Here is a 72,089-nt window from a genome sequence, read left to right as displayed (position 1 = left end):
TTCAAACTCATGAATTCATATTTTGAATAAAATCTCGTGGATTATGATAGCAAGATGAAAATCCACATGTACTGGTGAAAAAGTTAAAGAATTTTTGAAAACAAAAAAAAATCTTTAGAAAACAGAAAATAAATTATCATATGAGCCAACCCTCCTACCAATGCCTATGTGTCAAAAAATTGAAATTGGTATATCAAATCAAAGTTTACACTTTATTGTCATGGTGGTATTGTTCCCAATTGCCAAGATCTCAAATCAACCTAGCTATTCAACTAGTAAATGGATTTTAAAATGTGTAAAGTTGTAATTTTTCTACAGTGCAACAAGTATGTCTAGGAGTGAACAACAGTGTTCCAGTGAACAACAACATCAGCAAGACAGATTATAGAGAGATATTAAGTAGATAGATGATGATGATAGGAAGGTAGCTAGCTAGCTATTTGATAGATAAATAGTTGGGCACTGTGCCAGTGAACAACAACATCAGCAAAATAGATTATAGAGATATATTAAGTAGATAGATGATGATAGGAGGGTAGCTAGCTAGCTATTTGATAGATAAATGGTTGGGCAGATGGATAGATGATAGATAGATAGATAGATAGATAGATAGATAGATAGATAGATAGATAGATAGAAAGATAGATAGATAGATAGATAGATAGATAGATAGATAGATAGATAGATGATAGATGGATGGATAGATAGATAGATAGATAGATAGATAGATAGATAGATGATGGATGATAGATAGATAGATACATATATACATACATACATACACACAGGTATGTGGGTGGGTAGGTAGATGGAAAGATACATACGGATACTTATATACATACATACATACATACATAGACAAGACAGGTATGTGGGTGGGTAGGTAGATGGAAAGATAGATGATAGATAGATAGATAGATAGATAGATAGATAGATAGATAGATAGATGATAACGACACATTGTATGTTTTTTTCTTTTCTTTTCTTTTTTGGATTTTCGAGACAGGGTTTCTCCATAACTTTTGGTTCCTGTCCTGGAACTAGCTCTTGTAGACCAGACACATTGTATTTTTAAAAATTAAATTTGCAACTTTCTTGATAAAGAATTTTTTTATGTTTAAAGTAGTGTAATTTTAACTTCATTTGGATACTGGAGACCCTGAGAGTCTGATGGTTTTAGTGAAAAGGAGTCAATGTATTGGCAAGAAAGAGATAATTGATGCTGCTATGCTAATAGGTTCATTAAACAAGTGTAGTCATCCCGACAGAAATAATTTAACTAAAAGTCTTTGCTCAGGGTAAAAGCCTAAGTAGATCCATAGGTCTTCCAGGGTTAAACTTGTCATCAACATGAAATGGACAATCTCTTCCTTTGCATTGATTTCCTCTAGTGCTTGTTACTCAATGGAAGAAGAGAGGCAAAGAAAAACATCCCATCTCAATTGTTTGAAGAATGTCAGAGAGCCCTGTGGATTTCTTCTATTCTTCAGGCAGTCTCTCTATTGTATGAGGAGATGATTATTGAAATGTGGTCCTTGATGAAATAAAGGATAATTTAAATGTCTATAAATTTAGTAACAGCAATATCACTTTTGGGTATATACCCAAAGGATGCTCAAACATACCACAAGGATGTGATTAACTATGTTCACAGCAGGATTGTTTGTCATAGCCAGAACCTGGAAACAACAGAAAAACCCCTCAGCTGAAGAATGGAAAAAGAAAATGTGGTGGATATACACAATGGAGTATTACACAGCAGAAAAAAAATGACATCTGGAAATTTGCTGGGAAATGAATAGATCTAGAAAACATCATATTGAGTGAGGTAACCCAGATCCAGAAAGACAATTATTATATGTATTCACTCATAAGGGGTTTTTAAACATAAAACAAAATCAGCCTACAAATCAATCCCAGAGAACCCAGGCAACAATGAGGAACCTAAGAGAGACGAACATAGATTTAATCATAGACAAACATAATCTGCATGTGAAATAGAAAAAGACAAGATGTCCTGAGTAAACTGTGAGCATGGTGAACATGGGAAAGGGTTGAAGGGGAGGGGAGAAGAAGGGGAGTGGAGAAAATATGTAGCTCAATAAAATCAATAAAATAATTATAGATCGGTGATTTTACAATTTTTCTATATAGGACTTAAAATTTGTCAGGTATTTTAACTACTAACTTATTAAACTGACAGTGTGATTTCATGGAGACAGTAAAACAATTGGTCAAATGAAAAGAAGTCAAAATGAAACTTTTTATTATCTTGTACATCTTTAACACTCCACTGTGTTAAATTTTCTATTATATGAAATCAATAAGTAAATAATAAAATTATTTATTCTGAAATTTCAAAATTAATCATTGGTCTCAAGTCAACCCAGAAACACAGAAAGCTAATTACAGATAACACCTTCTAGAAAGCTATCTACAGTTCCAGGTTTTACTATAGATTCTTTGCCACTCTTAGAGACACTGTCATTTTTAAAATTTCAGTAGTGTGTAACTCTACTTATTAATCTAGCAGTGAATTTTTAAAAGTTTATAAGGTTCATTCCTTCCTCCTTTCCTTCCTTTTTTTAAATAAATGAACTTAACAGAATATAAGCAGAAAATACTATAAAGTAGCCACAAGAAAATTGCCTGATCTCACCCTTATGTAAATACTATATTGACTTCTCCGAAATAAATCCCAAGGTGAGCAACAAAGGCATCCTGGAAAATCATCTAAATAATCTAGGATAATGACAGAAATAAACAGTCATTTTGAATTCCCAAAAGAGGTGTAGATATTTATTTTGTCTCTGGTTCGAGGAAGTGTGAATGATCTAATTGGCTTGGATTTCATCCCTCCAGAGACACTGATGTGCTCTGAATTCAGGTCCCCACCTTTTATGTATGAATGTATTTATGTGTTTCATTCACCCCAAAGCTGGCCAAGGTGGGAACACCCTTAAGATCACTAGAATTTACAGGAAGATTTTCTTGGCAGAAGCATATAGCAAGAAAAAAAATGTGTTAATAATTCTTACTCTATCTTTGGTCTAGCAGGAGAAGTTTGTCAGTATATCACTGTTTATATGACAAGATATTTCCTGTCTGTCTTTGTGACTGAAAATGCAGCACATGAAAGACTTCTAGCATCAGCTGTATCTTAAAATAGAAAAAGAAATTTTCTTCTCAGCGTGCTTCCCAATATTTTGTTCTCTTTCTTTTGTATGTTTTTATAAATCTGTTATATCAACATTTGAAAAAATTTATTAGATTTTATTTAGTGCTGCAGCACTAATTAATGCACAGCATAGCATTTCCTGTTCTTCTGTTTGTCACTTTTCGATATTCTTGTTTTCAAATAACAATGGCATTGGTACCATGATGTTTGCTAGTTAAGTAGTATAGATATCTTAGTTTCATATTATTGTATTTTTAATAGATGCTGAATATAAATAAAAACATAGGGTTTGGGTTACTATTAGATTACAGTTAAGATTTAGACTTCATTTCTGCCTTCAAGGAACTTATTTTAAGAAGAGAAAAAGAAATTTAGGGAAATATGAATGGTTCACTGTGAAACATTTTTTTCTAATGTATAGAATGACTGAATGACTGGGTTTGTAATAAAAAAAAAACAGAAAACACCCATAAATATGTCTTTGTTAACAAAAGCGTCATCTGATGGGACATTTTCTTTGCATAAGGACTTACTACTATCCCTTTAACTCATTAGAAAATACTGATTATGTTCATGGAAATAACTTTGCCCGAATGGAGACATAGATATTTGCTCAGCAATGTTGAGTATTATTATCTCAGAGTTTATTTTTTATTTCTGGATATTCTTTCCTATTTGACATATCCCTGATCTTGGTAAATTTTATTAAATCTATCTATAAAATTAAACAAAAAGACTTTCATAAAGTGTAGTGGGAGCTGCGGGCTGCGTTCCTGCAGCCCCAGCTCCTGGGCTGCCTGGCTAGCTTATGCCCCAAAATAACAACACACAAACTGTATTCTTTTAAAAACTGCTTGGCCCATTAGCTGTAGCCCTTACTGGCTAATTCTCATATCCCGATCAACCCATCTCTAATAATCTGTGTAGCACCAGTCTTACTGGGAAAGATTCAGCATGTCTGACCTGGCGGCTTGCTTCATCGTGTCTGCCTCTGAGAGAAGCTGCCCTGCATCTGCCCAGGAGAGGTGAGCATGGCATCTGAGCTCACTTCCTCTTCCTCCCAGCATTCTGTTCTGTTTACTCCACCCACCTATGTTCTAACCTATGAGGGCCAAGCAGTTTCTTTATTACTTAACCAATGAAATCAACAGATTGATATATGACACTCCCACATCAATAAAGAACATACCAATATTTCCCCTAATAAATGTTTCTATTTGTAATAGTAGGTGATTAATAAATGCAGTATATTCCACACTTTCTTCATCCATTCTTCTATTGAAGGGCATCTAGGTTGCTTCCAGGTTCTGGCTATTACAAATAATGCTGCTATGAACATAGTTGGACAAATGCTTTTGTCATATGCTAGGGCATCTCTTGGGTATATTCCCAAGAGTGCTATTGCTGGGTCCAGGGGTAGGTTGATCCCAATTTTTCTGAGAAACCGCCACACTGATTTCCAAAGTGGTTGCACAAGTTTGCAGTCCCACCAGCAATGGATGAGGGTACCCCTTTCTCCACAACCTCTCCAGCAAAGACTATCCTTGGTGTTTTTGATTTTAGCCATTCTGACAGGTGTAAGATGATATCTCAAAGTTGTTTTGATTTGCATTTCTCTGATCGCTAAGGAGGTTGAGCATGACCTTAAGTATCTTTTGGCCATTTTAACTTCTTCTGATGAGAATTCTCTGTTCAGTTCAGTGCCCCATTTTTTAATTGGGTTAATTATCCTTTTAAAGTCTAGTTTCTTGAGTTCTTTATATATTTTGGAGATCAGACCTTTGTCTGTAGTGGGGTTGGTGAAGATCTTCTCCCAGTCAGTAGGCTGCCTTTTTGTCTTAATGACAGTGTCCTTTGCTTTACAGAAGCTTCTCAGTTTCAGGAGGTCCCATTTATTCAATGTTGCCCTTAATGTCTGTGCTGCTGGGGTTATACATAGGAAGCGATCTCCTGTGCCCATATGTTGTAGGGTACTTCCCATTTTCTCTTCTATCAGGTTCAGTGTGTTCAGATTGATATTGAGGTCTTTGATCCATTTGGACTTGAAGAAAGTGTGGAATATATATACATTAGAGTACTACTCTGCGGTAAAAAACAATGACTTCTCGAATTTTGCATGCAAATGGATGGAAATAGAAAATACGATCCTGAGTGAGGTAACCCAGACCCAAAAAGAAGATCATGGGATGTACTCACTCATAATTGGTTTCTAGCCATGGATAGGGGCCACTGAGTCTATAATTTGTGATCCTAAAGAAGCTAAACAAGAGGGTAAACCCAAGGAAAAACATATAGATATCCTCCCAGCTATGGGAAATAGACAAGATTGATGGGCAAAAAATGGGAATCTTGGGGGGTGGGGTGGGATGGGGATGAGGGGAGATGGGGAGAGAAAAGTGTGAAGGAGAGGATGAGGGGAACTGGGGGAATCGGGGTGATTGGGGGTAAAGGAAGGTTGGATGGGGGAGCAGGGAAACTCATACCTTAGTTAAGGGAGCCACCTAAGGGTTGGCAAGAGACTTGAACCTGGAATGGCTACCAGAAGCCCAGGGCAATGTCCCCAGTTAGTTCATTGGGGCACCTGAGGATAGGGAACCTGAAATGAACCTATCCTATAATCATACTGATGAATATGTTGCATATTGCCATAGAACCTTCATCTAGCGATGGATGGAGATAGAGACAGAGACCCACACTGGAGCACCGGACTGAGCTCCCAAGGTTATAATGAGGAGCAGAAGGAGAGAGAACATGAACAAGGAAGTCAGGACCATGAGGGGTGCACCCAACCACTGAGACAGGGGGGCCGATCTATTGGGAGCTCACCAAGGCCAGCTGGACTGCTACTGAAAAAAACATGGGATAAAACCGGACTCTCTGAATGTGGTGGACAATGAGAGCTGACGAGAGGCCAAGGAGAATGGCACAGGAACTTTCATCTGGCGATGGATAGAGAGAGACAGAGACCCAATTTGGATCAACCGTCTGAGCTCCTAAGGTCCAAATGAGGAGCAGAAGGAGGGATAACATGAGCAAGGAAATCAGGACCACGAGGCGTGCACCCACCCACTGTGACAGTGGAACTGATCTATTGGGAGCTCTCCAAGGCCAGCTGGACTGGGACTGAATAAGCATGTGTTGAAACTGGACTCTCTGAACAAGGCGGACAATGAAGGCTGATGAGAAGCCAAGGACAATGGCACTAGGTTTCGATCCTAATACATGAACTGGCTTTGTGGGAGCGTAGCCTGTTTGGATGCTTACCTTCCTGGACCTAGATAGAAGTGGGAGGACCTTGGTCTTCCTGTAGAGCAGGGAATTTGGACTGCTCTTCAGTATCGAGAGGGAGGGGGAGTGGACTAGGGGGAGGAGAAGTGGAGTGGGGATAGGGGGAGGGGAGAGGGGGGAGGGGACAATATGTGGGAGGAGGGGGAGGGAAATGGGAAACGGGGAGCAGTTGGAAATTTTAAGTAAAAAAGAATAAATAAAAAAAATATATCTTAAAATTTGAAAGTTTAAAAAAAATATAAATGCAGTATATTATTTAAATTTGACATAAACATTGGACCTGCAGTGATATCAATGATTATGCCATTGGAGATGACAGAATAACTAAAATGAGAGTTTGGAATTTCCAGAGATGAAGGAATATTTCAAGATACACAAATCAGTCATTATAATCAACTATGTAAATAAACGGAAAGAATCAAAATATATGATCTTCTCATTAGATGTTGTAAAAATGATTTTTACAAAATCCAATGCCCTGCATTATAAAATATTGGAGGTATTACAAATAAAAGACACATACACAAGCATAATAAAGACAATCCTATGACAACATCAATTAAATGAGAGAAACTCAAAGCATTTCCACTAAAATCAGGACTAAGACTAAGCTGTCCACTCTTTCCATATCTAACCAATGTAACACTTGAAGTTCTAGTTAGAGCAACAAGACAACTTACAGAGATCAACGGGATAAAAATTAGAAATGAAGAAGTCAGAGTATCATTATTTGCAGTTGATATGATAGTATTCATAAGTGAACACAAAATTTTACTCGAGAAAGCCTACAGCTGAAAAATACATTTAACCAAGTGATTGGATACAGGTTTAACTAAAAAAAAATCAGTAATCCACCTATATTCAAATGACAAACAGGGTAAGAAAGAAATCATGAAAGTAACACCCTTCACAATAGCCACAACTAAAATAGAATATTATTTGGTGTACATATAACTTAGAAAGTTAAAGACTTATATAACAAAAACTTCAAGTCTTTGAGGAATGAAATTGAAGAAGATATCAGAGGGATTTAATATATATAAATCTATATGCCTAGGGACACATGAGTTTTGATGTCAGAAATACATAACATAAAGAAATTATTTTCAACAAATGATGCTGGTAAATACATGAATGTCAGCATGTAGAAGAATGCAAATAGATCAATATCTATCACTCTACATAAAACTCAAGTCCAAGTGAATCAAATATGAAAAATAGATACACTGACTCAAATATAGGAGAAAGCAGAAGAGTCTTGAGTACATTGGCACAGGAAACAAGCTAATAATCAGAATACCCGTAGCACAAAAACTAAGAACATCAATCAATAAATGGTACTGCACAAAACTGAAAACTTCTATAAAACAAGAAACAAAATGCCAGTCTACAAAATGAGAAAAATTTTTCACCAACTCCACATTGAACTTAGGGTTATTATCCAACATTTATCAAAAACCTCAAGAAACTGACATTAAAAATAATATAATTAAGAATGGGTTACAAATCTAAGCAGAGAATTTTCAATAAAGGAATCTTAAGAGAGTAAGAAACACTTAAAGAAATGTTCACTATTCTTAGCCATTTGAGAAAAGCAAATCAAAATTTCTTGGAGATTCCATCTTACACCTGTAAAAAAAAGACTAAAATTTTTATCATCTCATGATTATGAAGATTTGGAAACGAAGGAACACTCCTTTATTGCTGGGGGCATACATATTTATACAGCCACTATGGAAATAAACATGGTATTTCCTCAGAAAATTTACCTATCTACCTCAAGATCATCTACACCACTTAGGACATATACCCAAAGGATGCTCCATTCTACTACAAGAGCACTTACTCAAGTATGTTCATAATGGCATTATTCATAATAGTAAGAAATTGGAAACAACCTAGACTTGCCTCAGACTGAATGGGTAAAGAAAACGTGTTACTTTTACCAAATATATTGTTACCTACCTGTTAAGAAAATAATAGCATCAAGAAATGTGTAGGCAAATCGATGCAACTAGAAAAACGTCATCCTGAGTGAGGTAGCACAAACCCTGACAGACAAGCATGGCATGTTCTCATTTAAAAGTGAGTATTAGAGTCAAGTCTCTTGCCAACCCTAAGATGGCTCCCTTACTTAGGATATATATTTCTCTGCTCCCGTATCCACCCTTCCTATATCCCAACCATCCCATTCCCCCAAGCTCCCTCCGTCCTCCCCTTCTCACGTTTCTCATCCCATTTCCCCTTAGCCCCATGCCACCTCACTCGAAAGTTCCCAGTTTTTGCCCAGCAATCTTGTCTACTTTCCCTATCCAGGCATATGACTATACGTTTTTCTTTGGGTTCACCTTCTTATTTAGCTACTCTAGAGGGGCTCGTAGGTGTCCAGGGAGATGTCCCCAGCTAGTACCTTGGGCAACTGAGGAGAGGGAACCTGAAATGACCCTATCCTATGCTGATGAATATCTTGCATATCACCTTAGAACCTTCATCTGGCGATGGATCGAGATAGAGACAGAGACCCAATTTGGAGCAATGGACTGAGCTCTTAAGGTCCAAATGAGGAGCAAAAGGAGGGAGAACATGAGCAAGGAAGTCAGGACCACGAAGTTTGCACCCACCCACTGTGACAGTGGATCTGATCTATTGGGAGCTCACCAAGGCCAGCTGGACTGGGACTGAATAAGCATGGGATGAAACCGGACTCTCTGAACATGGCTGACAATGAAGGCTGATGAGAAGCCAAGGACAATGGCACTAGGTTTCGATCCTAATACATGAACTGGCTTTGTGGGAGCCTAGCCTGTTTGGATGCTCACTTTCCTGGACCTAGATAGAAGTGGGAGGACCTTGGACTTCCCGCAGGGCAGGGAATTTGGACTGCTCTTCAGTATTGAGAGGGAGGGGCAATGGAGTGGGGGGAGGGTGAGAGGAGTGGGGAGAGGGGGAGGGGAGTGGGGGGAGGGGGCGAGGTGTGGGAAGAGGGAGAGGGAAATGGGAAATGGGGAGGAGGCGGAAATTTTAATTAAAAAAGAATAAAATAAAAAAAAGAGAAAAAAAGAGTATTAGTTATACAGCAAAGGATAATCATCCTACAATCCACAAATCCAGAGAAGCTAAGTAACAAGGAGGGCTTAAAGATGTCCCTGGTAAGAAGAAATAGAATAGATTTTGAGGGTGGACTAAGAATAAGAAGGGATGGGAAACAAGAGAGATCAGGTAGAAATTGGAACGCTGGAGGGAGAGAATACTGCAAGAGACAACTGAAATTGGGGTCTTTTTGAAGGAATAGGTAGTAACCTAGTGCAGAGGATATTTACTAAAATGGATCTAGAATCTACTAACTAAAGTCACCTAGTAATGGAGGATGCAGAGTCTGAACTTGTCATCTTCTATAACCATGCAATGTTTCCAGCAGTGAGACTGGGCCATCAATCTAGCTTCAAAACATTTGACCATATCTGCAGTCTGTCCTGCCTGCAAGATGTGGTGGGTGATGGAGGAGTTACTTTCATTTAATAAAGAAACTGCCTTGGCCCATTTATAGGCCAGCCCTTAGGTGGGTGGAGTAAACAGACAGAATGCTGGGAGAAAGAAGCCAAGTCAGGAGTCGCCATGATTCTCCCACTCCAGACAGAAGCAGGTTAAGATTCTCCCTGGTAAGCCAGCTCGTGGTACTACACAGAATATTAGAAATGGGTTAGATCAATATGTAAGAGCTAGCCAATAAGAGGCCGGAACTAATGGGCCAGGCAGTGTTTAAAAGAATACAGTTTCCGTGTAATTATTTTGGGGCATAAGCCATGTGGGCGGCCGGGTGCCAGGGACGCAGCCCCGCCGCTCATATTACAACAGGTGGGGTAATTGTGGAGGAGAACTTATAGGAGAAACCAACCAATGACTGGCCCACACAAAGATAGGGAAGCCTTGCCTGACACTACCTGGTTGGCCAGAAACCAGAGGCAGGACAACTGACTAAGAGACCCAGGATTGAACCAAATATGACTAGTAAGAAAAAGATGGCAACGAGATGATTTCTAGTGATATTCTGTCTACTCATAGATCTGTTCCTAGCCCTGTTGTCATCAGAGAGGTGTAACCAGCAGCTGATGGGAGCAGATGCAGAACCCTACAGCCAAATACTAGGTGGAACTAGGAGAACTCTACAGAAGAGGAGAAGAAAGGATTGTAGGAGTCTGTCTTAGGGTTTCTGTTTCTGCGAAGAGACACCATTACCATGGCAATGCTTATAAAGAAAAAAAAAACATTTAATTGGGGCGGCTTATATTTTCAGAGGTTTAGTCCATTATCATCATGATGAGATATGGTAGAGTGCAGGCAGACATGGCACTAGAGAAGTAGCCAGAAGTCCTACATCTTGACTCACAGACAACACGAAGTAATGTGAATCACTGGGCATGTCTTGAGTATATATAAGACCTTAAAGCCCACCCGTACAGTGACACACTTCCTCTGACAAGGCTACATCTCCCAATAGTATTAATCCCTGAGGGGGTTATTTTCTTTCAAACCAACAAAGAGCCAGAGAAGTCAAGGATACCGTGAGAACGTGGCTTACAGAATCAACTAAGCAGGGCTCATAGGGGTTCGCAGAAATAGAAGCAGTGATCAGGGAGCCTGTATAGGTCTGAGCTGGGTTCTCTGTATATACAGTATGATTATATAGCTTGGTGTTATTTTGGGGCTCTTAGCAGTCGGGGCAGAGATTGTCTCTGACTCTTTTGCCTCTTGCTCAGTCTTGATAGGAGGGTTTGTGCCTAGTCTTGTTGTAACTTCTTAGGCCATGTCAAGTTGGTATCCCTAGGAGGCCTGTTTTTCTTTCTGAAAAGCAAGAAGGAGTAGATCTGAGGGAGAGAGGACATGAGTCATGGGGCTGGGAGGGGAGTAAGGAGGGAAGGATGCAGTGTGGATGGATGTAAGGCATGAGAGAAGAATTTTAAAAAAATGAGTCTGGGGTTTGTGAGGAGTGCTGGTTGTTTATATTTGGTTAGTTTTCATACATTATTCACGTTCACCTCATATTTTCACTGTATTTCAAATTCCAATGAAAACTAAATAACTTTGAAACATATTAATTTCTTCCTGATATTTAGAAGGCAACATTTCAAAAAAGAAAAAAAAATTACATGAAAACTGGTCTTCCTATTTAATTCAGAGCCAATTCAGATAAGTCCTTAAGTGACCCAAATTGTTAGTTAGCAAGTTGATGAGTCAAGTGTACGGTACATGTTAAAAGTATGAAGTCTACTTGGTAAACATGATTCTTTTTTTTTTTTTTTTTTTGGTTTTTCGAGACAGGGTTTCTCTGTGGCTTTGGAGCCTGTCCTGGAACTAGCTCTGTAGACCAGGCTGGTCTCGAACTCACAGAGATTCGCCTGCCTCTGCCTCCCGAGTGCTGGGATTAAAGGCGTGCGCCACCATCGCCCGGCGGTAAACATGATTCTTCTCATGCACAAGTGATAACATAGAGATAATCCTTCAAAACCAGAAATAATACATTTTTGTGAGAAATAGTACTGTTGCAAGTTGAAATTTTATTTTAAAATTTAGCCAACACAGGGAATTTGGGTTCAGACAAAGCTAAATGTTAGATTGAAAATAAGAAGTCTTGTTTCTAAAGAAGTATTGTGATCTACCATTATCATTTTAAATATCTTCTTAAGTGAGAGATCATAACTTATTTTCATAATTTAAATCATTCAGTGCTACCTGGGAATGTGCTGTCAGAAATACCAGGTGTGCCCAATATTTAACTTACATTTGTATACAAGTTTTCAGTGTTATACTACCAAATGATTTAATCTCATTAAACTTTAAAAACTTTCTAAAAGTAGAAACCCTAATTAAAGACTCAAAGCACAGAACAAATACCCACTCAGAGTAAATCTCATCTAGAATTAATGGAAAAGCAGGGAAATTAGTCACCAAGAGGACTGTAACTTATTTAAAGATTTGTAAAATAGTATAATTACCTCGTTTTCAACATGAATTTTCAACTCTGTAAAAATAGAATTGTAATAAAGGAAAGTCCAACACCTTTCTAAAACATTTTTTTGGCTTCTACTCTTAAACTCACCTTTTATCACATTTGGGGACATTCTTAAATTATTAGACTCTATAAAATTAAAATTAATATTTAAAAACAAGAAGATAAGTGCATTTCTACTATATATGCTGTATGCCAGTTTTAAGGACAATTCTAACACATGAAAATAATAATTAAATTAGACATTGTTCAATAACACAGTATATCCTGTGAGTCAAAATTAGTTAAATGGGTAAGTTAAGGAGAGTTTATAGGGCATGGGGGTGGATGTGGAACCTTGTCAACCATCTGTACCAGTTCACATGTGCAATTTAAAGAAAGTAACTTTTCTTGAACATATAAAGTCATACAGTCATGCCACAGGCATGACACCATCACACCATGTCTTTTGGTAGTATAAAATATTAAATTATCTAGCTCATATCCAGAGGGATGTTATTTTTGTTGATTATTATCATTTCCGAGGGAGGATTTCAAAAAAAAAAAATCTATGCTACTCAGATTGAGCTGTTATAAAAACCAATAGTGATGAGATTTAACAGTGAAGATTGAGTTGGGGAAATTGAGTTAGCAGGGAACCCTGACTGCTCTTCAGACTGGAGAGGGAGGGGAAAGGAGTGAAGAGAAGGGGAGAGGAGAGGGAGCAGGGGGAGGAAAATGGGAGGCGGGGAGGAGGCGGAAATTTTTTCAAAAAATAAAAATAAAAAAATCATAGATGCATGAGCATAATCCATGAGTATTATTTAGTCCAGTTGACAATACAAAATCTAGGCATCTCAGGATGTCAGGTAGAATGTTCCATTCCAAATCAATGACAAGCTCTTTGTTACACAGCTAAAATTGTTGCACTTGTCTAACTTGTAGGTCAGTCAGTGAACACTGATGTGTGATTTTCTACACTAGTTGTGAAAGACAGAATTCTCATGTGAAGGGACTAAAGATCCCAGTCTGTCTAGAGACAAACAGATTCTAGACAGAAACTTTAGACTGGTGAGAAAGGGTAATTATGCCCCGTGGACAAAGTGTTGGAGCCACGGTTACCAGCTCAACAATCAGGTACTGACTGTAGGCTCAAAACAAGACAGTAGGCTGGTACTCAGAGAATTAAGAACATGCTTCTACTTTATGTCCTCATTTCCCAGTATCAGGAAAACTATAAGCTAACTCTTTTTCTTTGCTGTTGTTTATAACAAAGCAAAGCTAAACAAAACAAAATATCACTACCTAGCTCTGGGCAATGTCAAACTTGTGACATTCCTCCTCCTAAGGTTTTCAGTACTAGCATCACAGATGAACTACTCCACTTTGCTTGAGGAAAAACAATGCTTAAGACTCCCTATGGGTCATGCACTCTCTTTTTCTTATTAGATTTGTTTTAATGGCTCTAAAAATTCTGTGACGGTTTCTTGGTCAAGTTGTTTCCAGTAAAAAGTCTTGATTTTGAAATAACTAAAACTGCCACACACACAAAGATGGTCCACAAACATTCTCCTCTCCTTTCTGAAGGTTTTACGATGCACTGTCATCATTAACCAGGCTTTTACTATTAAACTTTAGATGGCCAATTGAGACAAACAGTTCTGAGACACTCTTCCACCACTGACTAAGACCAGGGTGACAGGTGGTAGGGATGATATTCATTTAGCTTGCTGGGTAGACTTGGTCACTTTGCCAACTATGGGAGGATTCTTTTCCACAGCTTTGATGACATCCACAGCAACTGTCTGTCTCATGTCACGAACAGTAAAATAACCCGATGGAGGATAGCCAGAGAAACTCTCAACACACATGGGCTTGCCAGAGACTATATCAGCAATGGCCGCATCATCAGCTTTCAAAAATTTAGGGCTATCTTCCAGCTTCTTACCAGAATAATGATCAATCTTTTCTTTAAGCTCAGCAAACTGGCATGCTATGTGAGTTGCGACAGCCCACTACAGGAGAATAGCCAGTACTAATTTAACCTGTATGGTTCAACATAATCACCTGAGCAGTGATGCCAGCTGCTTCCATTAGTGGGCCAATTTTGCCGTCACCAGCAACATTACCGTGTCTAATATCTTTGACAGATACCTTCTTTACATCAAAGCCCACACCGTGCCCAGGAAGATCGTCACTCCAAACTTCATGGTGCATTTCAACAGTCTTTAGTTCTTTTGTGACATTGACTGAAGCAAAGGAAAAGACTATGCCAGGGTTTAAAACAACAGTCTACGCTCAGCCCACAGGAACAGTGCCAATACCCTCAACTTTGTAGACATCCTGGAGAGACAATTGCAGAGGCTTGCTGGTTTGACAAGTTGGTGGTAGGATACAATCCAAAGCTTCCAATAGTGTGGTCGCACTGGAACTGACATCTTTGCTGGTGACTTTCAGTTCCTTGAACCAAGGCGTGTTAGCTCTTGGCTCCCGCCTGTTGTCTCTTTTCCAAACAGAACTAGTTACAAAAGCTACTGTGTCAGAGTTGTTGCTAATTCTCTTAATGTGGGTGCTAACATCCTTAACAATTTCCTTGTATCTCTTCAGGCTGTAAGGTGACTCTGTGGAATCCATTTTGTTGATGTCAACAATTTGATGTTTCACAACCAGGGTGTAAGCCAGAAAGAAGGGCATGCTCACAGGTCTTCCCGTTCTTGGAGATACCCGCTTCAAATTCACGAACACTAGCACCAACAATCAGAACAGCACAGTCAGTAGGAAATGAGCCTGTAATCATGTTTTTGATAAAGTTTCTGTGTCCTGGGGCATTAATAATAGTCACATAGTATTTGCTTGTTCAAATTTCCACAGGAAATGCCAATAGTGATATTACACTCACATTCAGCTTGCAACTTATTCAAGACCAAGGCAGACTTAAAGGAATGTTGACACGGCTTCTCTACCACATGTCTATTTTTCTTAATCGAGTTGTCAAGAAGCAGAAATCAAGGTGCCACTTCACCATGTTCTCACGTGAATGTTCTGGGGAAAATCTACTGCTATTTACATTTAGGTGCTGGCAAAATCCAGTGTTTCACTCAGTGCATGGTTGTCCCTTTGGCCTTGCTAGCTGTCAGCAAAGATTTACACACTGTCTTCGTTCTTCATCCCTCTATATTAAAAGTCAAATTGGAGCAATGGTCTGAGCTCTTAAGGTCCAAATGAGGAGCAGAAGGAGGGAGAACATGACCAAGGAAATCAGGACCACGAGGCGTGCACCCACCCACTGTGACAGTGGAACTGATCTATTGGGAGCTCTTCAAGGCCAGCTGGACTGGGACTGAATAAGCATGGGTTGAAACTGGACTCTCTGAACATGGCGGACAATGAAGGCTGATGAGAAGCCAAGGACAATGGCACTAGGTTTCGATCCTAATACATGAACTGGCTTTGTGGGAGCTTAGCCTGTTTGGATGCTCACCTTCCTGGGCCTGGATGGAAGTGGGAGGACCTTGGTCTTCCTGTAGGGCAGGGAATTTGCACTGCTCTTCAGTATCGAGAGGGAGGGGGAATGGACTGGGGGGAGGAGAAGAGGAGTGGAGATGGGGGAGGGGAGTGGGGGGAGGGGGCAATGTGTGGGAGGAGGGGAGGGAAATGGGAAACGGGGAGCAGTTGGAAATTTTAATTAAAAAAGAATAAAAAAAAAAAAGTCAAATAGATGAGATCTTCCTTACACAGAATTTTCTCATTATTTGAATCTCTGATTTTTCTACCTCAACCTCTGGAGCAAAATTTGTGATTCTCGCGCTATCAAATTAGCATTTTCAGAGTGTCCCTGTCTCGGTGTCAATGAAACGATTATGAATAACTCAGGCATGGGATCTGATCGTATCCCCAGAAAGTGGGTAGACTATGTAGAAAAGGGAAGGGATGACTGACTTCATCTTAAAAATTTGCTGACCAAACAGGTGAAACATTAAGACACTCTGACATTAAACATAATTATCTTAGATGGCTGTGCATTATTCATGTTGATTTGTTTACTTTTTAACTGAATATTACACCACTAGAGAAAAGTTAGATGGCTATATGATAAGATACACACACACACACACAAATACACACACACACAGAGTGAAATACACATTTTTGTGAGCACATTAGGCAAAGTACTCTAAGGAAAAATATGAAAAATATAAATATGAAAGTTATGAAAGATCTAAAGTCATGTGGAATAAACTTAACTCAAAAGCAGTCAGAATTTAAGGAAGGGAGTTCGCATTTAAGAATTTAAGGAATAATGTTTTGGCTGTTTATTAAAAATGCACCGTTGATTTTGGAGAAAGAAACTTTTGTAAGGTTAGAAGGAGTAACACAGCTTGTAGAGGACCAAGTAGTGTAGGGGAAAGAATCAGGAAGTATTAAGTCATTTTATGATATTATTAGTGGCACAAAGAAAGGGATGTCTGAGCCAGGTTTTCTTTTGTGACTTATGTAAAACATTAGTGTTAAGATGAAATAAAGAAGAAAAGATTGTGAGTTGACAAGAGAAGCCAAAGCTATATGTCAAATGACATATTTTCGTGAAGAAATACTGACTTAGAAGAGAAAGCATTTGTTTAATCACATTATCCCATGAATGATGACACAGAGCAAAAGATAAAGGGCGAAAAATGACATCTGCATTCTCTTGCTTGACTTTTTTCCCTTTTGTTGTATTTCATCTTCTTAAGCAAAGGCAATTCCTGGCAAACACTCTCCATAAAAATTTGGAATAATAGGTAGATGCTTTCATGACAGAGTGTTTGGGGGCGTTCGTGGGTGAGACAGAGGGAATACTTCATCACCTGGAAGTGATCGGTGCTAGCATCCCTCTTGTCTGTCTTGCAGACATTCATGTATTAGTCATTCATCCCATCTGAGCAGGAGGTCACCACGATGACACAACAATAACCACTAAGACTTTCAATTCCATCTCAAAGGAATTCTTCAGGCCAATGGAAGAGAAATATTTTAGAATGTATTCATTCCCACCCTCTTGGCAAACTCTGAAGTGTCCTGAGAGCAGCACCAAAAATTCCAATACAGAATGTGTATTTTAATTTCTTCTAGGCAGTGTAAAATAAATGGGTCATCCATGACAATATTACATTAAGAGAAGCACTACATCACTACAAAACAACCTAACGTTCCAACATTTCTAAGCCTACAAACAAGCATAGAAGGTATGTTTGTGAAACCAGAGAAGCAGAAAGCACTTCATGATCTGAAACTCATCTCCTAACACCTCACCATTTATTTCTCTGTGCTAGTTTATTTCACATTGTCTGAAAATTTTGGTTGAGTTTTTCATGTTTGTCTCAATTACTTCTCTAAATGTTTTTATACTTGGGATGGTATAAGGTTTATTGACTTCATGATTGCTTGTACTCTACATCTGGGCATTTGGTTTCATTTAAAAAGAATTTGAATGATCAATACAGGGTCAGTGTATTGTAATTTATAAATGTCTATGCCAAGCAAAGAACCATTTAGGAACAAAGACTAAAAGACTATAAGCAACGTATAATTGATTTCCTTTAGCCAGGTTCAGTGGTGATTGTTGATTCTCAAAAAATGAAGAGATCAGCACTCACTAAAACTAAGGAACAAATAACTTCCAAAATTCTTGCAGGAATTCTACATAATAAGAAAGAAATCTCAGTACCATTCTGGCATTTCTTCAAATTAAGTCAGCAATGAGGTAATATTGAGAACAACCAAAGATTAAATGTCATTGGAAGCTTTTAGTATTTCTCAGGATGTCCAATCTTTGACTTCACTATATAAGTTTTTCATTTTTGAGAACTACACAGTAAACTACGAAAACAACATGTCAATGTTTTAAATATATAAAAAAATTTGAGCTTGTGTTCTTCTGAACTCATCATTCTAGCCACAGGTGGCCTGACTGTAGTTATATTTGCCTTTCAGAGTCACACTGGGTACTGCTTCAGTCAGCTTGGTGCTGCCTTTAGTGGCCTTGGTATCTGGGTACTGACTGAATCAGGTGCAGTTTGCCATCTGCATTTGCTGACTGATGGAATGGTCTTCTCTAGCATCCCACTAAACCTGAAGTATATGGATCCACTGAAAAAGACTTGGGTGCCCGTGATATAAGGCACGCATCTTCCCTCAGAGCATCTTCCAAGCTGATGACCTTTGAATGCAAGACATGAATATTAATATATTAAACTGGTTAAGCATTTTTTACTTTTCATATGTTTTAAATGAAGTTATATAAAATGCAAATGTCACTTTTTTGAGAAAACACTGTTTTATGTTGTTTTCAGGTCCACTTAGGGGATCCTGAGAACAAATAGGCCCCAATTTTAGTACTGGCTCTTTCTTGTCTCCTGGACCTATTTAATTTGACTAAGCTCTTCAAAAATAAACAGAAGCTCAGAGTTCCATTTTAGATGTTGATTCTCTTCCCTTTGCTAATGCATTTGGAATGTGATGTTTTTCTAATAAATAATTTTATATGAGTATGCATTCCATTCTGTGTTCTTAATCTTGGGGATGGTACTCCCTCAATCACATGAAATCCCACTATTTGTTTTGTCATTAGAATCAGGTCTCTCTAAATTGGTGCATCTATCAAGGATAAAGAAAGAAATAGAAACCACTGAGTATTTTAAGCAGGAAGACATTTGATACAGAGAGTTAAGCACTTAGGGACCCATTATAAGTGCTCAAGGCACTAGTTGGTAGAAGGCATTGGGCTCCTGGACCATCTCCATGAATAATACAGCTCTGAGCAGTCTCCCAGAAGAAGGACTGCTACCAGTCCTATCCATAAAGAAACACACTACCACAGTTTATACAAACATAAATTTGAAGAAAAGAAATGGGAATAAACATGCGGAATAATGCTTCACCACTCTACAGCTAGCCTGCAGTCATATACAAGAATACCCCAAATCAGCAGTGCTTCAGTATTCCTATTAAATGTATGTAGTCCGCAAAGCAAATTCTACATCAACTACCACAAAGGTACTCTAGCAAATCTTTATTGTTTTAACCTCTTTAATTTGGACAAAATGGAGATTTAAAGTAGCTTTCCTAAGAAAATAGTGCCCATGAATATTATAGAGTAACTCAACACCAACGTACATGAAGTCAATTAAATATATCAGCGGTGAAAATCTATAAATCTGGTCTTTATCCATGATAGTAGCTCTCATGAGACAAACAAAGCAGAATCATATCAGGTGATCAAATGGAAGTATTCTTTGTGGTCTTATATATGATGGAAGATTAGAAATCTTGTCCATTTTCATCTACAAAAACCCAGAGAAGCAACTTTTGCTAAAACTTTCTGTTCGTCTTTGTACTACCAAGCACTAAAGTCTGGTCTTGGCTCTGTCATATTAATTATGCTAGGTTGACTTGACACTTTACTGTCTTTCAAGGGATTAATTTCACAGGACTGTGCCCATTAAACCACAGGCAAAGAAGATGGTGATTGTTCCTTCTCAGGTTTTCCATCAAATGCAGACAGTGACAGATATTTTCAGAGAAAGGAGTCAAGAACTCCCTGCACAGCCAAGATAGAAAACATTATATCTGCAATGCAATTATCATTAAAGAAGTAGAAATGATCTAAAGGGCTGTCAGGTGTTTTTTATTCTGCGTTTTTCTGAAAATTGTACACACAACAAAAGAGCATAGATGAATTTTCATTTAAAGGCATGAACCTAGGAATCAGATTGAAACAGACAGTGGGAAGCCCAGAAGTGGAGGAAAGAAATCATTAGCTTATTTCTTACCAAGGGGCTACTCCAAAGACCATTTCTTAGTTCAGCTCAAAACTGCAGGAGCATTTATTTATCAGTTTATACTTTTATGAGAATTAGATTCTCCACCTTTGCTCTTTGTGTGGGTTCTGAAAGCCTGCATGGAAAAACCCTGGTGCAGAGTTGTACTGATTTTATCCTAGATCAGAAGCTTTCACCGTGGAGTTAAAGATCTTCCAGAAGACAAACCTAAACTTCACCACACTCTTGTGTGTATTATCATTACATTATTGGAATTGATTTTGTGTGAGCAATATATTGCATGGACCTAGGTATAGCTATACATCTGTAGACAAAGTTTGTGACTTTATTAATTCTTTGAGAATTTCACATAAAGTATTTTGGTCATATTTATCTCTCCTCTCAATTCCTCTAAGACCCACTCCCCAGTTTCGTGTCTTATTTTTAATAACCACTATAATAGAAGTGGTTAATCTCTCAGAATAGTATACTTTTCAGTATTGCCTCATCCTAAGGGTTCCAGACACCCAAGAGCATAAAGTCTTAGTTAAATACCAAGAGCGTGTAACTTAAGTGATGATGTCTGGAGATATTCTGCCTGAATAGGAATATAAAATCTTATCTTTCATTTGTATAATTCTTGTATGAATTAATAAGTTGTCTCTGTAGGATACATGAGCCTATCATTTGGATGTAGCATGCCATAGTATTAAGCATCCCAAGTGTAATGATCCCCACTTAATATATATGACATGGACAAATTACTATTTTCCTTTGATCAGAGAAGAACAGAGGCAAAACTAAGGAACTGAATTTGATTTTGAAATGATGTATTTCTGTGTTCTATGTACCTGAAACTGGAAGAAAAACTGTTAATATTTGTGAATAGAACAGTATCTAAAACAATGACTGAGGCAAGGAGAATTTGAATTGAACAGAGAAACACAAATGTTACATTCCTGCTCTCTTCTAAAATAAGAATAATAACATAAATGACAGTGAACATCCTGGTTCTTCCAAAATGTTTTAACCAAAGACATCTTCTTTCTGTCATTTTCAGAATTATATGATGCCCATCCTAGAAGGGGTTCTCATAAAGACCAGAAATTTAGACGCTAAACTCAAATGAGCAGTTACAGAAAATGTTTAGAAGATAGATTTCTGAGATTAAAAGAATGATACTAAAAAGACAGGGATTTCCAGTGCCTTTGAACAGTAACTCTGCTTTGAAAGCGAATGTTCTGATATTTGATATTAGAAAGGAAGAAAGGAGAAAGAAGAGAAAAATAAGAGACACTGTGAGGACAGAAGTAAGACCCTACAGAGTAAAGAAAGAAGAGGAAAGGAGGGAGCGAAGGAGAGATGAAGGAATTGGGGAATTATATAAAGCCATTCTTGTTGGAAAAAAAAACTTATTTTTTTCTATCTCACAAATATGGACAAGAATATGTTCTTTTCTATTTTCTAAATGATTTACACCCAATTTAGGAAGGAGTGGTTACTGCTTGGACTGTATAGAAATGTTCAGTGATAGGATATGTTGTTGTTACTATCGATTTTTTTCTAGTTTTTTTTTTAACTGAAAATAAAATGAATGAAATGAAATGAAAATGTAATATATTCTGACTATGGTTTTCCTTTCCCCAACTTCTTCCATAACCTCACTTTTCCTCATCCACTAATTTCCATGTCCTACGTGTGTCTCTCCCTCATGAGAATATAAAAAGGCATCTAAAAATGTAACGGTAAAATAAATTAAAATGAAAAAAAGCCTGAATAGGCAAATAAAACAACAACAAAGCAACAAACAGGAAAAAAATAAAAAAGCACAGGACACACATACAGAGAATGAGACACATGCATGAGAAAGCAAAAAAAAGCATTAAAACAAAAATAGAAATTATATATGTACATATAAATTATATATGTACATATAAATATCTTTATATATAAAGATTTTTTATAAAAAAAAATCCCTGACAAAACACCATGAGGTTGTTGTTGTTGTTTTTGTTGTTATTGTTGTTGTTTTGGATTTTTCGAGACAGGGTTTCTCTGTGGTTTTGGAGCCTGTCCTGGAACTAGCTCTTGTAGACCAGGTTGGCCTCGAACTCACAGAGATCCGCCTGCCTCTGCCTCCCGAGTGCTGGGATTAAAGCATGTGCCACCTCTGCTGAGCCCTTATGATTTGTTTTGTGTTGCTCATCCACTGTTGGCCATGGGGCCTGTCCTTGCACAGTTTGTACGCCCAGTGAGACTTTACTAGAGGAAACTTAGGATTTCCTTTGCAAGCACGTGCCAATTGAACGTAGGGATTGGAACTTTATGTCCACTTTCTGCGGCCCAGACCTTGCAGGCTCTGTGCCTTGGTCTCTGTGAGTTAATATGTGCGTCAGTACTGCTACATTTAGTCGGTACTGTTTTCTTGGTGTCCTCCATCCTCTCTGGCTCTTACAAGTTCTGTCTCCTAGTCCACAGATGTCTCTGAGCCCTGAGGGGAGGAATTTGATGATGACATCCAATTTAGGGCTGAGTGTCCCAAGGCCATGTCTCTTTGTTTGCCCCTATCAGCTGCAGGAAGAAACTTTTCTGATGTTGGCTGATCCGTTTTTTTTTTTTTGTTGTTGTTGTTGTTGTTTTGTTTTGTTTTGTTTTTTTTAAACTTGCTTATGTTATATCTCAGTTTTCTCTGGTTTCATTATAGAAAGATAATAATGTGCTTGTCCACTTTTTGTAGATACAGAAAGGCCCAGGAACATTTTCTACAACAAACTGAAAATGGAAAAAATGACATTGGGACATATAAAGAACTGAGTATTACTATGAATTATATTAATTCTGCTAATGATTTTTAGATTACTATTCAGGAGAAGAGAAAATTTCATCTAGTTTATAGCTGCCATTGCTACTATTTGGATGCCATTGTCAATGCCTTAGTGTTTTGTGAACAGCTCTTAATATTCCATTTCTTTCTTGAATTCTGCAACAGCTATTCTTCATTTGACATTGTTTTTGGATGATGTAGTCTTCCTGTCGCTTGTATCAGATTTCTTTCTGTTACATTTTTTCAGCTTGAATTTGCAAAAGAGTACCTTTCAGAGTTGAGAAACAATCAGATCATTCTGTCTCTTGTCTCCTAAGCAGAGTCGGTCTACAGTGTAAAGTTGCTACGTCAAATCACTGCGAAGCACACAGGGTTTAGGGTAAATATGTAGATGAAAACAAGGAGTCAAGAAGCTGCACAGCTAATAGCTGTATGTTTAACTTACTGCATGGGAAGCCAACAATTTTTTCTACCTCACTAAACATTTTTGATAGTGAATATGTGGTTTTTACATACTAATCAAGTCTCCAAAATATCTGGGTGCCAAGTGGGTATCTTGCAATTTTATTAGGACACAAATTGCCTGGTGTTAGTAAAGCACTTAGATCCACCTCCCAATTCGGAAAATAATTCTAAAGAGTGGCTAGTCAGATCATCCACTTTCCACAAATTGGCTACAAATCTACCCTTACAACAAGTCTTGCAATATTTGATATTTTTATAACTTTTATGATAGCACACTAAAGTCAAGGAAACTGTTAGTTACTTGCGTGTGATAAAGGCTTCTTAGCTGATCCAGAACAGCCAGTTGCTGTTGGGAGTGCTCTTGTACCCTGTAAAAATTTGTCACTCATATTGGTTTAATAAAATGCTAATTGGCCAATAACCAGGAAGGAAATATAGACATGGTGACCAGAATATGAGAATTCTGAGAAGAGGAAAGGCTCAGTCTGCAGTCATCATCCAGATGCAGAAGAAACAAGATGAGGATGCTGTGCTGAGTAAGATACAAGGCACATGGCTAAACATAGAAAAGAATTATGTGTTAATTGAAGCTATAAGAGCTAGTTAATAATAGGCCTGATCTAACAGGACAAACATTTATGTAATTAATATAGTTTTTATGTGATTATTCGGGTTTGGGTGGCCAGGAAACGAAACTGCAGTCTCTGCCTACAGTCAGTGGCGGAGTCCCAAAGAACACCCTCTTCCAGAGTTCTAAATACAAGAACTTCTGACTTGAGAAGCTAGGAGAGCCCACTTTCTTAGACCAGAAATATACTCACCAACCTAAGGGATGCAAGGTCTGAATGTGCAGACTTGATTTTCTAATTCATTCACGTTGACTTTGATTTCTTTGTAGAATAGAGTATTCCACTTTTCTTCTACTCATATCTTGGTATTTTCAGTGATCAGTGCCTATCATGAGGCCTTTCAGGGTCCCATCAAGAGTCACCATGCAAGAATATCACCCTCCAAATTCTAAGGGATATAGAAGCCCTACATCTGGAAACAGAGTCAAAAGTAATTATTAAAACAAAAGACAACCTTGAAACCTCTATTATACATATCAGCATAAAATCAGAAGACTATGTATAAGGAAGTAGATCTCACACACATACACAAATCACACAAACACACACACACAGAAGCATGTACAAATGAAAACACATATTTATATAAGCACTCAGGTTATTATTATAATTATTTATTATTCTCTCCTCCTTTCTAGCATCCTATACTTTTGTATCAAAAGAGGAAGCTAAGAAGCAGAGAGGGAGAAAGAGAGAAGGATTCTATATCCCTTTTCATAACCACTTTGATAGAACATGTATGAATTCTCCAGCTACTTACTTACTTTGTGGTCTACTATGTCACCCAAACATGTGCAGCTTATCTTATTTTTCATGCATCTTAACATGCTGATTTGGATTATTTTCTAGATTACATTACCCAGAAAGAATTTTGAGGGTTAGTTGATAAGAATAACTAAAAATATTACTTGTCCATTGTTGTGTCAGGAGCCACCTCATTCATGTTGTGCCTGCTCACTCTCTTTCATCAAGATTCCACTGAGTGACCAACATATTCCAGAAAGGACTCTAAAAGGACACTTTAGTATCTTAGCACAGTTACACATCACAAAGCAATGCATGTCTCAGAATGTGCCCTTCAACAGCAAAACTAGAATTAACTGTTGCTGAACTGCAGAGTGACTATTTTTTATTTTCTAAATTAAAATAATAAAGCAAATGCAATCATTTCCTTCCTTAGATAGATACAAATTTTCTGCTTTTTCAGATATTTCCATATGTGTGTGTGTGTGTGTGTGTGTGTATGTGTGTGTGTGTGTGATTTTATATGTCTAACTGGATATTGTATGGATAAATTATAAACAGGTACACAGGTCTTTTGTATATACAACAAGGACATCATATTTTTGTCACAGTTATGCTATACCAGTTTTGTAGGACAGAAGCAACTTACAAGAGCATGCTGATAGTTTCACTAAGAAATTCATGACATCAGAGTTGTGGGGGCTAAAAGTCTTCTAATTGAGGATCTGGGAGCATCAATCACTTCAGTCTTGAGGTCTTTATTTCTAAGGTCTTTATTGCCTAAGCCTGGATGCATTTTTGGTGATTTCTGACATTCCCTGGCTCGAGATGTGTCATGTCTGTCCCAGAACTTATGGTCCTTTGCCTTTCAACTTAGTGCATGTTTCCAGTGCCCCTTTTTGACAACTCCAAATCTCATATTGAATTAGAGACCACTTAAGACTTCATTAAGATGTTGCTACTTCTAAAATAGACAATAGCTCTAAAAAAGTATATTATAAGAAATACAAAAGTGTGGATCTGAGGAAGGGGAGACATGAGGGACTGTATGAAGAACAAAATCAGAGGAAGGATTCATCAGAAGATTATGGCTATGACTGGGATTTTCCACTTTAATTTCAGAAAAGCTCCTGGCCAACATCACATCTAAGATGAGCCCCTACAACATACCATGCTTTCCATCCCAGAACAGTGTCTTCTTCTAATAGTCTAAATTTCCTAATTTTATCCACATGCTTTTGTCTATAGTATGAAGACAAATTAGGAAGTGGAAGACAGATCTGAAATCCATCCTTTTGCTCAAAGGCTTTGCAGTTTGCCAAGAATTCTCCACAGTAATTCAGAAATTTCAGATCGACGCTGCAGTATTGCATATCTCCTCATTCCATGTTTATAAGGCTATATTAGAAAGAACAACCCAGACACGGTCCAGAAATGTGCAGTGTCTGGAAACACGAATTGAGTAGGCATAGAATAAACAGACTCAAGATGACAAAAACACTGACTCTGAACTGGCAGTGTGAGTACTGCCATCATTTACTCAGGGTGATTCATTCCACGTGCTGCTTCAGCTGACACAACCCACTCTGACAACAGGAATGCATGGGCTTACAGTCAGATAATGGTGTGCCATGTCGTTCAATTAGCCACTCCATAAATGCCTGCAACAATTGGAAAATTGAGAAACTTACCTTTCTTTTATGAGTCTGTGCTATCCTTTTTAGTGTTTAATTTGTATATTTTAATGTTGATATAACCACAGATCCAAGAGTTTCTTGAGCACATGATTCTTTCAGTACAGTAATACTGGGATTTAGAATGATATAGGAGCAGAGAAAGTATCTCTTATGGTGCCTGGTTATATGCCTTCTAATACATATTAAACTAAACAAAAGGAGGGCAGAAGGGAACTGGAAATTTAGGTTAAACAACAAAGACCAAATTCCACTGTTTCAGAAATTCCAGTAATAAATTTTATCAATTTGTTTTCCAGTATTTTCTCTTGTTTTGACACAGAAACTCTTTGTGATCTTCTGTAAGGCACACAGATGTAATGTTGCAAGTTTATCTGTATACATGGAATACAACAATAATGCCACCTTCTGTAAATTAGAAGATAGTTAATTTGACTTTAAAACTAGTTATATTTACACTTTGACAATCAACAACCATGAAAATTAAGTATCTTAAAATATTTGTCATGGATAAAGAAAAATTTAGAGATGGAAGAATCACAAAATGTGGCTGGAGGTCTCAATGCTCTTTGCAGAAAAATTTTGACCAACAAGATTTAAATAAATTGTGCAAGATCCTACAACTTTTAAATGTTCTACATAAGTCTAAAAGTCAATTTTCACCACGTGGGAGTATCACTCAGTGTCACTACATACGGTTTTGGGTATCTTTGGCCACTTTAATACTTTTTCAACTTTCAGTATTAATTTGTTGTGCCGGAATGTTTTTAATGGTGTACATCATGGCCTCTAACGCAAAAAGGCTGGCAAAACTTTTCACAATAGTCTGTGTGTAGACATTGCCCATCTTCGGGGTTCATCTTGAATATACTGAAAACATTTTCTAACAACTTCTTGTACTAATGCACCTTACAGTTCACTTTGACAGGGGAAGAACACCATATATGTGATGTACAATAATATCTGTGTAGTAGATGATGTCAGTTACATAACTGGTACTAGTCCATGAAATAAAAAGAAATGGATATCTGACCAGCTAAGACGCATTTAAAAGTGAAAAATTTTAAAAAATATTGTCTTTTTAATTGTTATGTGTCTGTGTGGGGGACATATTGTGTATTCTTTTATGTGAGAGTGTGTATGTGGGCCAGGAGCAACTCCCAAAAACACCATGCACATCCTTTAAAAGAGGTCTCAATTTAGCCTGGCAGTCACTAATTGGGATAGGTCAGCAAGTGTCAGTTTTCCTCCCTTCCCCACCTCCCAAACACTGTAATTACAAATGAATATTAGCATATCTGACATTTTCCTGGGAAATCTGAGCACTAAATTCAGGTCCTCGTGCTTATGAGGTAAGCACTTTACCAACTGAGCACACCTATGGGTGGATCTGTGAGCGCATCTCCAGCAAGGAACTGAGGGAAGATCACATACTCACACAGAAATTTACAATTAAAGCAAAGGGTCATTGATAACAAAAGAACCCACGTTCAACATGTGGTATGTATTGGATAGTTTCATGTCAATTTGACACAAGCTAAATCATCCAAGAGAAAGGAACTTCGATTAGGAAAAGGCCTGCGTAAGATCAGGCTGAAAATAAGCTTTTGGGGAATTTCTTAAATTGTGATTGATGGGGAGGGTCCAGCCTGTTGTGAACGTTGTCATCCTGGGCTGGTGGTCCTGGGTTCTATGAGAAGGCAGGCTGAGCAAGTCATGGGGAGAAAGTCAGTAAGCAGCACTCCTTCATGGCCTCTGCATCAGCTTCTACCCCAGCTTCAAGCCCTCTGTGAATTCCTGCCCTCGGTGCTTTTGATGATGAGCTAGTACTTGGAACTATGAGTGATAGAAACCCTTTCCTCCCGAGTTGCTTTTGGTCATGATATTCCATCACAGCAAAAGTAATCCCAACTAAGACAAAAGAGAAGTTTTAGTATATGTTGAGAAAAATTCATTTTTTGCATTTTCTATGTCTAAACTACAATCAAATTGAAGAGTGAGAGTGTTATTTTCTATATAAAATATGTAAATGAGACAAAAAGAATATGCCATTGGTCCAGATAGACATAAAAGTATAAAAGGTAGAATATGTCAACAATGATTATGAGATATTGAGGTCTTGCTCTGAGTGAGTCTCTGTGCTCTGCCTGAGTGTCAGACTGCTGAATTCCACTTTGGATTTCCTCTAACTACCAATAGATCTTTTTCTCCATCTGTATAAATATGGGTTTTTAAAATCTAAGCATTTTCCTTCCTCAGACATGCCTTGAATTAATAAAAATATCTTGAATTTGAAATTCATGGGCATCAATAGTCAGTTTTTATTTTTCTGAAGAGTATGCTGTGGGAGTAGCCCATAGCTCATTTAACTAGGACATCCTATCATTGACATAAGACTGACTGTTGAGAGTCTTTGGCATGCACTATTGTTATAATGCTAAGAATTGTCTATGTACAGTAAACTGAGTCATGAAGTAGAATGGAATGGAGCCATCAATACAAGCACAGTATTGAATCTTTAAGATATGGAGAAAATATGGATATTAGGCACAAAGTCAAGAATAATCAGGCTATAGTTCACAACCCCAAAGGAGCTAGGTAAAAAGGAGTACCCTAAGAGGGTCCCCTTGGAGGAACACAGGATACTCATGGAGGACCCCAGGCAGGGGAAATAGCTAAGATCTCTTGAACAAACTGGGAGGGGGTAGAAGGGAGGAGATGGGAATGGGGACATGAAGGAACAAGATGACCTAGCTGGGGTAGGAATGGAGAAGAGGAACAATGAAACAGACATCTTAGTAGAGGGAGCCATTATTGGGCTAGGGAGAAACCTGGTGCTAAGGAAATTCACAGGAACCCACAAGGATGATCCCAGCTAAGACACCTAGCAATAGTGGAGAGGGTGCCTGAACTGGCCTGCCCCTGTAGTCTGATTAGTGACTACTCCAACTGTGATCATAGAATCCACATCCAGTAACTGATAAAAGCAGAAACAATGATCTGCAACCAAGCACTGGGCTGAGCTCCTGGAGTTCAGCTGAAGAGAGGGAGGAGGGATCCTCTGAGTAAGGAGGGTGCAGGGGACAAGGACATGATGGAGAAAACCACAGAGAGAGCTGACCTGAGCTAGTAGGAGCTCATGGACTCTGGACTGAGTGCCTGCATGGGACCAAACTTGGTCCTTTGAGTGTGAATGACAGTTGTGTGACTTCATCTGTTTGTGCGCTTTCTGGCAATGGGACCGGAACTTATCCTGGGATGGGAGGAGGTCAAGGGCAAGAGAAGGAGAGGGAGAGGGAGGGGAAACTGGGGTTGGTATGTAAAGTAAAAACAAATTTTAATAAACAAATTGGAAAAAAGATATGAAGAAAATGTAAACAATAAAACTATGATGTTGAATGGCTATTTCTATAAACTGTTGATGCATTTTAGAGTAAGCACATAGGTTTCATATTTGTTTATAATAAATAAACATATTATGAAATAGGAAAGTGACAAACTTCACTGGCACCACTAAGGACTCTTACCTTATGAATTCTAAGATAAGAAACGGAAAACCTGTAGTAGCAATGGAAGTTATGGAAATTTACATCTTTGAATCAGTATCCAAGGACCTTGAGAGTCAGGATTTGTTAAAACTTCTGAGTTAAATGATTTATTTGTCTTTTCAAATAGCCTTTTATTTGATGATCATCTAAATGCTTCCAACTGCTTTGCAAGATGTTCATTTATTTCTCTAGAACTTGTTTCAAGTTACATTGTGGAGCATCAGACACTCAGGCAGGGCTAAGTCTCATCTGGGAATACTAAGACCAGGCAGGATTGGACCCCCTGAACTAGATGTTAAGGTAGTAGCTGAATGTAGGCATCAGGAAGGATCAACAATTTGCAAAGGTATTGTTTGGTCACAAGCTGGAGGAAGCACAAAAGCAGATGAGGAAATTTAGAAATAGAGTTTCTCACCCATGACAAGATTTAATTTCCTGCCATGTCTCTGGAAAAATCGCGATGAGTTTATGGTTTAACATTTGGAAGTAGGGAAATGAAGTCAGATGTTTCTGATTCCCTTCTCTCTCTTTCAGTTGGAAAGACCATCACTCCCACTGGCAATAGGACTTTTCCTTTATTTCGGAGACAAGATCTATTCACATGGCCTACACTCACCTCAAGCTTATGGTACTCCTGTGGTAAGCTCCTAGGTCTTGGCATTTATAACCATTCATCACCGATCTTGGCTTACAACACAATTTTTAGAACAATCAATTAGCTGCAATCAAAGGATAAACGAACAGTCTGAAATCAAAGAAAGAACAGACATGTTCCTACTAATCCAACTCCAGGATACCTGTGCAAAGATAAATCAGCTTAAGTTACAATAAATTACTGAGGATGAAGAGTGGATTAGAAAATTGTAGGCGATGCCTCAGGATATGAACATGTGTGTGGTTTGAACCCATTCACTGTCAGGAGCTCAGTTGCGAAGGTGGATTCTGAGTCATCAGAGTGGGCAGTCAATTAAAGCCCTAAGCCTAGAATGCAGTAAAATCAAGGTTAAGCCTTTAATCGCCTGCCACAGGGGTATGAACCACCTTGGTGGAAAGAGAGAGCTCTGAAAGTTGCAGTGAAAGAGTTGCAACAGGGACAGTCTCAGCTCTCTTTTTTCTCAGGCGCTGGCCTATGCCATCACAAGAAATGATTAAACTCAAAGCAAATATACATGTACAAAACTATTAAATTGATCATGGAATAAAAACGCTGTCACAAAGAGGATTAGAGCACATTTTAAACTCTAAATAATTAAAATTAAATATTCTGAAACCTGTTGGCTGTAGCTTGTGTCTAGAGATGTTTATACATCCAAGTCAGGCATCATCTTAAGGGCATAAGCTTCCAGTTTGAAAAGAGACAAGAGATTTAAAGGAATGCAAAGGAAGCTGAAGGAAGAACAAAATTGAACAATAAGTTAATAAAAATGAATTAACTTAAAAAAATGAGACTGATCAGCGAAACTCACAGTGGCCCACGAAGAATCCTTGTTATTCTTTCAGTTCCCAAACATCAAGTAAAAAACTCAGGGCATGTGGACACTATCATCTTGGTCATGATGAAGCAACTCAAGTAAAACTCACTAAGCCTTCCATCTTCTTTCTTCTAGGTAAGAAACCAAATTTAATTCAACATCTCAGGGTAAACTGAGTGACAGATGAGCTCTACTCTCTCACGCTGAGCTGGTCCAGGTGCAAATGAAGCCAATTCAGGCATACTAACTTACTTTGTTTGATACATCCCTAGAAAGTTAGCTGGAGAATGGTTAATGACATTGGATCCCTGAAATCTGACAATATAGAAGTCACAGTGGCAACTTCTGAGTGAGAACAGGTGGCTTTCCGTAGAGATTGGCATGTGTCCTGAAGCACACAACAATACCCGGCATTAGCTTCAAACATCCAGCCAGAAGGAGAAACCAAACTGAACATGTTCTGCAAAGGGGATTTTTAGATACTGTGTTCTTTATTCTGTTGATGTTTCTTACAACAGAAACAAAATGAGATCATAATAGAAAGTCCACTGCTCAACTCTTCTGACAACACTCTGTAATTTCAGCCCAAACTGCAAATAATACCCAGCCTTGTCAATCCTCTGTTAAATCATGCTTACCTTCTTATGTTTGCTTTTGCTAGTGTAAATGTTGTTCTATTCCAAATTACAGTTTAATGGATACTGTTACATATTCATTAGAAACAATATTATTGTATTCATTAAGCTTATTGAATTCATTAATACTAATAAGGCTTTTATGTATGATTTTTTTCTGTTTTTCGAAACAAGGTTTTTCTGTAGCTTTGGGGCTTATTCTGAAACTAGCTCTTGTAGACCAGGGTGGCCTTGAACTCACAGAGATCCATGTGCCTCTGCTTCCCAACTTTCATCTACTATATTATTTTTTCCTAAAGTAACATTAATGAGATTATATTAATTGTTTCTGTTTATAGTGATATTTTATTTGCATCTAACAAATAAAGCTTGCCTGAAGATCAGAGTGCAAAGTTAGCCACCCTAGTCAGCCATACAGGCCAGGCAGTGGTGGCACACACCTTTAATCCCAGCAGCCAGACTAGTTAGCCATAGAGGCTGGGGAGTGGGTGAATGCCTTTAATTTCAGCGCTAGAGAGGAATATAAGGGAGAAGAAGACAGGAACTCACCCTCTTTCAGTCTGTAGATTTTGTAGTGGTAAGAGCTCTGTATTGGTTGGCTGCTTTGCTTCTCTTTGCTTTTTCTTATCTTTCAGCTTTCCCCACTCATATCTGACTCCGGGCTTTTATTATTAATACCTACTAGAATTCATGCTACATCTGTTCATATGTGTGTTTATGTGGTATATGTGTTTTCATGTTCATGCATGTGTACATTCATTCATGTGGACATGCATGTAAAAGCCATAGGTTGAAGTCAGCTGTTATTCTTGATTGTTTTCCATCTTCCATTTCAGGCATTGTCTCTCTCTAAAGCTTGAGCTCAACAATTTACTAGACTAGCTGGACAGAAAGTTCTGCGGATCCTTTTTGCTCTGTGTTCCCAGGAATAATGTGAGACACTCACATCACATTTTACATGGTTACCTGGGAATCTCAACTGAAGTCTTAATAATCACATGGCAGTCGCTTTACCTGTGGAACTTTTTCCTCTCACTGCCTCTATTTTCACTTATTTAAAAGGATCTTAAAGAATGGGGGCTGACTGAATAAGCATGGGTTGATTCCGGACTCTCTGAGCATGGCGGTCAATGAAGACTGATGAGAAGCCAAGGACAATGGCACTAGGTTTCGATCCTAATACATGAACTGGCTTTGTGGGAGCTTAGCCTGTTTGGACGCTCACCTTTCTGGACGTAGATAGAAGGACCTTGGTCTTCCCGCAGGGCAGGGAATTTGGACTGCTCTTCAGTATTGAGAGGGAGGGGGAATGGAGTGGGGGGAGGAGAAGAGGAGTGGGGATAGGGGGAGGGAAGTGGGGGGAGGGCAATATTTGGGAGGAGGGGAGGGAAATGGGAAATGGGGAGCAGGTGGAAATTTTAATTAAAAAAGAATAAAAATAAATAAATAAATAAATAAATGGGGGCTGAAACTCACTAGCAGAGTATTTGGCACGCATGCATGAGGACCTACACTCAATCAGCAGTACTGTCAAAAAGAAAAACATCACTTTTATTTTAATATAGTAGTATCCTAATTTCATATTAGTCCTTGAATGCAAGTTATCTAGTTGTATATTCACTTTAGATGTTTGATATTTTCTTAAATAATTTGACTGACAATTTTTTATAAATTCTGATACAATTTTATCACTTTATGTCTTTATAATTAAACTTCCTTTAGTTCAAAATTAAATATTTATTTTTTCTCATTGTATAGTTTTTCAAACAATGTATATTAAGTAGCAATTACCTTTGCCATAATGGATATATATTCCATTCCATTTTCCTGATCTTAACTTTATATTATCATTTTTTAACATCATTATTTTTTTCAAGAAAAGTCTTCGCAAAATATACAAACATCTTTCCATTATACTTGGTATTTTTCTATAATCTTGGAGGAAGAACTACCATTCCAGATCTCCAGTCATATTACAGAATTATAGCAATAAGGTCACCGGAGTATTAGCAGAAAAACAGACATATAAACCAAGGAACAAAGTAGAAGACCCAAAGCAAAATACATGTAACTGCAGCCATATTTAACAAAGATGTCCAAAACACACGTTAGAAAAAAAGATAGCATCTTCAACAAATGGTGTTGAAGAAACTAAATGCCTGTCTACAGAAAAATGAAATTAGACCCTTGACTATCGCCATGCACAAAAACAACACCAAATGGTTCAAACACCTCATATGAAACCTGAAACACTAGAGCGGTGGTTCTAAACCTCCTTAATGCTGTGACCCTTTAATGCAGTCCCTGATGTTGTGGGGTCCTAAACCATTAAATTATTTTCACTATTATTTTATAACTATACTTTTGGTACTGTTATGAATCATAATGCGAATATTTTTGAGCTAGAGATTTGCCAAAGGGGTCATGGCCCACAAGTTGAAAGGAAAATATAGGCAGCACCCTACAGTTATAGAGTACAAAAGAACTTTATAAAAGAACCTCCACTTCCTCAAGAACTTAAATAATTATTGATAAATGGGACCCCATGAAACTGAAAATCTGTACAGAAAAAACTAAATAAATTTAGTGAAGAGAAAGCTCCTAGTGTTGGGAGAATCTCTGCCAGTTCTGTATATGAAAGGGGATTAATACCCAGAAATGATAAAGAACTCAAAAAATAGAGCCATGAAAACAAACGATTAGATTAAAAATGGACTATGGAACTGAACAGAGAATTCTCAATAGAATTTAAAATGACTAAACTATTCTAAAATATGCATAATTTATTTTTATGGAAAATAGATTCTTCTTCTTTTTCTTCTTCTTCTTTTTTTTTTTTTTTTTTTTTTTTGATTTTTTGAGACAGAGTTTCTCCGTAGTTTTTGGTTCCTGTCCTGGAACTAGTAGATTCTTCTCTTATATGATACATTCTGAGCATTTCCCCTCTCTCCGCTCCTGTCAGCTAATGCCCTCCTCTACTCTCCCCCAGATCCACTCCTTCCAAGAGACAACAACCAAGTAGGAATAAAAGATATAATAAGACAAGGTAAAAGCCTTCATATTGATATTGGACATTGCAACCCAGTAAGAGGGAAAGAATCCCAAGAGTGGAAAAATGAGTCAGGGAAACACCTGCTCCCAATCGTTTCTGATTTTATTTTCATGGAAAAACCTTTCTTCCTTTCTTCTTCTTCTTCTTCTTCTTCTTCTTCTTCTTCTTCTTCTTCTTCTTCTTCTTCTTCTTCTTCTTCTTTCTTCTTCTCCTTCTCCTTCTCCTTCTCCTTCTCCTTCTCCTTCTCCTTCTCCTTCTCCTCCTCCTCCTCTTCTTCTTTCTTCTTTTCTTCTTCTTCTTCTCCTCCTCCTCCTCCTTCTCCCATCTTACTCCCTCTCTTCTCTCACTGTCTTTCATCCCCTCTTCTTTCTTTCCTATCTATATTTAAGTATCTGTTCACTTGTCTATGTAGCTATATATATTTTTACATATGTCCTCTCTATATATTTTTCCACACTTAAAAATTATTGAGGCACATAAAAACTTTACTCATTGAAATATATTAGTATTAACTATATCACAAAGTTAGAATGATAAACTATTTATCATAAGATGTAATTAATGTTAACGTAGCAAATTTGCAAACCTATAAACATAAGTAAAGATGCTTTTAAAATGTATTTTATTTAAAATGGCAGCAATTTCAAGGCACTAGAAATTCACAGTGAAAATGGAATTTTGCAAATTTCTTTATTTTCTACATTAATAGTAGAAAAAGGTTTTATTTGGTTTCCTTAAATCAAAGTTTGTTGCCATTTCTGTTAGAGTATATGAATAAATCTCTAACTGGTTATTTGGTTTGTTTCCAATACTTTTGCTATTACAGAAAATGCTGTAAAATATCTTAGGCTAAGCCATAAAGAAATCTTCCCTTATTGATTGGATCAGTCTCAGCAAGCTTCTCAAGGTTGACCGGGTGACAAGTTCTATTGAATGTGTGAGTTTATATAGAATATATACTGATAATTGATAGAAGACCATAGAGAATATGCAAACTTTTTAGGGTTTGTACCATTTGTACCAGTTGTAACACTACCAGCAACTAACTTCTTGCATACTAATAACAACCTTACATTAACCATGTATCTCAATTATTTACTGCATAGTAAATATGAGAAACTATCACAGAAGCCTTCATTCACATTTACATAATTATCATATAGGTGAGCAGTTCAGTTGACCTAATGAATACCTGTAATAAGAAACAACCTGCTTTTATTTTATTTACAATATATTTTGGTATATTTCTTCTCATTTAAAAAATAAATAATTTAATGAATTATGCTATATTGTGAATTGCTATTTTTGGCAAGATATGAATTGTAAACCAATTTCTAATTTATTTTGCACTTAGATTCTGGTGTAAAACTACAGACAAATAGGTACCTGAACACTCATGCATTTTGCCAAGATAAAATGTGTTAATAATTGTTATGGGTTATTTATACTATTTAATTTTAATTTTTTAAGTATATTTTGCATAATATTCTAAACTCATAGACTAACAATATTTACTGTTTAGAATGTTATCTTTTGTTCATGACAGAAGACTATCACAATCAGAATCTGTTGATTGAAGGGTTAGTCCTGCCATCTGCACTGAACTCTAACAATTACCAATTGTTGTCTTAGTCAGCCATTAACTAAAATGTTAGGTGTATTAAATATCAAACTAAGTGCTTCAGAACAGTAAAATAGATACACAAAATCTGGCTCTGACTTCTCTATCTTCTGGGCATTTTCACAGCCTCGAATTCCTTTCTTTACGAAATTGGTCTTATAATCCCCTTATTTAGTCTACTTTGAGGAACATGCTGTTCTCTAATAATTACATTTTAATACCTACAGCTTTCTTAAAGAATTCTAAGTATCTGTGTATTGTTTCCCATGCTAAAGAACTGAGTAGATTGCATCCCTGGGAACTTATTTGAACACATATATGGCATTGTTTGGTCCATCGAAGAACTTGCTGCCTGGTTGATTTTCTGAACTCTACATAGGAAGAGAATTTTAAAACAGTGCTGTACAGAACTAGCTTTAAATTATTGCCTTCACCTCGTAACATTAGGTTTATTCTTTTCAATTAAGAGAAAGAATCCTTACTCATTAAAGAACACTTTTGTTTCTTTTCATGTATAATTAGAGTTATAATGCACAATACTATGAGAAAAAGCAGCAAAGAACAGAAAGCGGGTGCTGGGGAAACATTCTAGAGTGTTTGTGTGCTGTTCTCTGGGTATGTTGGAGGAAATTGTCAGAAATTTGCTGAGGAATCGGGAATCACACAGGTATATAATGAGTGGAATTTAAGTAGTTACCGAGGTGTTTAAAGTGGAGAGACTTATAGAAAAACAAAACAAAAACTTCAAGACAGGTACTGTACTTAAAGATAAGGGGATGAGGGAATAGACTCATATTTCCAAAGCATTTTCTGGGAAACGGTGAGCTCGACTTCATCGCCACAGCTTCTTAGCCCTTCCGATACTTCTGTCTCTTGATTGCGGCTAGGAATCAAGGGCAGATTCGGAACAAGAACAAGCAGATTGCTGGAAATATACCCTGTCCCTATGAGGCTTTCGTGATAAAACCACCCAATGATGCATTCCTGAGTGTCCTAACAACAAAGCGACATGTGAATATAATTACCATTTTTTTTTCTTTATTTGAGACATGATCTCATGGAGCCTGGCTGAATTCAAACTCAGTATTCACCCGAGGATAATCTTCAACTTCTGATCCTTCATTTCCCATCTACTAAGGCTTCTTTTGTTGTGGAAAAATACTCATTTTCTTCTCCTTTTGAATATCCCAGTGTAACGTATTAACTCAACTCTATAACATGCCCTGCCTCTCCGATAGTCTCATCATTTTACTACCACTAATACAAGTATTTCCCTATTGCTCAATGCATTTCCTTTGAAGCACAGCATGAGTATCACCTGTGAGTTGTACTGTGCAAGTTGACAGCACTTATATGTCTGATAAACATGGCCTGTATACCATGTGCATACTATATAAGGTTTCTACAGCTACTGTTACAAAGTATCACATACTGGAAGTTTAACCGAGATTTTGTTTCACAGGTCCAGAAACTTACTGTTCTAAATCAAGCTATGGTATCACTCTTTCTAGAATCTGTGAGAACGAATCAATTCTATGCTTCATGCCTTAATTGACAACTCATTTCACATAATGTATCCACAACTTCAAGTAGCAAACACCCTACCTGAACACTTTTGTCTAGAGTAAAGGAGAAATTGTCCTATTAAAGACATACTTCATTCATTCACTTGTTCATTTATAACCCACTGGCATATAGATTACAGTAGAAACACAGCATCCAACTAATAACAAAATTTAGGGGAGAAATAGCACTAGGGATATGCATCCTGTGATATCTCTTTGCAAAGGCAATCAAAAGCGGCTCAGAGTCCTTACCATTTACCAGATGTGTGACCTTGACCACTTAGCCTCTCTGTTCTGTTCCTCAATTTCCTTTTGGGTAAAATGAGGATAATAAAATTTCTTCATAGTATTGTTATGAGGATTAAGTTAATCAATTGCAGATGCTTAGGATAATTCAAGATATAATTTAAGTGTCCCGTCATTATTAGCTTTTATTTGAGTTACAGGAAAGCCTGAAAAAGTCAACAGAAAATTTGTAATATTTAAAGAAGTATTTGGAATTAATTCATATGAATTAGATTTCTAAAACACAGACTCTGTTTTACTTTGTTTGACTCCTATGCATGCATGATTCCTGTCCTTAAGATTTAAGATTTAATAGTACATATCTCCACATATGATATTTTCATAATGGTATCTTGTGACAAAATATATGAGAATAATCTCCATTCAAATAAAATAGAAAACTTAATTTTTAAAATTAATACTTTCATTCAAGGCTCTAGATTATACCAGTGGATTTTAAAGGAATTACCTTTGAAAGTACCTACAGGATGAATGATCAGAGAAGCATTGGCACACATACAAACAATTGTAAGTCTTATACTTCCTTAGAAAATATGAAGAAATAAGCAGAACAAGATATGATTCAGATGTCAGTATAGCATTTTAAAGAGAAAAGTATATCTTTGAAATACCTGCAAATCAAAACAACTTTGAGATACCACCTTACACCTGTCAGAATGGCTAAAATAAAACACACCATGTGATCAAACCGGACTCCCTGAACGTGGCTGACGAGGAGGGCTGACTGAGAAGCCAAGGACAATGGCACTGGGTTTTGATCCTACTGCATGTAATGACTTTGGGGGAGCCTAGTCTGTTTGGATGCTCACCTTCCTAGTCCTGGATGAAGGGGGAGGACTTTGGACTTCCCACAGGGCAGGGAACCCTGACTGCTCTTTGGACTGGAGAGGGAGGGGAAGGGGAATGGGGGAGCGGAAGGGAAATGGGAGGAGGGGAGTGATGGAAATTTTTAATTAAATAAAAAAAAAGAAAAAACCACCAATGATAGCCTATCCTGGAGAGGATGTGGAGTAAGGGGAACACTTATCCATTGCTGATGGAATGCAAACTTGAACAACCACTTTGAAAAATCAGTATGGCAGTTTCTCAGAAAATTGAGAGACAACCTACATCAGGATTCACTCTTGGGAATATACCCCAAAGATGCCCAATCATACTACAAAAGCATTTGTTCAACTATGTTCTTAGCAGCATTATTTGTAATAGCCAGAACCTGAAAACAACCTAGATGCCCCTCAATGGAAGAATGGATAATGAAAATGTGGCACATCTACACATTAGAGTACTACTCAGTGGAAAAAAAAAAAAAGACATCTTGAACTTTGCGTGCAAATGAATGGAAGTAGAAAACACTATCCTGGGTGAGATAACCCAGACCCAAAAATATGAATATGGTATGAGCTAACTCATTAGTGGATTCTAGCCATAAACAAAGGACACTGAGCCTATAGTTCATGATCCTAGAGAAGCTAAGTAATAAGGTGAACCCAAAGAAAAACATATATAGACCCACCTGGAAATTGGAATCAGACAAGATCACCAGACAAAATTTGGGATCATGGGGGCAGGGTGCGGTGGGGAAAAAAGGAGAGGGGGAAGGAGAATGGAGAAGGGGAGGGTTGGGAAGAGCTTGGGTGAGTGGAATAGTTTGAGATGGAGAAAGGAGGGATATGAGAGCAGGGAAGGAGATATCTTAATTGAGGGAGCCATTTTGGAGTTGGCAAGAGGTTTGGCTCTGGAAGGGTTCCCAGGTGTCCATGGGGATGACCCCAGCTAGGACCCTCAGCAGTGGAGGAGAGGGTGCCTGAACTGGCCTTGTTCCATAGTCACAATGATGACTAACTTGAATATCTGGCAATGGATGGAGACAGAGGCCCACATTGGAGCACTGGACTAAGCTCCCAACATCCAGTTGAAGAGCAGAAGGAGAGAGAATACGAGCAAGGAAGTCAGGACCACGAGGGGTTGGTTCACCCACTGAGACAGTGTGCCTGAGCTAATGGGAGCTCACCAACTCCAGTTGGACTGGGAATGAGAGAGCATGGGATCGAACTGGACCCTCTGAATGTGGTTGACAATTGGGGCAGACTGAGGGGCCAATGAAAATGGCACTTGGATTTGTCTCTATTGCATGTACTGCCTTTTGGGATCCTATTCTCTTTGGATGCACAGCTTCCTAAACCTGGATGTGGGGGGGGGGGGAGGGGCTTGTACTTCCCACAGGGCAGGGTGCCTTGCCCTCTCTTAGGACTGGATGAGGGTGGGAGGGAGGGTGGGAGGAGGGAGCAGGAGAGAAGTGGGAGGAGGGGAGAAAGTGGCTATTTTGATTGATATTATTTTTAAAGTAATAAAAGAAAGAGGAAGAAAAAAAAGAATATCTTTGAGTGTGTAGATGAGAATGTGTGTAAAACAACCAGTATTAAAGTGAGGGGATTCATTTCTAACAATGAGAGAATTAATTCTACCTCTCTTTAAGTTCATTGTTACATTCAATGGAAACTTACTACTCATCTTCTCCACATGTTAATTACACGCTCATCTACAATGCAGCTTCAGGGAAGACCACTATCATTCAGATATTTTATACCTGGAAAAATGTTGAAGGTTTTTGTTTATGCAATGAAGTCCATTCAATCAAGTTTTTCTTCAGGGACCCAATATGAATGTTATTTCCCAGTCATTTATAAGAACTTCCGGTAGGCATCAATTGGCCTAGCAGTCTGCAAGAAACACGATACATAAAAGACAGTTTATGATAGAGAGATGGAAGATACAACTAATTTGGCTTTGAAGATTTTATCTTTATCCAAATGGCACATAAAAGAGGCCCATGTAAGCAAAAATAATTGGGTATTTCTTTCTCATTCTTTTTTATTAGGTGGAGAGTTTTATGAACATCTGAAGAGAATGGAAATTCAAAGTACAGAACATACAGCCTTCAAAATGAAGATAGTCTGGTCAAAATGCAACTTCTCTATTTTTATCACCTCTGTACATTGCAAAAAATATAAAGATACTATTTTAATGAATATTTAAGCTTGTAACTGTTCAATCAGAGTCTAAGAGTCTTAAATTTTATGTCATACAGAACCCAGATCTAAGGACAAGTTTTCATCCACATTTATTGAGAGCAAGGGAAAAAATAAATGCCGTAATTCCACTTCACCAACTTTGGCCATAGAGATGAGTACGTTTTAATCCAGATCACACAAATATCTTTGCTTTTTTTTCTCTTTTTTTATTAGATACATACTACATTTAATGCTAATCATTACTAAATGCAATAGTTAATTTCATTTTCCCAAGCTAAATTTCAGTTTTGTTCACGTGTGAGTGAGTATGGGTATTCATCCGTGGAGGTCAGAGGATGACCTCCACGTACCTTGCATTGCAATTTGTCTTGTTTCTGCTACTCTGTAGCCCAGCCTTGCTGCCCACCAGTTTCCCGGGAAATTCACCCGCTTTTACCCCATATCTCTCCATAGAAATGCTGGAATTCCAGGTGTACACTTCTACATAGAGCTGTTACATGTGGGCTCCAGGGATCAAAGTCAGGTCACCAGGCTGCCATCCTACTAGGCTGCTACGGCAAATCTTTTACCCACTGAGTCATACTTTCATTGTAAAACTTAAATTGATATTCAATATGTTTCTGAGTATTTGCTTGAGAAACTAATACCGAAATCTGTTTTGTTTTCTGTAAAACTAATCCAATATCTCTATCATAATTTCATATAATCAGTGAATGAGATGAACAATAAGTTGACTTGCTGAAAAATATATAATCTATATTTTTTATATTTTAATAGTAGAAAAACTGTAATTCTAATATTAGATGTCAGATTTTAAAAATTTTACTCACATAAATTGACCAGAAAATTAAATCTCTTCTTGTTCTTTCTGTTTGTTTGCTACTTTGTTTATTTTTGACAGCTTTTTTTTTTTTTTTTTTTGCTTTTTCGAGACAGGGTTTCTCTGTGGTTTTGGAGCCTGTCCTGGAACTAGCTCTTGTAGACCAGGCTGGTCTCAAACTCACAGAGATCCGCCTGCCTCTGCCTCCCAAGTGCTGGGATTAAAGGCGTGCACCACCACTGCCCGGCTTTGACAGCATCTTATAAGTTAGCCATGGCTCAGCTGAAACTCCATGTGTGAACCAGGCTGGCCTTGAACTCATAAAGATCTACTTCCTCGGTGCTGGAATCAAAAGTGTGCACCACCACACCTGGCCTAAATCTGGTCTCTATTAAGCATCAAATGTTCCAAATAAATGCAAACCAATTTATTTTAATGGAAGGATAAGTAAAAAAATTAAATTTATTTTCCTTAAAAGTAGTATGAAATGATAAAATAAGTAAGCTGACTTGCTGCAGACATCAGTGTCAGAGGGCTACAGTTTTTGCTGTAATTAAGGGAAAAACTTTATTTATTTTCTTCAGGTTTTCATAGATAAAATAACATTGCAATATTTTGACAAATCTAGTTACAATATCTTTTGAGAGTGTAGTCTAAAAATGTATGGAGAAAATTTTTTTAATTACTTATAATTACATATAACTGAAATTAAAAAGATTAAAAAGGAAAGGGCACTTTGATTCAACCTGACACACATGATGAGATTAAGCAGTAACACATTTGAAGATACAAGTAAAACTCGGTGAAGTTCTTACGGCAAGAATGTCTACTTGATTGGTATAATGGTTATCTGTGTATGAATACAGTTTCTGAGAGCTACAGGACTTGGCTTAGTGATCTAAGAACCCAAATTAAAGCGCCTAGACTGCCTGGAGCCAGAGGTTTCAATCCTGTCAACCAACTCTTCATTTTCTGAAACAGATAAACCACGTTCCAAAAAGCTAGCTCTTTGTGTAGCATGACACCTTCAGATCAAGGCCTGGCTACAAGTCATGGACAATGCAGATTATTCTGTTGGTTTTGTTTGACAGTATGACTTCGTAATTACCACATGTGTGGGACCACATCAAAATTCCAGGTGATCTAACAACTGCCTGAGCCCAGAAATTGATAATTCAAAAACATTTACTTTTATATTTTAAAAGAAAATATATATAATATACATTGAACTTTTAAACAGAAATGAAGATAGGAGGGATCATTTTTTTTACCAAGTCCAGGAAAGTAGCCTATAAAGGTAAGATATTTATAAGTACTTGGACCAACCAGCTAATACTTGAAAGGAAAGAGAAAGCATCAGGTGGGAATTTATGGTGGTGTTCAGGTCCCAGAGAAAATGAGATTTGAGTAAATACAAAAGCTATTGTTCTCAGGGGCACTGTAATCACTTAGCTGTTTACTAAGAGGGGATGCTACCAGCCCCCTCACCTCACTGAAGACTGCCCTTACTTCCTTACTTAGAATAATGGTCCTAAACAGTAAAAATAATTTAGTAGGTGAACAAACACATCTTTGTTGCTGCATAATTTCATTTCATCTAAACGTGAACAATTTTTTAATCTAAACAAATTTTTAAAGTCTCTTTCGTTCATAAATACATAGCGTTCAACTGAAATAGTGTAACACAAACATCAAGATGCAAAATTAAAGTACTTAAGTAAAGGTAATTCAAATATAATAAGACTTTAAGAAGGAAGACAAAATGAGACATCCACTATATCTCATATGAACTAAAAGGAAACAAAAATTCCTTGAAGATTTGAGTCAATAAATACAGCAAAATAAATAGGTAAATGATTTCGGTATCAGCCATTATGTCAGAGTCAGGAGATTTTTCTTCTGTAATCTTCATTATTTATGTTAGCCAAAGGAATTAGCAGTATTAAGTGTTATTAACTGAAAGAGATATTTTAAGTGAGTACAAGAGATTTACAAGCTTCTAAACTCTGTTCCTAAGCATTGAGTCTAGCACAAGCATGAAATGGGTTATAATTATGTTTCCTGCTTTGAAATAAGCGGCGTGAGAAGTATCAGTGCTATGAAAAATGCACTAAAACCATTAATTTTTAAAAACAATGTGTCATGTTCAATTCATGGTCATAAACAATATATTAACTTCACTCTTGGATTAGGGCCATTTTCAAATTCATTAAGCAGAAGGAACATCCAGAAAGGGAAAAATTGTCTCTGAACACTTTCTCATTAGATGAGGACAGACAGTCAAAATACAGTTCACAAGACTATGGCCAAAGAAGTAGTAAGCTAGCTAATCTTGTATCTCAAGAAGCCAATGCAAAATAATTGAGAAAGAACATGTTTATTTCTGAAACCAGGAACTGGTATATATGAATGTCACCTTTGTCCCTGGATGATGTTCTGAACTCACAGCAGCAACAGCTGCTTTCTCTGATTTCCAAAATATCACCAGGAATCTAAGATACAATTGCATGTAATGGGTATCAATTTGCCTGTCCAGGAATTTGCAGGTCTCGTTGTTTTACCACATCCAGTCACTGAGAAGAGCAGTAACTGTCAAGACTACAGTGTTTCGTGTGCGGATGCTTAAACAGACCCCTAGGGTGTATCTTTGAATAGCACACTTGTACTCACAGGGCAGCCACCAAATCACCGAGACTCAGAAATGCCATTCCAATAGTTGTGGAAATCACTGGATAGCAGAACCCACACATAAGTGTATCAAAGATTCCATGCAATCGAGACAATGAGAAGGAAAAACTGTGGTTTTATTTTCCAGAAAAATAGTCTCTGTTTGAGAGAGGTTACTCAGATTTTGCTTTTCCATGGAATATACTGTCCCCGTTAAGCAGTCAGAACCATAATATAAAGGAATATTATACTGTGTTCAGTGTATCCACGAACCGAAATTTAAAACACACAGTACTAATATGAGGAAATATTTTAGTTTGTTACATTATAGAAATTTGGAAATATGTAGGCTCTGGTTTATGTATTTTGTGTGTCACATATTTGAAAGAAGCATGTGTTTCTAAAGATGTTAGCCAAAGTGGTTTTGAATACAGGAGCTAAGGAAGTCAAAATTGTGCTTAAGTCGGCAAAAATCAATTCTATAGGAGGTAAGTTTGCTTCCAGATATGGAGTTATGACCTGTCAAGATAAATTTAGGGTTTTCTGACTTATGAATTTTAAATCAGGAGTAGGTAGTACAGAATACAATATCAAGCTTATTTATGCTACCTACACACAGAGTAAACACTGTCAGACAAACTAAAATTGTGAAAACATGAATCTGTATTTAACCCACGCTCCAACAAGTACACCAATTTTGTATAAAAATGGTTAAATTGTCCAAGTCTCATGGTCTCATCATAGAAAAAAAACTCACATTTTACTTAAAAGATAATATCTGTGTCATCCTCTATAGAAATAGCAAGTTAGGATGGAGCAGAGCCAAGTGTCTCCAACTCTGCAGCTCTAGTGAACATGAACTATAGCTATAAGCATCTAGCATCTGTGTATTTAAGATTTTGGGAAATGTTATAGACCGTTTCTGTTTGGAGAGAAACAACTTATTTGTTTCAATGTCTATTTCAACTTTTTTTTCGTTGTTCTTAAATATATTGATTATAAAATTATACACAAACAGCTTCTGAAAATCATAAAGTTTCTTTTTATATAATGCTGAAAATTGATTTACGTGAGTCTCTTTCACCAGTTAGTTTTAGTTCTGAAAAGTAATGGGATGGATCAACAAAGTTTCTGTGCAACTGGAGAAGCTGTAGGATAGCAATGAGCTAATTTCATTAAATCCCTCACCATCTAAACGAGCGCTTGCTTTAGTGGGTTTGGACTACAAGAGCTCTTTTCTTTTGACACAAAAAAGGAGCTCCATGTCCTGCTCTGCTTCCATTAAACAAATCATTTATTTTTAAAAGCATTTATTCCAACATCCCCTTTAGCTTTTGAATCTCAAAATAACTAAAATTTATTCCCATTAGCAGCTACTATTCCGTGGTGGAAAATAAACTTCGTGTTTGGGATGTTCTTTTGATTAATTTTAGGAAGATGGTTTTATCTGAGTGAGTTTGCATGTTTCTGTATCTGAGTTATGGGTGATCAAAACAGTCATTCTTTGTACCAGAGACTCAGTTTTCATTTATTTGAGAGAACAAGTAACTGTTTTGATTGTCCTTACTTGAAGTTTAAATAAATAGCTGTTTATTTAGCATAAGAAGGCCAATGACAATTTTCTTCTATAACACAAATATCTGCACTTTGAGCATCTATAAAGGCATAAGGATTAAAAAGGTATATCTCGCTTTTATTTTTTAAGTTTCCCGCTTGAATATGTATGCTCATGATGTTCATTCTAACCAGTCCTCTGCACACTGTATTGCTCCAAAGACACTTATTAAGCTATGAACTTCACGTTTCAGATCCTCCCTTCTAAGCAGGTAACCTGAACTCTCTGACCTCGGTGTCTCATGTCTTGACTAGATTCCTTAGATAGAGGATGGATTTTTGTCCTTTTCGATTTTTTTATGTTTTCTGGCAGCTTCTGCAGAAGTTTTTGTTGTTATTGATGATGTTTTTGTTTTGTTTTGTGGTGATAGAAATAATTAGAAACTGAACTGAGGGCAAGAAAATATAAAAACTAAAAACAAGTATAAGATATACCTCAGTTTTCACCAGCAATTATTAAATTTAGTAATGATGTTGGTTTTACCCAACTGTACCTAAAAAAATTGTAAAAATGTTGCATTTGCGTGAATTTAAAGATCATAGGCTCCTTGGTGACATGAAATCCTACCTGGAGATCAAAGTGTAGTCTTTCTATACCTTCAAAAGAAGATTATATATCCTGGCATAGTTATATAAAATACCAATCCTTTTACTCGGATAACGACAGCCATATTACAACTGTGCAAACTGAATTATGCCATAAAATACAAGGACAAATGACCAGGCTGCATGAAGTGCCATTGCAAAATTTCCACTAGAAATGTGTAAGCACGGGCTTGTGTCTGTATTACTTTTTGATGATTATTAATTGTTAAGTGCTGGTTAAGTGCTAGTACTGAAAAAATTATCTAAATCAAAAATTGAACTATTCACACAATTCAATTATGGTTCTGGAAAATTTTACTAGATCCTTAGAACTAAACATCCTTTGAGAGACCCACTATAATGTCATCACTTATTTAAAAAATACATACTTTAAAAGGACATATAGTCACCAGACTATGGATAATCAAAAATCTTGTGAGAAAATAAGTCTAATTTTTATCATTGGGCAAGGTATTTGTTATTAAGATACAGAGTGACAAACACTGTTTATTACAGTTTCTAATTTAAAATTCCTCAGCATTTGGAGCTGAGGAGATGGCATAGAAAGTAAGAGTATGCATTGTTCTTACAAGGTGTCTACATTCTGTTCCCAGAACTCTATCAGGCAATTCACAGTGTACTTATAACTCCAGGTCAGGTGCTAGAATTTTCAACACCGTTCTAGCCTCTGTGGACAGCCTCATTCACAACCACATAAAGATTATTACACATAACTAAAAATATGTTCAGCAGTCAATGATGTCAACAATCAGCACACAAAATGCTCCCAATTTTGAAGATAAATGCCACTAGAAATTAGTCAAACTGTAAGAAATATTGAAAATAGATTTTTTCTTGATTTGATTTAAAAAATTTAAATTTGCACCTAATACAGCCTGATTTCATCTAATATCGCAACTGTAAGAGACCAGGGAGGCGTTTCTCTTTTCAAGCACAGACTGAAAAGCCACACTCATGATATTTCAATACCTAGACAGCAACAGCAATGGACAATCCAACATATGTAAAGGGAATCTCTTTTCAGAGCATCAGAGCTCCCCCAGATGAAGAAATACTGGCAGTTAATGGTAGCTCTCTCTCTCTCTCTCTCTCTCTCTCTCTCTCTCTGTTTCTCTCTCTTTCACACACACACACACAGACAGAGAGAGAGAGAGAGAGAGAGAGAGATAAAGCTAGTGTCAGTCTTATCGAGGGATGAAACCCCTAATTTGTTATTCAATACAAAGTGTTCAACCTAAAAACATATACATATGATCAATACCACCAGGACTTAGCATCATATATATGAACATATTTTTCTCATTTAAATATAAGAAAATGCATCCATGAATTGAGAGGAAGTTGTGGAGAAAAAAAAAGGATTTGAGTGCAGGAGTAGATGAAATGAATGAAGTATAAAATATACATTTTACAAATGAAAAAATAATATTTTATTCAGTATTTTTCCAGACATTCCAAAGATGATATTTTATGGCTTTAAAGATTATAATTTTTAAATGTCCCTCTATCTGAGTATTTAATGGATAAAACAATAGTAAGTAAGTGTAGGTTGTTTTAAGGCAGCAGTGGTGGTGCATGCCTATAGCCCCAGCTGAGATTAGATGAAATGAGTTTGAGACCAATTTGCACTATATAGCAAGAATTGTCCAACACAAAAAAGAAAGAAAATGACCAAAATGAAAAGGCGATTAAAAGAGAAATAAATGAGCAGAAAGATAGGAAAGGGAGTGAGTGAGTAGAGGGAATCTTCATCTCTGCCTGCTCTCTAGACCACGTGGAATGCTTCTCAAATTTTGACAGGGTTTTATGTATATGTCTCCCAAGTGAGAGAGACTTTATCACAGAAGTTCTTCACTGTAGATACTGTTTAATCTTGTTAAGTCAAGTTACTTTTCACTAGTAAGCACAGTGTACTAACTTGACAGATTTCCAAATTCAGGTGCTTATAAAAACAATCTTCAAAGCAGCGCCCATTTAAAGTACCAAGTTTCATTCCACAGCTGAAAATTGTGGAAATATTTTCAACTTCATAGCCTTACAAAATGGAAAATGGTCAGGGTTCTGGGCATAGATACATTGGGAGGATTTTCTAAATAATTCTGCATTGTAAAATAGGTCCCATGTGCTTTTATTTACCTGATCATGTTCCAAACAAAATCTAAGTGTTTATATAAGATAATTGTAAATACAGTGATTTAATACTTGCCAACACAAAGAACATCTATGGTCTTACGGACTGCTACCCAATCTACTGAATACAAATACATGATAAACTAGATAAGTAAATTATTTTCTTCATTTTGCAATATGCAAATGTACAGGAAATTTTGATTGTTCTTGAGAATCTTGAAGACGTCACAATTAAGAATCAAATGATTTACCAAAATAGTCTATCAGTATAGACTAACAAATGTCTATTAAGAGTCAAATTTCCTTTAGCACTGGAAAATATCACATATCAAATATCTTGCTTGGTTTGTTTAAAAAGAAAGGGATTGGAGATGAAAGAAACTCATGAAGGACATTTATTATTAAAACTTGGTCCTCTGACAAATCAATTTATTCTGGTATAAAAATGGTAAGCACACAAAGTTCTTTCTTTTATAAAACATATAGTAGGGTAGAAAATAAATAAGACGAAGATACGTAAATAGATATCAATGAGGAAAGCTGCTGCTGCTGCCAGTGAGATTCATGAGGGTTCACTTGGAACTACATTAGAAAGAAGGTTTAAAATGTCCTCCTGAATTTCTAAAGTTTTATTTATTTTCATTTTATGTGTATGAGTGTTTTTCCCATATCTATTAGAACCACATAAATGCAGTGTTGGCAGAAGCAAAAGGAGGGCATCAGAACCCATCTAACTAAAATTCTACGTGATTGTAATGACGGTGCTGGGAACTGCAAACCCTGGTCATCCACAAAAACAGCAATACTGGGGGGGGGGGGGAACAGCAATACTTTTAACAACTGAGCCATCTCTCCAGCTCTGAAAACTTTTCTACTGAAATGTGTGAGTGAAACAGTCACTATCCCTGTACTTCTGAGTCATAACTAGAACTCTGTTAGAAAACGAAATGTCACAAAACTTGGCTCAGTAAGGAGTAGAGAGAAAAGAAGAAAACAGAATGTTGTGCTAATTTTTCAATTCTTAAGCAATTTAAACTATTTCTATATTCAAAATTGGGTAAAAGAAGGTTATTTTAAAAGACACAGAGTTACTGATACTGTTCAAATATCAATTGTAAATGATCATTTAAAATAATTATATTATGTTTTGAAATTTTTAAAAAGAAATATAAATTTTAAACCAAAAAAACCTCTGTACCCTGACACATTTTCCATGTCCAGATAAATGTACAAAACAAAACACTGAAACTAAATACGACATCCTGAATTGTGAATGTATTTTGTAACAGACAAATCTTCTCTGATCCCTCTTTGGCCGTGAGTTTGTCTGACACTCTAAATCTCCACGCTCATCTCCTCTACTCGTCTGTTCCCAGCAGTCCCAGAGTTTCAGTTATGGATCCCTGATCCCTGCCCATCACATCTCCCATTGCTCCACTCTTTGTGTTATTTGCCAGAACTTTCTTTTCTCCCAGACTGACATCTTTATTCGCATTTACTCTCCTTGTAACAACATACATAAGCCTACATAATCTGATTACCTTTGCCAAATCAATGCATTGAAGAGACTCAAATCCTAAGCATTGCTGATCACAGATTCAGTTCCTCTAATTGCAGAACAGTTTACATTTCCACAGCTTTGGTAAAATTGTGCTCACTTACAATGTTCAATTCTTAAAACATATCTATACACTAGCTCTTCTCAACCCCTTCTTCAAGACTGACTTCAAAGTTTTTCCAATACCCTCTTCCTCAGCTTCAGAATTAATACTTCATAATTGCAAAATTTATTGAAGTTTTTAAATTTCCATGAATCAATCTATTGTTTTAAGTCAGGAATTCATTAATCCACCCCAAGAGTACAGTACTAGGAACCCTGTGCATCATTAAAGACATACTAAATATTTATTGAAGTTTGAATAATCTCAATATAGCATGGTTAAATTTTTCTAATTTTCAATATCAATACACTCACAAAAATTATGGTTTCCTAAGAATAGTACAAATTTATGAATCACATTTAAAGTACTTTAGATCTATTGTTTTGAACTCAGCTTAGTCACTAAGAATAAAGAGTAAATTGTATCATCCATGAAATCAAAGTTAATATGGAGAGACAAATGGAACAAAATTTGCTTTGGGGTAATAAGTACCTCAATAAGATGTTTAATGATGCCAAATGATCAAAGAGATTATCTCTAGCCTTATTCCAAAGTTAAAAAGAAAATGAATGATTGCTTTCCTGCAGAATTATTCCCACTGAACTTTGAATGAATATTAACTTATGAAGTAGAAACATTTATGGTATTTATTTAAAAGAGGACTACTTAAGGTGATCCTTCATAAGGATGTAATTCTGATAACGAACATGAAGAAAAATTATACCACAAGTATATTTATCAGGAACAATAAAAACAAATTTGGAGATATGCTCTAATGCAGTATTAGTAGCAGGGGCTATGAAAATTTATTTCCAACATATTTCGAAATTAGAGTGTAAAGAATATAATTCATGGATGTGAAAATGTTAAAAATATCAAAATTGAAAACAAAAGATTGAAAAGTCGAGATGTTTCTTTTATTGCTAACATGTATGGAAAGGGTCTGATATTTTTCCACTCAACAAAGAAAGGTAGGTTAAGAGTGGACCAGGAATGTAATAGAGTTTGTATCCTGCTTAGGACTGAGCATTCTCCAGTCTCTTGTTCTTGAATCCATCCATTGTAAATAGAGTCTTCTCTGATCATATTAATAGATACATGAATCTATACTTATAATGGCAAGTTATTAAGAGTCAATTTAAAACTATATCAATTTAGTGAAATAGTAGTAATAGGTTCTCTTAAGATCATGACTTTTTTAGCCACAGGCTCTTGGCATAGCTATAGAGGCAGGTATGAGTTTTATCTTGGGGATGGGACCTAAATTCAATCAGAAAGTTCTTTGTTACTCTTATAATGTTCATGTCATTACTGTAACACTGGACATGTCATGCCAGGCCAGATGTTACTGCAGTTCTCAAGAGTCCTAGCTGACAAAGATTGAAAATTACTATCTTCCTCCAGTAAGATGCATAGCACGTTCTAGTGCTGTGAAATCTAGCCAGGAAGAAGCTTCACTAGTGATTATTGGAGAAGAGAGTGACAAAGGGTTGTCAGAGCTGGAAGTGGTAAACTATCCTCTAGATGTCACAGGGAGGCTGTACACACGAAAGCACAATAGTAATGACAATATGCTCAAGCCATGCTCAAGGTTAATCCAGACCAAATCTCAGTGAGGATATTGGAGGTAAACAAATAGTCACACTTCCAGACAAGAAAAACAGTTAGCAATTTGTTGCTCCTAGAGGAGGGAGATTTAGATTTGTTTATAAATTTTGCCTCTGGTGACTTGACTGTAGTCTAGTTGAAGACTACCCATCCAAAAGCCTATATGCAGTGCAAGATAAGTGAAAAACTGAAAAGATAAACAGTAACAACAATAACAATGAACTGGACACAAAGTTTGCTAGGTGGCAAATGGGGAATGAGGGACCAAGGAGGAATTGGGGAGGAAATGAGTATGATCAAATTGCATTGTGTAAGATATTCAAAGAACTAATAAAAAAGAAAGAAAGTAATTACAATAAAATGAAATATGTGTTTGAGATGGTTCTTTAAACATTTTAGTTTTAATGTCAGTGACCATAAGATACTGTCTTCAAGGTTCAAGTCCAAATTAGATTAAATAGATACTATGGGTTCCTCAGTATATGGGAGGCTCTAACTCTCTATAGCATGACTTTACCAAAGGAAAATACTGAAATGACCTAAAAAATTCTTCCTGGAAAATTTCAATAGGAAAAAGTCAATGCAAGAGGGTTATGGAAAATATAACTATGGGCGTATGAGAAATGTATTAACAGCCAGGAAATATCTAATTCAAGAGAAGATGCATGAAGGCATTGTGAACTATAGTTTCAAATGGCCCGGCTTGTCCAAATATAAACAGATAAATCTTTTATATGTTGAAGAATTTTGTCTAGTATAGTTCCCTTTTTTGTAAATTGATAGCTGCTATTTTGTTTCACTTTTGTAGGTCTTTTTAAATAAATAATATATAGTTGCTAAATCGTTAATATTATGATAGATGTCTCAAGAGTTTGCACAATATGGCTCATTGCGGCCTCTATTTGTTGTTTACTTTGTTTTTTCTAAGTTGTGGTATTATTTTTAATTTGAGAGCTTTGAAAATTTTATTTGGGTAATGAGCACAGACAACAAAAGGAAATGAGAAATTTGAGAAAACAAGTGTTTTACAAGAGTTTAAAGATATGGTACTTAAGGGTATTATCTTTTAAAAGCATAATCTACATTAAACATGATGTAGAAATTCTATTTACAGTTTAGATTGCTATATTATATCTGTAGAATACTTTCTTGTTACCTCCTTTGAAAAATTAAGGTAATACAAAATTCTCAGCTGCTACCCGTCAGAACTCAGAAAAATGAGATCATGGTACATGCCAACAAACTAACACAACACTCAGAGCACTGAATATTGGTGACTGCCCTGAATATGTGCATGTGCACTGGTCATTATCACTCTCGCCTCGTCTGGGAAGTTTATTTGATTGTACTAATTCAGAGAAATGGAAGCATTGTAAATTCGTTTGTTTCTGGGTGTGTTTGTTTATGTTCCACTCTGATATCCTCCACTGTCATTGAGAATGCAATACTTCATTTCTACAAGTTTAACTTAGTTTTATATTGCTAGGTGGTAGGACCACTGCCGATATTTTTGATTTTGTTGCTGATAGACATTTGGGTTCTTTCTATTGTGTGGCTGTCATGAATCATATTATGAGATTTCTTATACAAGTTTGTGTGCAGCTGCATGTTTTCATTCCTTTGGAGTAAATACAAAAAAATTGAATTACTAGTTCATTTAGTGTTTTTGATCACAAATTAACAAGCATCTTGAAAATAGCTTTTAAAAGTTATTTTTTAACTTGTATCCCACAAATAGTGAACAGAAGTTATAATTAGGATTAATATTCTTCCCAATCACTTTTGTTAGGATTCCACTATTTGAAATGATATTATATTGTGATTTTAATCTACTTTTCTCCGGTGGCTAATAATACTGAACTTTTACTCCTATTTGCTATGTATTTTCCATGTGTATTTTCTATATGCAAAGAGTCCATTCAAGTCTGTTGGTCCTGCGAACACTCTAAAGTTTCATTTCTGTCCTAGTTTTAATCAATTGTTACATGTTACTGAATGTAACTTAGAGATAATCTCAGTCTTTTGTGTGATTGTCTATTTAGTATCAAATATTTATCATATAATTAAAATTTTATGAAAATATATATTTTCTGTTACAATCTTTGAACCTTGTTTCCTATACAAGAAATTATTTGTAACTTAAAATTAAAAGGATGCATTTCTTCTAGGTTTTTGATTCTGTGTTTTACATACAAATTGACAGTTTATCATGAATTAGCTAATTGTGCAGACATCAGTAATATGTCAGCTGCGTGGATATTTTTCTGTGGCATCTATTTATGGCCCTTCCTTTTCTTCGTTGAGTCTCCTCAGCATTTTCCATGTTGACAGCTGGATATGTAGATGTCGATGAAAACTCTTTGCCACTTGGTTGTTTGCTTACCTATACCAAGATGGCATCCTTTTTAGCATTATAGTCTTATATAGTGGTATAAATCTTGGTGGGTAAATTTGCATCAATGATAACAATATTTATATACAGACAAATCATAATTGTTTCTATAATGTAGTTTTCATCAATTATATCATCTGCATATAATTTTAAAATTACTTATTAACAGATTTTCTAGAATTTTACTTGAGAATATGGATATACCTGTCTGAGTTTGAAGAAACCAATGCAATGATAAAGTCTACCAAACTGCATATGTATCTATAATATATCTGTCTGGTTTTATTTAGGACTTAATTTTTCTTTGTAATGTTTTGTGTATTAGAGTTTGATTATACATCTTTTGTTGTGAGATGTCTTCTCGTATTGCTATGAAAGCAAATTTGAAAGTGTTTTATGGTTACTTACTGTTAGTAGATGTTGTAAAATTACTATTCTTTGAATTGACCATATATGCAGCACTTTCTGAAATTAACTTACAATTTGTAAGATTTTCTAGAAAACTTTAGATCTTCTGTGTAAATGACAATATATGTGATCAATAAGTTTTAAGCTTATCACCACTTGTTATATAGTTGTAAGAATTTTTTATATAGAAATATTTAATATGTTATTAAGCATCATTTGTCATTTAATGATGTTATTTTTATCTAAAGATTTATTAGATTGTTCTGATGCAATAAAGAGCATACTGCTTAATTTTCATCATAATAAATAGTTTTAATTTTACCCAATGAGTAAGCATAATAACGTTGACTTCTGCTCAGGAGGTTTGTTGAAATCTGGTGTTTTTTTCTAGTCTGTGGTTCTGCTCTACACAATTTAAATATCTGCTATCAGTGGTTTGAAGGTATGTATAGTGGGAAAAAATGTATACATACTTGTGATAAGGCGTGATCTATAGTGATGGGAAGAGATGGACAGAAGTATGAGATGATAAAATTTAATAATTATTGCAATATACTGTAACGAGTGTTATTTAAACTTATAAATTAGTTGTTCACTGAAATTTTTATTTAATACCTGGCTAAGAACAGGGCTTCTAAGCCAGAAATCGACAACTATACCAGGAACTAATGAACCTGATAGAGCAAACTTGAGACAAGCCCTCCCTTTTCTCCCTACTCAAGAGATGAGAGGAAGATGACAGCCCTCTTCATCAGCAGTAGCTTTACTCCCGAGAGTCACTCAAAGGTTGACCTAAATTGTGAACTTTTAATACCATTTCCATACCATAGGTACCTTGACATCAGAGAAAAGCCTGGAATCATTTATTAAGCAAGGATCTGGCCACAACTGTGAGTTAATTAGTTAAAAATAATAATAAAAATACATTTGAGGAATTTCAACAGGGAAATTTATTCAGGGACATGGTGTGTTCTGTTTTATTTCTTCTTAAAGTAAAGTGTATTAGCAATGACAGATGAAGGAGGGCCGAGAGGAGATGTGCCGGAGGTGTGGTGACAGCCTGGTATTCACAATGGATGGACTGGTGTACCTCAGACATCTGCTTTATATACTGCAAATTTTGAAAGCTAGTAATACAGCACTCTCTCTTACATTTGCTGCATGTTATAAGATAAATGTGTTGCACTAGAATTTTGAGGTAAAACAGCCGTTTATGTAAATGGAATGCCAGAATTCCAAGTAAGGAGAAGGTTCAGCAAGGCTTGAACCACTTATATTAGCGGGAACAAACATGCCACAGCCCCCTTTTCTTAGACCTCTACTAGCACATACATGACTGATTTACTAGAAAAGTACATAATTATTCTACTGCTAAATAAAAAATACTTTATTTTTTTCTATATAAAGTAGAATTCTCAGGTCTACCTATCTAGATTAGCTAAACATTGCAGGACACTAAAACTATAAATAAACAAAAATCAGAAACACATGAGGCATGATCTCCTGATTGCATGGAAGGGCTAGGTATTTCCTAGCCAATATCTTACATAGCTTTCAGTAACCTGGCTATGGTTCATTACAGCACAAGGCCTACGGTGAAAGGACAGATTCACTCCAGACTTCACTCAAAGTAAGACACACCTCAGCTATGAATAACTGCCAAATGCTTTGGGGGTGTAAGGGAAAGAGGTGGTGAGGAAGATGACCATAGACAGCACAAAAAGGAAATGAAGGTTGCTGTCTTCTTTCTCTTCTTGCAAAATTGTTTTGTTTCCATGTGACTTGCATTAAATATTAAACAAGCTGTAGTTGGAGACTGCTCATTCATTTCCCAGTTGCCCAGACCTGAAATAACCATGCAAAACTATATTATTTGCAATATTGTTTGACCAATATCTTAAGCATATTGCTAGCCACTTCTTATATCCTAAACTAACCAATTTCTATTAATCTATGTATTGCCACATGACTGTGACTTATTGTGTTAATTTCTGGCACATCTGTCTCTGGCTAAGGCTACATGGCTTCTCCATGACTCTGCCTACTATCTATCTATCTGTCTGTCTGTCTGTCTGTCTGTCTGTCTGTCTGTCTATCTATCTATCTATCATCTATCTATCTATACATCTATCTATCTACCATCTGTCTATCTATCTATCATCTATCTATCTATCTATACATCTATCTATCTATCTATCTATCATCTATCTATCTATCTATCATCTATCTATCTATCTATACATCTAACAAAACCTAACTACCATGACTACAAGCATAACTATTTGGTGTGGGAGAATGGTTTGTATTCTGTCAACTATATTTTAAATAAACACTGGTTGTCCAGTAGACAGGCAGGAAGTATAGGCAGGACAACCAGACAAGAAGTAAAGGCAGGTCAAGGAGAACAGTAGAATTCTGGAGAGAAGAAAGCCCATTCCTCTGGATTTCTGACCCAAGCCCAGAAGAAACAAGATGTGACTGCCTCACTGAATAAGGTACTGAGCCACATGGCTAACACAGATAAGAATAATGGGCCAATAATGGGCTATATAAGTTATAAGAGTTAATTAGAAGCCTGTGCTCATGGGCCAATCAGTTTATAACTAATGTAGACCTGTGTGATTTCTTTGGGACTTAACCATTACAGGAACTGGGCACGACAGAAAACTCAGACAACTATTATAGATGATTATCTATTAACCTATATTTCTTAATTATACATTGCATTTTAAATGAGCTGCACAAACAAAATACCTTAATCAAGAGTAGATATATATATATAACGAAATTGATCTTAAATTTGTATCAATAAACCAATATTCATACAAATGCAAAGTATTCATTTCTATAACATAGCTAGCTAGCAATACACTAAAGATATTGGCCAAAGAGTATTGTGAATAGTATAGTTTCTGACTTGTTATTTGTGTCTAAGTGGCTGGGAAATGCATGAGCAGTCTCCAACTACAGTGAGCCCATTATACAGATAAGGAAATGTTCAAAATAATCTGAGACTTACAATGCAACAATTGACAATGGTTATTAAAAAGCTAAAACATCCCAAGATCCAGTGAAGAAAATGATACATATAATCAAGCATGAAGAGATTTGATTGACATTTATTATTTAGTACATACAAACATGAATTGAATAACTCTGTTATTCAAATAAATAAAAATTACCCTAGCATAATCTTTGTATTTACCATATTATTTCTTTGGATCTATTTCATTTTCAATTATGTGAGTGCTCCTGTTTCTACATGTGGGTATATTCACATGAGTGCAAATGCGTATAGGAGCCAGGGAGTGTCAGATCACCTGGAGCTGGAGTTATAAACAATTGTGAATTATCTGAAATGGGTGATGATAATTGAATGAGGGTCTTTTGAAAGAACAGTATGCACACTTAATTAATGACCCAATTTTTCTACTCCAGTTCGCATTTTCCATATCTCAAATGTCAAAACAGATGAATGGGAAAGCATAGTACTTTTGTTAAAATTATAAGCACAATATATTTACTGTATATTTTTGGGACTTTAAAGATAACTAAATGCATTGATTCCAAAATAATGTGAATTTTTGTCATTCTTGACTATCTCCATTTAGTATGGTATCTGAATAAAATCTTAGTTATGTTGCAGAACAGTTTTCAGTGGGAAACCAAAATAAAATTAAAGACAATATATATTACTATAGTATATATTACTATTATATATATATTATGTTTATGGGCCTTCATAAAGCCTCAACTGGTGTAATCATTAAACGTGATTTTACTATCATTTGGGACAAATCATTTAGTATATTCTAAGATAAGATGTGTTGTGTTGGAGGGAGCAAACACCTTGTTTGTTCCCTGCTACCCAGCTAGCTTAGATGCAAAATAATTACACAGAAACTGTAATAAGTATTAAGTAAAATATTGCTTGGCCCATTAGCTCTAGCTTCTTATTGGCTAACTATTATATTATTTATCCCATTTTTATTAATCTGTATATTGCCATGTGGCAATATACAGCAAATATTTGGCATGTCTGACTCTGGCAGCTCCATGGCGTCTTTCTCTCTCTACTTTCATTCTCCCAAAATTCAGTCCAGTTTTCCCCACCTACCTAAGTTGCCCTATCAACAGAACAAGGCTGTTTCTTTATTCATTAACCAATAAAAGCAACACATAAATAGAAAGACCTCCCACACCATTTTCCCTTTTCTGTTTAAATCAAAAGCAAAGCATTAACTTTAAGAAAGAAAAATTACATATAGCAAAACAGGAATCAAGCAGAATTACAGTTACAATATTTATATCTACTTTGTCTTTTATCACAACTAAGGAAAATTATAGCTATAAATTCTTCAACTCCATCAAAGACTCCAGAAGTATTTAATATTACTTAAGTAAACAGAAAGTGCATTGCAAGCAACTTCCAAAATTCCAGAATTGACAGAGACATCTTGCTACCTGAATAGTCACTCAAAGTTCTTCTGTAACATTATAGAATCCATCTTCAGCCTACAGGCCCACAGAATTCAGTAGACTTTTCCATAAAGAAGGAAAATTTAAAGACAGTTATGCCTATATTGGAAGTTTGCAAGTCATTTTCTTCTGTACTCTGCAGAATGTCTTGCAGACTCTTTTATAAAGCAGAAACCCTGAAGAACTATTTTACTTTTAGGCAAATTCATCAGTCATTCCTCTGTGGGTCCTGCCTGTCCAGTTAAGCAGTTCTAGGAGGTATAGTTTCTTGCACAAATGACTAACCAACTCCATAAGAAGCCTCTTTGATGCCCATCTTCCTCTTGAAATAATTGGTGCTGCAAGGGGCAGATGTGTCTCATTGTCATGAAAAGTCCTAAGTTATTAAAACATTTTAAATGCCATATTCTGAAAGTCACTGAAAGATTTGAAGAATACCTATCTAAGTGAAATTTATCTCTATACCTCTAGAAAATCTAAGTAACATGACTACAAGCTTGACTATTATAGATCAGTATCTATTAACTTATATATCTTAATTATACATTACATTTTTAAATGAGATACACAAGCACAAAACCTTAATCAAGATCAGAAATACATATACCAAAATTGACCTTAATTTTGTATCAATAAACCAAAATCCATACCAAAGCAAATTATTCATATCTATATCATACCCCCTTAAAATATAAAGAAACATTTTAAAAAAACAATATTTGGGAATATGGGCGTAGTTCTGTCCAAACTTCTTTCTGCTCTTTATTGAGCAAAGTATTTTCTTTATTGGGGTGTTTACAGCAACTTTTCAGGGGGTCTTCTTCCATCAAACCATATTCATCTGAAAGCAGTCCAGACTTATGAATAATAAAAGGGTATTTATTTAAGGGAAAACTTACATATCACTGTCCTAGATAACAGTCCTCTGTAGGAAGAGGAACAGAGTCTAGCAGCTGGAAGCAGGAGCCAGAAGCAAGAGAGTGAGCACATGCTTTACAGCTGCTTTTATAGTATAAGATACCATGCCCAAGTAGGCTGGTATCTTAAAGGCTATTGGCTGAAAGGGCAGAATGTATTCCCACATCAGTGTTACATTTTTTTATTTTTAAACTTATAGTCTACTAATTTAGACTTTTAAAATGAGGAACTTTTTAAATTAATTTAAATCTGATTATAAGTCTCCTGCACTATAGCAGGACAGTAGAAAATGCAGTCAAGGGTTCAAAAACACATGTACATTCTGTTTGATTTTGTTGAACAATTTGTACTGCATATTATTGAATTTTTATTACAACATGAGCCTATGACAAAGCTAATTTGCTTACGACATGCTTGTCTCTGGAATAGAGTTGCATGATTCTTGCCAGCCTTCTCAGCAACCTTGGATAGGATAATCCTACTCAAGACAATAGACAATGTAGTCCCAAACATGTAAAAAAATACAGTTTAAGACAAAAGAGGTCTTCTTAATCTATTGTTTATCTATCCATCCATCCATCCATCCATCCATCCACTCATCTATCTATCTATCCATCCATCCATGCATCCATCTATCCATCCATCCATTCATCCATCCATTTAACTACCATCCATCCATTTAACTACCATCCATCCATCCATCTATCTATCCATTTATCTATCAACTTTTCTATCATCTGTCTATCTATTATCTATCTACCCATCTCAGAATAATTGGTAAAGTGAATAAGGGTTTAGTTATTTGAGCCACCAGATTCTGGGATGACATGTAATATTGTGGTAATAAAAATGAATCGTAGAAAAAATTGACTACTGGCAACAGTCATTAATCACGTTTATAGATTGAAACATCTTAGTTACAGTATTTTATTTTGAGAGCATTGGAATCACATCTATCTTTTCTTTTATGTTTTGTTTCTTCAAAGCTATGGGAACCTGTGCATAAAGATTATGCTAAATTCTTGAAACTATGGCAAACTATGTTCATTTGACCATCACACTAAACTGTATTTTGCATTTACTCCTCTTTCTGCCATAGCTGCAATTCTTTCACCAACTGCTAATGTTTGTCTTAAGTTTCACTTAGATCAAATCTAAGAGAAATATGGATAGAGTCATTTCATTAGTTTTTTGATACCACACAAGTGAAAAAAAGGAATGTCATTGAACTTGCACACAAAAGTTATGTTTAGGAACTAGGAGATAGCTCACCTGGTAGGAGCTCTTGCTATGTAACCATAGGAACCTGAGTTAAAGTCCCAAGCCCTGATGTAAAAATCTGAGCATGGCTGAGTATGTCTATAACCTAAAGACTGTGGAGGGCTGAGATAGAATGATGACTGAGGCTTTCTGTCAACAACTCCATATTCAGTGAGAGAATCTGCCTCAAAGAAATAAGGTGAAAACTGAATGAACAAGACATGCAGAAGCTCTTCACCTATTCATGCGTGCAAACACACATACACCTGCACACATGGGCACAAACACCACATATTCATTCACATATATTATTCATGAGTTAATTTAAAAACAGGTTCACAAAAGGTGTTATTAATAATGTAAAGTCTATGCAGACATGTAAAACTGGAGCATTGCTGTGCATAAACAAACAGTTTACATGGGTTCACTAGACCAGTAGAAGCAGAAAAGATGAGTATCTAAACATGTGTACTAATATGTTACAAAGAAGGAAAGGGAAATCTGAGTTCACTTGAAATATCTAAATGCCGCACAATGGGTTGAACATAAAACATGAGACAAGAGCTTTATTATTGCAAAGTGCTTTTAAAAGAAAAAAGAATCTAATACAGGAATACCTGGGTTTTCATTTTTACTTGTTTGGTTGTGAGACATCTCTGACAATTTCGTGCATCCTGACCTTGAATTTCTTCAAGGTGCTTCCTGAGTGTTGAGATCACAGCTATGCACCACAACAAAAGAGTAAAGACATGGATTTTGGTTCTTAAGTCTTTTTTCTGTGAACTTGGGGTCAATCAGTAGAAGTCATTAGTTAATTATACGTAAGGTATTCTGCTAGTCATTGACAAATAAAAGAGGGTCTCAGAAAAATTGAGTGTAATGGAAGAGAAAGACATAAAAAGACAAAAAAATGAGATGATAAACACTAAAACGGTGTTAGATCAAAAGGAAATAAATACATGTTGCTTTAAGCAGAACAATTAACCTAACCCAGTTTTCAGTGAGGTAATTAATAGAGGACAAATTAAAGGAGGCCAAGTGAAAGGGGCACTTGCAGTCCCCTGAACGGAGGGAAACATTGGGCAGCAAATCCTGCTAGAGAATGTGTGTTTGCAACTCCACTGGTTGCACTTGCACTAGTAAATCATGAAAGGGGAGTCACTAGGGGCGAAAGCATGGGAAGCCAGAGTCAAGCACTGGATTTGGACACTGGAGAGCCATTAAAGACTTTCAAGTGGGAGGATTATGTGCCTTGATGTATGTTTCAGCTAGAATATTCTATTTGTATTTTGAGAGAAGAAGGAGAGCTACAACCCAGGGAGGAAATGTATAAATCTAACCTATGATAAGAGAGTGGAATAAAGGAAATGGTGAGGATAGAAATTATATATCAGTAAATATTTGTTTATGGTTTTCGTTATTAATAATTGTTTCCTTCAGTTTTCTCTATGTATAAAACTCAATGAATTATGGTGACTTGATGGAGGTGGGTCTTGTATTAATCTGTTGCTTTCATTGGTTAATTAATAAAGAAATTGCCTAGGCCCATTTGATAGGCCAACCCTTAGGTGGGTGGAGTAAACAGGACAGAATGCTGGGAGAAAGAAGCCGAGTCAAGGAGTCGCCATGATTCTCTCATTCCAGACAGACGCAGGTTAAGATCTTTCCTGGTAAGCCAGTTCGTGGTGCTACACAGAATATTAGAAATGGGTTAGATCAATATGTAAGAGCTAGCCAATAAGAGACTGGAACTAATGGGCCAGGCAGTGATTAAAAGAATACAATTCCAGTATAATTATTTTGGGGCATAAGCTAGCCATGCGGGCGGCTGGGTGCCGGGGACGCAGCCCCGCTGCAATTATTACAACAGTGACTGATGGAATATTTACTTTTATATTTATTATGAGCTTTGATCTACTCACATGATAAGTTTTGTCATACACAATGGAATACTCATTTGTAGAGAATTAGCAAAAATAGAGCATAGTTGCCTTGTTTGTCTTTATACCCAAAGAATGTTGAAAGTAGTAGCGCCCACATGAAATTTTTCTTAGTAACAAGGGAGAGGGAATAATCCAGGATCGCTGTGCAATGAAGACTTCTATTGATTATCAAAAGAGATAGTTGATTCAGCACTGTACTAAAATTCAGCCAGGCAATAAAATAGAATTCATTATCATAGCCTTTGCATTTTATAGACTGTTTAAGGACATGGAATAGCAAATGTTTCCAATCATGTAACACTAACATCTCATGCTAGCCACAGAACTAGAAGACAACATGTGCATTTCAGATACAGAGCAATCAATGCCCCATGCTGAGAACCCAGTGAGGTCCATACATGTCTCGGCAACTCCTTAAAGATTTTCCTGCCAAAAACAAGTTGGGGAGTAAGCAATTAGAGGGGCATGAAGAAATGAAGATAGACATATAAAATGGACCAAAACTTACTTGTTATTTATAAGTTTCATGGCTTCAGAAAATGTTTTACGTGTCTTATAATATTTTATATTTATGCACCAATAGGAAAACTGGACAAGACTTTTCAAGACTAAAATCACTGTTTCACATTAACATAAAGTGAGGGTAAGTCTTCCCTAGAGAAGTAAAATAAAACATTGTGTAAAATGGTATTTACTCATTAGAGTATAAAGTGTTTACTTTAAGGTGGGACCTCACCTTCTTCCTAATATAGTTCTGCTTTTAGAACATGGCATTGTTAATTTTTGTCATGAATGGTGGTCTACCAAAATGCAGAGTTAATTAATGCTATTCACAGATTGGTCCTAGGTCTTCAACCTGCACATTTTCCTACTACTTTAGTTTTTCTGTAAAAGAAATGTTGGTAGATCAAAGAAAATCCAGTTACAGAAACTAGAATACCTAGTGCCTCTTGGCTTTTCTGTACACCTCAGCTATCAAAAAGAAAAATGAAGGGTTAACACATGAGTTTCTTGGTGGGCCTCTGCACCAAGACTCCAGAATGATTTTAAATGTGTCCAGTGCATTTGTAACTTTGTTTTTTTTCTACTCTTATTTTTCTCTCAACTACTATATTTATTTTTGTATTCAGTTACTATCCTACATACACTACATAAAATAATTTTAATTCTATATGTATATATATGTGTGTGTGAGTGTGTATATGTGTATAGTTTAAGTAATAAGTAAGAATTAATAGTTTACATAAATTATTTGGCATATAACACTATATGAATACAAACTAGCCAGTTTAAAGAGGGAGGAAGAGCTGCATATGCTCCGACAAAATCTTTTTGACTCAATTGAGAGTTGCCACAAGGCAGTGAAGCCACAGCTCAATAAAAAACGTATGTGGGGATTCCATAATCTGCTAACACTCCTAGGCACATTATGAGTTGGAAAACAGTTAAAAAGCATGTGGCTGTGATTTTCTATTGGGGTGACTGCTTTGTGTCTGCATACATTTTATTTTGTTTTTCCTAGGGCATAAGAGGCTAATTAACCACATTGCACAAGCCATACAGTTTTATATGGTGCAAATACAGCAGATACTTCATAGAAATAATTCATGAAATGCAATCTGGAACTCCCCTGGGTTACTCTACATTTATACTACTTTTTCTTGTATAAAGTTTTCTTCTATACAGAAAATTTATACTGACTTAAAATCATAATTTCATTAAATTATGACTCTTAATCTGTCCATTTAACAATGCTCAAGCAATGATTCCCATAAATGACATTAACTTAGCAAATAATAGTTCTCGGTATATCAATAGAAAAAGAATAACACACAATATAGTTTACAATTCTTTTGTGTTTTCCTAGACTACATTTTAATCTATCAATAGGTCAAAACTAAATATGGTTTTTAGTTTTGCAAAGACATGAAGCTGCTGGTGGAAGGATATTTTGCACAATTCCAGAACAATATCACAAGGCTGTGGGTTTACTTAAGTTATTTATAAGCTTTCTTAATTTAAATTTTGTTATTTAGCCAGGTGGTGGTTGCTCATGCCTTTTATCCCAGAATTTGGAAGGCAGAGGAAGATGGATCTCTCTGAGTTCAAGACCAGCCTGGTCTGGAAGTTACAAAACAAGCTCCAACACTACAGGGAAACCCTGTCTTGAAAAAAATATATATACATATATATATATATAATATATATATATAATTTCTAATTCTCATATGTTCTCCATACTTATTCGTCTATCTAGAACCTCTTCTATAAGTATTATTGATATGCTTATCTATATATGCATTATTATATGAAACCAAATGAATCCATTTGCTATTACTAGTATACATATGAGTTTAAGATTGGCCATTTGTGACTGGGTAACTTATCATCTAGTTCATCCCTGGAGAAAATTGGTTCTCTCTCTCAGCAGCCATTGATCACATGCAGTTGTTCATCCAGGCAAAAGAACCTGTGAAATTTCCACCATCCACATCAGCGTGTCCGTGCTGTCTTTATGAAGGTCGTGTTTAGGCAGCTGTATTGTTGCAGGTTTATGGGAGTAGCATCCCTGTCATTTCTAGAAGATGCAATATCACAGTGTGTATTTCTGAATTTTTTTTTTTAAAAAATAGCCACTTAATCTTAGATGTCAAGATTGTGTTGTCATTATATCAGTTGGGGTTAAGAATACCACAGTCATTTCTTTTCTCCATTTTGACCAGTGTTTGGTGTCTACAATAGTCTCCATATGTTACAAAAAAAAAGCTGCTTTGATGAGGAGTGAGAGCTGTTCTTCTCTGCAGACAGAAAGATATGTACTGAGAATACAGTAAGGTTATATACTGCTGTAGGAAAATAGAAGTTATGCATTGATTTGCTCAGTGTACAACCTCTCTTGGCATGGACAATTGTCTAGCTAATTCTGTCCTATTGAGGGGGCCCTAGCTGCAGTTAGACAGCCTTTGGTTATTCCCGAAACATAAATGCCACGATTGGACCATGAGGAATATCTTTTCTGGTGAAAGACTTTGTATTTTCACTCCTTTGGCAACTAAATCACACTGATGAAACTAAATGAACACATACTAAAGTTAACATCTAAAATATGAAAGTATCGGTTTGTTAACAATTGTGTTTCCTTTTGCTACTGCCATACACTTGGTAACTGATAAAAAAGACACATTTTCCCTCAGAGTTTGGCACATTAGTTATTTGATATACCTAATGTATCACTGGTTTTCCCTCTTTCTGGAAGCACTGGGTAAAACTGTTCTCTTGTCTTCTTCAGCTTTGAAAGCCTGCCACACTTGAAGGAACATTGTTCAGTCTGCTGCCATCAAGAATGTCAAGGATCTAGCTGTGTTATTTGCAATCTTAATTCCTTCTTGCCATGAAACCTGGCAAGTAATAAGATTCCAGGGACAACAGTTTTGATGTCTCTGTCTGTATAGTGTACCGATAAAACTAAACCTGCCAGTGATAAGATCAAGTCAAGTGTGGATTAGTCTGGATATTTACTTAAATGATGATTCTCGTGACGCTCAAACCCACTGTCTCCTGCTCATCAAATGAATACAGCAGCTCCATCCTGTGTGGTTCACAGTTCCTCTGCAAAGAACACATTCATTCTCGTAAGGAACATAAATATCTTTAAATGCACGGGCTTTTGCTTTGATTGACTAGAGTGATATTTCTATATATTGAATTTAGTCACTGCTCCTAGATGTGTGAACACTTGAATAGAGTGTCATCTTTGGCACTGAGAATACTGTGAGCTTCCACAGAAAGTTATTTCCGGTCTGACTGACATAAGCTGTGCTCACCTGAGAAGGGAACTGATGACAACACAGAAGAGGAGCGAGTGGATTCTCGATGGCAAATGCAATGGCCAGCACAAAGAAAACAGCAACACTCTTTGCAGCCATCTGCACTATGCTTAAAGCACTCATGGAGAAACCACTCCAGGGGTCTGGATCACGCAGAGTGTCAGAAGTCTGACAGTCAAATTCTACCATCTTACATAATTGTGCCTTCACACAATTAGCTTGAGTTCTAAAAGCTACATGATCTTCCACATACTAACTTGACTAAACTCATTATTGTAGCTAATCTCACGTTGCCAACCGTCCACTGCAGTCTTGCTGCCGGTGAGCCTGTCCTCACACTGCCCACCACATCATTCATTCCAGCTCCAATTCCAGCTCTTACAGAACCAGTTTCTACAAAAACAAATGTTAGCACCAGTCCTAAAAAGGAAAGGCTTGCTCCTAATAGTGCTTGAAAAGCAAATACATGTGGATTATTTAATTTATTAAGGTTTCTATCTCTTACTTTACCTTATAGTCTTTCATACTTCTGTTTGTCTCCACTAAGCATTTTGCATCTGCAAAAGTCTCAATATTTGCAATATTTACTTTCAATGTGAAATTTGTATTCCTTTTTTGAAGAATTTAGAAATCATAGAGACTTTAGAAATGTAAAGTATTCTGTGAGTTCCATAATATTTAAAGGTATAATTTGCAAAATAAATTAAGCCAATTCTGCTGACCTAGAAACAGATAATAACATGGAGTTAATAATACATGTACAGTGTGTGGTCTAAAACAATTGCTGAATATACATTACAAAAAGGATTTTAATTGAGATTATTTTATAATTTTTTTAATCTTGAAAAACACTTCAATGTGAGGCACCCACTTAATTTTACTGCTAAAGATATAAAGCACTAATCCACAAAGACATATGAATTTTTCTTTTTTATTTAGGTTTGCTTTAACCTCACATATTTGAGATACTGCCTGCCCATTATCTCAAAAGCAATTCCTGTCTACTGAATAAAGTACAGTAATGTGTGGGGTTGTCTTTACCTTGTCTGTGTCATGCTTGTAAGATGTATTAGACATTAAGCTTGGGATATTTATCAAAACTAAGACAAATTTAAAACAGTATCAGTTTTAGATATTACTTTACTCATCCTGGTGAAAACTATGAAACAATTTGCCTTTGTGCAATCAATCAATGGGAAGGAAACTGATAATGCTGCCATATATTGCAGCAAATTTCACTTTAATGTCTCAGAGAGAAAATTATTTTATTGTATAAATTAATTAAAGGTTTCTCTCAGTTTCAGTGTGATTCAGGTAAATAGGATTTCAGTCACAGAAAAGTAGACAATCCAGAGGGTTTGAACCTGGTCATTACATGTTCACTGCAACAAACTACATGGAAGGGTCAGACTCAATCTTTGCAACCAGCTGGCCAGGATCCCACTGTGCTATTTGGTGTCTCTTGCAAAACAAGGTCCACGTTGTAAAGCAGAAACAACATGTAGTTTTAATTTAAAACAAATTTATCAGGGGCTTGACTGCTCTGGCTTTTCAAGTATCCTTCTTTATTCTGGATTTGTTCCATTTCTGAGATGCCGAGTCATTCTCCTCCTTGGCAGCCGTTTGTCTCCTGATTTCCTGCTAACCTCGGTGGATTCTTGAAATCAAGCCTATCGCTTCCCTGGTGTCCAATGCAGATGCTTCTCCTGCAAAGGAATGGACTTCAAATGGAGAAGTATTCCTTCTATTTCAACTGCTGAGGACTGTTGGGAGTTAAAAGAGAAGGAGTTGGGAGAAGTTTGTCTGCGTTGTATACATCTTTTCTCTCTTAGAGGCATGCCAATAAATATGTTTTCTTTTTATTTCAATTTCCTGCTGTGGTGTCCTGTTCATCATCTTTGTTCTTGGGATGAACTTTGCGCTACTGACATGATATACAGAGGTGTGCTGTACAGATGGGTTTAAATAAAGTCAAAAGCCATGCATATTTTACAGAGGACAATGAAAGAACAGATGTAAATACATTTAGAAATAGCCAACGTTTTGACAGGCAATATTTAATTTAACAGAGTGAAATCAAAGGAGTGAATACCTGTTTAGTTAGAAGGACAAGAAACAGTGAAAGTTCAACATGATTTTAAGTCAACAAAATGAAGCTAAAAAAAACCCCATGTATTCCCATAACTATTGTATATGGGAATTAAAATAATCTATAATCATATCTTCATCTTGAAAACATCTTATTAGAGTTGAAACTGGTGATAACTTACAAAGACTGGAAACTACTTATTTATTTTTTGATATTTTAATCAGGTTAACAATATGCTTGTTACCATTCCTCAGTTACTTTCAAATTGACAAGAATTCTCATTGATGGCTATACCAAAAGTAAAAGAAGCCCCAAATTAGAGGGTGGGAAATAATTGGTTGAGTGTGACATGAAGATTGGCCTCCATAAAAAAAATGGCTGACATACAAAGTCCATGTGAAAAAGATTAAATATACTTAGATTTTTCATGGTTGACAACAATACAGGGAAATTACAACTTGGCATGAATCCTATTAATTTTAGATAATAGCAAGGTGAGAAGACATGTTTCTAACACTGTCAGTTGTCCAAACACCAAGATCTTCTTAGCACAGAAACCACATGTTCTAATTATTTCTTTACTCTGAAGCAAATCACACATGCTGTCTCACAGTTCTGAAGATCAAGTCTGGTTTTGTTGCAGGTGGATTCTCAGAAGGACTACCCCTCTCCTTTCTGCAAAGACATCATCCAATTTGTATTCCCCCTCAAAGATGAAGGCCAAAGACTTTAGGTTATTAGCCAATGACTATTGTGTGGAATTGTAAGGCTATTGTCCTCAGACTCTAGAGGGTGCCCCTTACTCTCTACCATAGGACACTTGAAATAATATAATATTGGTGTTCTTTACAACTAGCAGATGAATAATCTGTTCTCAATTTTAAGAGATAATATGATTACAAAATCAACTATCCCAAGATACAAGATAATTCCATTTTCTTAAAACTTAAAGTCAAGTGAGTAAAGGTAATTTTTCTTCTTTTAGTAAGCATATGTTAGCTGTATGAAGCAAAATGTTTCATTATGTTATATCCATAAGAGCATAGCATGTATCTAAAGATTTTAAATCTTCAAAATCAGAGACAGGGTTTCTCTGTAGTCCTGGAACTAGCTCTTATAGATCAGGCTGACTTTGTACTCACAGAGATCTGCCTGCCTCTGCTTCACTTTTAACATATATTCTGAGATAATTTTGTACATTTCCACATTCTCAACCATATGCTTACCATCATTTTCATAGATCCTGTTTACTTCCAAGATGAAGTATTTAGGGCATGCAAATCAGGAAATTTTCAGGGGTCATCTTAGAATTCTGTGTATCACATCCTATATACAGGAAGCATAGAAATGCATGGTCAGGATAAGAGGTCAAGGCTAGAAAAGTATAAAGATTTCCATTACACAAGTGAACAAAGTGAAGAGGACAAGCAATGCTCTTAATTTCTTTTACTGTTGCTGTGATAAAATACTTTGAGAAGGGTAACTAAGAGAGAACAGTTCTACTTTAACTCACAGCTCAAAGTACAGACGATTATGGCGAATGAAAAATATAAAAGGAGTAATGATTAATCCTAAAATATGGAGATGTTTACTATAGATATAAGGGAATCAGGAAATAGGAAGAACTCAGGCTAAATATAGCCAGCCCTTATACCAGACCATGAGAGGATAGAAGGGAAGGGACAGCAAGAAAGGAGCTGAGGATCCAAAGAGGGACCCTGGGACAAAGAGACTGGAGTAACCAAAACGACTAAATATATGGAGAGCAGGACAGAGAAGGGAAGCATAAGCCCAGCCCCTTTGAGGAAGAGGTTTAAGGTGCTGAGAGG

At 36.4% G+C, this 72,089-nt stretch overlaps 1 pseudogene; it reads right to left on the bottom strand.

Moving 5' to 3' along the window:
• Positions 1-14,170: 14,170 nt before the first annotated feature.
• LOC130866776 (elongation factor 1-alpha 1-like) lies at positions 14,171-68,360 on the bottom strand (annotated as a pseudogene).
• Positions 68,361-72,089: the final 3,729 nt, after the last annotated feature.

This window comes from Chionomys nivalis, chromosome 26 (assembly GCF_950005125.1).
Source record: "Chionomys nivalis chromosome 26, mChiNiv1.1, whole genome shotgun sequence".
Taxonomy (NCBI): domain Eukaryota; kingdom Metazoa; phylum Chordata; class Mammalia; order Rodentia; family Cricetidae; genus Chionomys; species Chionomys nivalis.
The sequence above is the reverse complement of the archived record's forward strand: the minus strand, read 5'-3'. Positions and strand labels throughout refer to the sequence as shown.